Source organism: Dromiciops gliroides, chromosome 2, assembly GCF_019393635.1.
Source record: "Dromiciops gliroides isolate mDroGli1 chromosome 2, mDroGli1.pri, whole genome shotgun sequence".
NCBI lineage: Eukaryota > Metazoa > Chordata > Mammalia > Microbiotheria > Microbiotheriidae > Dromiciops > Dromiciops gliroides.
The window spans coordinates 416,150,658-416,222,746 of NC_057862.1; the positions used below are offsets into that span (position 1 = coordinate 416,150,658).

A 72,089-nucleotide genomic window follows, 5' to 3' on the forward strand; every position below is an offset into this window, starting at 1 on the left:
GCAAACAACTTTGAAATAATTGAGAACTCTGATGGGTGCAATGACCAATATGATTCCAGAGAACTACTGATAAAACATGCTGCCCACCTCCTGACAGAAAGATGAAGGACTTAGAGTGCAGAGTAAGACATATTTTTGGGGGACATGGCCAATGGGGAAGTTGTTTTGCTTAACTATACATGTTTGTAACAGAGATTCTGTGTTTCTTTTGTTCTCAGTGGTGGGGATGGAGAGAAGGAGTTGGGATGGGAAAGTGAGAAGATGTATTTTTCCTGATTAAAAAGATACATCATTAAAAACAACATTTATGGGGGCAGCGAGGTGGCGCAGTGGATAAAGCACTGGCCTTGGAGTCAGGAGGACCTGAGTTCAAATCCGACCTCAGACACTTAACACTTACTAGCTGTGTGACCCTGGGCAAGTCACTTAACCCCAATTGCCTCACTAAAAAACAACAACAACATTTATGTGTATATATACATGCATAATATAAATACATATATTACACACATACACACACACACACATATATATTTGCTTGACTTTGTCTCAATCAATCAACCAAGCATTTTATAAAGTGCTTACTATATTCCAGACCCCTACTCTCAAGGTGCTATATTTTTATACATCATTGGTTCACCTGACAGTTTAGGATGTATTCCTTACAAAACAGTTTGTCTTGGGCCTAAAAAGTACTACAGTAAGCATCCCTGACTCATCTAGAAGTCAACTAGCCTGTGAACCTGTCAATTTGGAATGTAGCAGAGAACCAGTTAAGCAAAAAGACCTTGGGCTGCTCAAGTCAATGATCTTGGCAGTAAAGGTAACGAATGGGTTTTATTCATGAGAGGCTCCCAGGAAGTTCTACTTCTCTTAATTTACACATAGTTCTGATTGGTCTGTTTATCTAGTTTCCAAGTCCAAGAACATATTACAAATAGCAAATTATCAGAGGCAAAGAAGTTGGTATCTTAAGTGACCGTAAGAAGGAGAAAGAGAACCTGAAAAACTCAGAAACAAGAACTAAAGATGATAGCAGTATGGAGTCATTTAGTGTAGTGATGAACACTTCAATAGACCCTGAATGATTTGCTGTAGAACAACACACAGTGCAATAATGGATGTTTGTAATGATGACTGAGTCAATAAAAGATTAAATGCCATTCAGAAGCCTCTGTTTAAGGGAATGAAATGTTAGGGAGATTTCTATTATGAATGGCACATTAAAAAAAAAAAAACACTAGTACTTCGAGCAATACCTTATCAAATAATCCAGAAAACTGACCTCTCCAAAGTAATTAATTCAATGAGGCAAAGCTTTGCTATACTACTTTTTTTTTTTTTTTTTTAGTGAGGCAATTGGGGTTAAGTGACTTGCCCAGGGTCACACAGCTAGTAAGTGTTAAGTGTCTGAGGCTGGATTTGAACTCAGGTACTCCTGACTCCAGGGCTGGTGCTCTATCCACTGCGCCACCTAGCTGCCCCTGCTATACTACTTTTAATGCTATGGAAGAAGTGAAGTAAATTTGTTATGCAGCAAATTAACACTCAAGTTTCAAGTAGAAAAAGAAGTGATCAGGATCCAAATGAAAAGTCATTTTAAACATTTCTTTTTTGGCTATAAAAATGTAAAAAACTTTTAGCTATCTCATTGAGTATATGACATTGAAAATACATGAACCCAGCCTACCTTCAATATGACCCAGCTGTACCAGTCTTTATGTAAAAATTTTATTATTTTTTGGTTTTGTTTTGTTTTTGCTGGGCAATGAGGGTTAAGTGACTTGCCTAGGGTCACACAGCTAGTAAGTGTCAAGTGTCTGAGGCCAGATTTCAACTCAGGTCCTCCTGAATCCAGGGCCAGTGCTTTATCCTCTGTGCCACATAGCTGCCCCATTTTTTTTAAAGATTGGAAAACCAAAATTGAGAAGTCTTAGATACCAGGTAAGCTTCTTCACACTCTGAAAAGGACATGATTGTGATGATCCATTTGGAGTAGATGTTTTCAAATTTGGGATGATTGCCAGTATGGTCCGATATGGCAATATTTATGTGACAGATTCTGATCACTAAACCACAGAATTTCAGTCTGAAAGGACTTCACTAAGCATCTAGCCCAATCTATATCTGAAAAAGAATCTCCACTTCAACATACTCAACAAGTGACCAGCCATCTTCTGCTTGAACACCTTTAAGGAGGGGAGATGCACTGCTTCTATCTGTGACTCTCTGAGAATCCAAGGTGACAATTCTCTGTGTAATGATTGGAATGATGCCACCTGCTGGAGACTTACTGTAGGAAAGCTCCAACATGAGGAGAGGGCCTCTGAGGGCAGGACCATGCGTCTTTTCTTTGGTGTCAGGAAGTGATGTTTGCTTGTGGGAGGAAGAAGGGGGAAGCTGGCTCTCTGACTCTTTCTTGTGGACTCTGGCGGAGAGCTGAGCTAGGAATGCTCTCTTCCTTTAATAGATAGATGAATCTAGGCCTTTCTCTCTCTCTTTACCAAACTCTTATTCTCCTTAATAAATGCTTAAAAGTCTAACCCTTGCTAAAGCTTATAATTTATTGGTGACCACTCATTAGAGATTTTAGACAGTATAGCTAGAATTTTAGCCCTTACATATGGAACTTTTATTCCACTGACTATTATGTTGTTCACTCATCAATGAGATGCTCAGTCGTCTCTTAAAAGACTTATAAAAAAAGAAAGCTATCTATCTATCCATCCAACTGTCCATTATCTATTACCTATCTATACATATATATTTAAACTGAGAGCATTAAACAGCAAAATTTTATTTTACATTTATTCAGATATTTACATACTAGAGTAAGGAAGGAATTAAGATCTGAGGTAGAGAGGGAAAGCAGAGTTAATGCCATTCTGCTCAGATCCTTCTGACCACTGAATTCATAGGGGAGGGGACACTTACACTTTGAAGCTGGAAATAATTGATGCCAGATGATGTCCAGAGAATTCATTCTTATTCAAAGTTTTTATTCTGTGTTTCCTGTATTGAGTGTCTGTTAAATGCTGGTAAGGCAATCTCTTTGTATCAATATTTCACTTTTCCATTAATCCCTTCACTTCTTTTCTTTTCTTTCTTTTTTTTTGGGGGGGGGGCAGGGCAATGAGGGTTAAGTGACTTGCCCAGGGTCACACAGCTAGTAAGTGTCATGTGTCTGAGGTAGGATTTGAACTCAGGTCCTCCTGAATCCAGGGCCGGTTCTCTATCCACTGCACCACCTAGCTGCCCCCCCCTTCACTTATTTTCACCTCAGTACACGTTTTCCCAGAGGCTTATTTGCAGATTCATGTACTTATAAATTTAAAACGAGAAGGGACCTTAGAGGCCATCTAGTCTAACCTCCCTAGGCATCAAGATGATGCAATGTAGAGAAAACTGGGCTTGAAGTCAAAAAGACCTCTGACACTTAATAATTGTAAAACCCTGAGAATGTCATTTAACCTCTCTATGCCTCATGACTTTCATCTGCAAAATGAGGAAGTTGGACTTATTTGCGTGAGTTCTCTTCCCACTCTAAATGTATGATCGATCTTATGAGTTCTCATTTTACAAATGAAAAAACCAAGGCTCAGACTTGCCCATGGTCAAACAAGTAATAATTATCAGAGGTGGGATTTGAACCCAGTTCTTCATGGTTCTAAGTACAGAATTCTTTTGACTGGGTGCCTCACTGCCTCTGTGGTTCTTCATTACAGAAACATGTTCTTGATAGTCCTGGCCCCGAGAAAATAACACAAATACTAAATAACATTAACATGGCTAAGATGACCATGTGTTTTGTTTGACTATGCTTATTATAAGGATTTTCTTTATCTTCCTTTCCAGTGGGAAGGAGCAAGGAGGAGAAAAGAAATGCTTGTTAATTGAAAAGAAATCAATTAAAATTAAATTACAGTAAGCTTCCTTTTCTCATTATAGAATAAATATTTGAGTATCAACCTAATTCATTTGAGATTAGAGTCCTTTATGCAAATTCCTTTCCTGAAGATCTTTAAAAGAATCAGATAATACTCCAATGGATTCCTGCTCTCATCAATGTAGGTATTTCCTTCAAAGATACAACTCATCCACATCTTCCCATCCTGTGCTACTCTCACCCATAGCCTTCATCAATTCACCATAGTGTGCTCACCCACTTCTTCATGTTCTTTTGACATTGTGTGGCTACCAATAGAGGATGCAAGTTGTCTATTGGTTATCACTCATTCTTGCCACTTCTCCTGTATGATTCCTCTACTCCTCATGCATAAATTGTGCCTTTCTGTGGCCCTTTGAGAGGGGGACCCTCCACTTCCATTTTTTAGAAGCTATACTCCATGAATCATAGCCATATAACATCACCAAAAACAGTTATTAGTCCTTAATTTCAGGGAAGACCTTGGAATCTCTCAAAGAGAAACTTATTATATTATTATTATTGTTATTTCCCAAAGAAAATTCAACCCACTCTCCTATTCAACTCTGAATCCAATTAATAATAATCATCACTAGCATATTCATAGTGCTTCAAAGTTTGCAAAGCACTTTACAAATATTTTTGCATTTTATCTTCACAACAACCTTGGGAGGTAAGTGCTATTATTATCACCATTTTTTCAGATAAAGAAACTGAGGTAGATAGTAGTGAAGTGACCTGCCCAGGGTTATACAACTAGTCAGGGTCTCATGCTAGATTTGAACTCAGGTCTTTCCGATTCCACGTCCAACTGTCTAACTGCTATGATTCCACTTAGCTGTAGTTCAGTGTTCATTTGCATTGTCTGTAGGAAATATAGGTACTGATAGACAAGTTCTGTGCGTTGTTCATCCAGATGTACATAGTAGTTTGAACAATAGGCATTTTTCATCCACTTGATTTTCCCTGTGTAGGTAGTTAATCTAAACATTTTGGGAAAATTATAGTTCTTAATTAGGAGTCCCTGCAAAGTTCTGGGATCTATTGTTTTATTAAAAATAAATATTCTAGGGGCAGCTAGGTGGTGCAGTGGATTAAAACACCAGCCCTGGATTCAGGAGGACCTGAGTTCAAATATGACCTCAGACACTTGACACTTACTAGCTGTGTGACCCTGGGCAAGTCACTTAACCCCCACTGCCCTGCAAAAAACAAAAAACAAAAACAAACCATTCTAGTACTTTTTAAAGAACCACTTGAATATCCACATATATACTATTAGGTAGAACCCTGAGAAAACACTGTAACTGTGAAGGAATTACTGAGCCCCCAGAGGTATAGCAAGGTACTAGGTATGTATGCTACATTACCATCAGAGATGCAACCGATCCCAGTATTACTATGGAATAAAGGAATCAAGTAGTCACATCTAGACAATGCTTTATTTAGCAATGCTTGTGGCTGCAGAAACAAACCAGGTCTAAGGCTCTCAGTAGCCAAGGACACTGATCATTGGTTTCTGCACAATTAATATACAATTTGGAGGGAGTGAAAAACAAAACTATTGGGATTAAGATATCTGGTTTCTGATTGGTTGAGGGGATTGAGAGACTCTGAGGTGAGAGGGAGAGAGGTTTTATGACATTTCTTAAATCTGGTGACTTCTCCCAAATCAGGTGTTTTACAAGCAGTTGAAACTTAGCTTCACAAATGGTTGATAAAGGCAAAATGGAGTCACTAATGCTATTTTTTAATGTAACACCAGTCAATCAGACTCGAAGTCTAATTAAAAGAATAATAATAAAAGAATAATAAGTATTCATATTTATGGTGATTAATTAACATAGCAATGCAATATAATTAAAAACCCAATCTTATTTGATATAATTAAATAAACAATTTAAATAATATAATTAATAATAAACTGTATAACTGATGCAATGTTGATAGTAATTGATAACAAATATACAAACAAATATGGCAATTAATAAATGTTAATAATACCTTGTAATTTCATGTTGTTGCTGCTGTTGTTATTATTATTAATAATAATGAAAAATCAGGTCTGGAATTGCCTTAGGGGTTTAAGTTTGGAAGATCATCAAATAAGATGTGGTACCAAGATAAAGTAGGGTTAGGGGCTAAGTACAACCTGCTTGATTAGAGATCATTCCTTGAAGCAGATCCAAATTGACAGATGACCCCACCAAACTGAGAAACAACACTTTATAGTGGAAATAATTTTGTATTTGGAGTCAGAAGGCCCTGGTCTAAATCCTCCCTCTGCCATTTACTGTGTAAGCTTGGGCAAGGTACCAGCAGCCTCATCTATAAAATGAAGAGTTTAGATTAAATGACTTCTTATGCCTTTCTAGCTCTAGATCAAACATCTTCTAATTCCAGAACCCACCCACTTCCTCAGTAGCTGAAGCAGAACTCTCACAGCAGGTCTGAAAGAGATTGGACCACAGATTCCATCTCCTTCCAGAGCCAATCTCCCTTAGCATTCTGCACCACTCTTTTGGCATATACTAAGCCTTGTATCATGATTATTTACCTTCATCCTTCATAAGCAAATTCACACAGGACAGGAATTAGCTTTCATTCATCTTTGTACCCTTTATAGTTGCTAACAACTGGGCTAGGAGCTAAGGGGGTAAAGATATCATTTGAATAAATGAATTGATTTAGGTGAAAACAGTAGAGGACATTGGCTTCGACATTAGGAATGCTCTAGACTAGTGTCAGGAAAAGTTTTCAACACAACCCATAACTAAATCCATTTTTACTTCTTTGTTACTTCCAGGACCCATGATTTTAGTTATGGATGGTCTCTTGCACTGATGCAGAGCACCACTCCATGAACTTTGAAAGCTAGTCTTTGTTCCTGAGTAATATAAGCAGTTGGTCGGTACAGTGGATAGGATGTTGTACTTGGAATCAAGAAGACCTGAGTTCAAATTTGGCCATAGACAATGACTATCTATGTGACTCTGAAAAGTCTCTTAACCTCTAAGTGCCTCAGTTTTCTTCATTTGTAAAATGAGGGTAATAATAGCACCTACCTCCCAAGGTTGTTGTGATAAAAAATAAGATATTTGTAAAGCATTTTACAAAACTTGAAGTCTACCTAAATACTAGGTATTATATTAATAATAATAAGATATTAGTAGTATAGTGATGATTGTGATGGTGATGGTGATTATGATAATAATTCACTCCCAGACAGTGAATTTTCTAGGGAAAAGCCTCTCCAAACTGAGAAAGACTGTTTTCAGAGATAATTCTAGGAATTTCTAAGTTTTTAGTTCATCCAAGGTGGTATGATTTAAGGAGAGGTATGTGCTCTGGTCGGCAAGCAACCACAGGCATGCTTTTCTACTCTGGAACTATGAACAGAATCCCCCTCCCCTGGGGTCACAAGCTCCGTGGCCCGGAACCACCACCCAAGACTGTGACCTGGATGAGAGTATGAGCAAAGCAACAGAGTCCTGTCTCAATGCTAGCAAAGAAATTCCTGTAATCTCCTTCTGGCCAATTGTTCCAGTCCCTTACTGTCTGTGAGTTGAGTTTCACAAACAGTTGCTGCTTCTGCTGATTCAGTGGCTCCCAAGGCCTGCTGCTATTTTACTGGGGGTAGGGCTGGGTCTATGCTGGTAGGACCTAGCTGGTGGGGCCTGCACTGGGCTGCACTTGAATGTCACCCCAGTACAACAGACCTTTCCTTTGGCCGGAAAATTATTTCACCCTGTCTTTTTCTGAGTTCTGCTGCTCTAGGAATTGTCTTAGGCATCATTTGAAGGTATTTGGAGGGGTCTTGGGGAGGCTCAGGCCTCTCCTCTGCCATCTTGGCTTTGCCCAAAGACTGTTTCTCAATAAATGATCAATCAATATAGTCCTATACTTGAAGACTTTTCCACTTGATAAGACCTGCCAGAATTTATGAACCCCTGGAATAGTCTTTGAGAACCCAGGGTTCCTTCTCCTAAGATGAAGTGAGAACTTCAGCTGAGGCCTATTTTGCCACCTATGAGAATACACAGGTATGTTGTCTTATTGGAACAGATGCCAGGATGTTTAGAAGACTGAGAGAAAAAAGTCCAGGATTGTCATCACTACTGTAGTTATAATATTTTTATTACATTCTATGCCCACAAGCATCTTCATTTTTTTTTAACTTTTTTTTTGTGGGGCAGTGAGGGTTAAGTGACTTGCCCAAGGTCACACAGCTAGTAAGTGTCAAGTGTCTGAGGCTGGATTTGAACTCAGGTCCTCCTGAATCCAAGGCCAGTACTTTATCAACTGTGCCACCTAGCTGCCTCCACAAGCATCTTAATTAAATAAGAGAAAAGTTGAACTGATCCTGCAATATGAACAAGGAAATTTATGCTTCCTTCTCCCCATTTATGATATTAAATTCTTCACCCAACATCAAAAAGAATGAGTTGTGTTACATTCTCTGCATTTCTGACACTGTTGAGGTTAAGTAAAACACTTGACCAACCTTGAAGTTCTATATGAATGATATTATTATTGTTATTGAAAAAATGTTGTGCTGAGGTAAAAATGATGGAGGACAGAAAACTATGAATGTATATACATTATATTAAATAATAGTTTTGTGGGGGAAAAATTAAACCAAAAACTAGTGGATACTACTTTATGACAACTTGATAACCAATTCTACCAAATTTGAGTATTTAAACAATGTTGTTTCTCTTCCTGCCAGAGAGATGGTGAAATTAAAATGCAGAGATATACATAAAATTCAACCATGGCCAATGTGGGAATTTGCTAGCCTACACATTTATGAGTGTTTTGTTTTTCAAAGTTCATTGTTGTTGTTCAATTATAGGGAATAATGGGAGAGACATTAAATATATACATAAGATAAATACATGTATTTAAATTTAAAATAAAAACAAAAATTATCAATAACAATGAAATTTTTTTAAAAGAAAAAATGTTGTTCATGCTGTTACCTTTACTTTTTATTTAGCTGTCAATGGGTCCAGTTTCTATTCTGCCTCAACTTTTACATCCTTAGAAGTAGGCTTGATATAAACAAACAATATGGAGTGGCTGAGTTTTGTACTAAATAATAACTATTACTTGATTATGTAAAACCAGCCTAAATTCTCAGGTATATTTTCGTAGAGAGGAAGAATGGAGTAACGAATGGATAGAGAACTACAGAATCAAGAATTAACTGGGTTCAAGTCCTGTCTCTGACATATACAAGCTGTGTGACCCTGGGCAAATGATTTAACTTATTAGGATTCCCAAGCAATTCTTTGAGACTATACATTGCAGAAAATTATTAATCTGTATTGTCAGAGGGAGATTCCTCACTGGGTGAAATCTAAACTGAAGAAATCAGATTCAGATCTAAACAAAAAGGCAGAGGCCTTAAGTATAATTTAATCCCCTCATTTTACAGTGAAGGAAACTGTGAGTCGGCAGTGTTAAGTGATTTAACCAAGGACACATAGTGGGTGACAGAGCTGGTTTGACTCAATCATTAGATTTTAAATCTAGGATTTCTATTTTTTTCTATTTTTTCCTTTTTGTTTTGAAAAAAAAGGCTTAATTAATACCTTTTATTTTTTATTTAGTCTTTTCCACCCACCCAGTGAACCTTCCTTTGTAATCAAGAAAAACAGTTAAGCAAAACCAATTGACAACAGTAATCATATGTGGCAGTGCCTGAATCTATGGTACCCTATCACCCCAAAGAAAGAAAAGTGGTGTTTTTCCTCATTTCTTCTCCTCTACCAAAAACAGTCATTACAAATACAGCACATTGGGCTTTATTTTCATGTTCTTTTCATTAACCTTAGTGAAGTTATCATATGTGTGTGTCCAGAGCCACAGCCGGTTGCCCTGACCTATGTCTTGCCACTGGACTCTGATGACTCTGGAGGAGTGAAGCTAATTACTATGTATATATCTATTTGTATATCTATGTATATGTGTGTATGTATGTATGTATGTATGTGTGTGTGTATATCCCTTTTCCAACCCCCCCCCCATCATGCTTACTTCTCATGTCAATCTCATCTAGAGGTAGTGTGATGTGATGTATAGAGTGCTGGAATACGGAAAACATGGGTTCAAATTCCCTTTCAAAACACTTATTAATTATATGACCCTAGGCAAGTCATTCATGCCCTGTCCCTCAGCTTCCATACTGCTGAACACTGGAGTGTTCTAGAGTATACTGCGGTACACTAAATGGCTTCACAGGTCCCTTTCAGCTCTAAATCTATGGCTTTATGATCCCATGTTTCTCTGAATTCCTCACATTTGTAATTTATTAATAAACAATAATATTCCATTATATTCACAAACCACATTTATTTGACCACTTTCCAGTTTCTAGTTTTTACTACCACAAAAGTGTTGCTTTGAATATTTTGAGATATATATATATAATATATATGTATATTACATATGTGTACAAAACATAATATATTAATATATTTACATATAATACATATAAATATATGTACATTTTAAAATAATATATTAAGTATATAATATTTATTTCAGTAATATGTAAGTATTCAAAATACTTCTCTGTTACTTCACTAGGAGTATATACCCAAAAGTGGACTGTCTTTGGGCCAAAGGGTTTAGTAAATTTTTTTACATAACTAAAGTTTCAGATTAAGTTGCACCTTTTGTAAGAAGTCTTTCCCAGTCCTCCTTAATCTTAGTGTTTTCCCTTTGAGATTGCCCCCAATTTATCCTATATATGTCTTGTTCATATATGGTTGCTTGCAGTAGTTTCTCCCATTATAGTGTGAGCTCCTTGAGAGCAGGGTATTTTTTCACTTTCTTTGTCAATGTGTGTGAATTCCCCAGCAAAGTAGGCACTTAATAAATGCTAGCTAATTGATGGACTGATAATTCCAAACTGATATCCAGAATAGTTATACCAATTCATAGCACCACCTACAATGTATTAAAGTGCCTGTCTTCCCATATCCCCTCCACCAATAGCTATTTCTGCCTTTTGTCATCTTTGACAATTTTCTGGGTATGAAGTAAAACCCTAAAAATGTTTTAATTTGCATTTCTATTATTATCAGTGATTTTAAGAAACTTTTTGTATGATTATTAACGCCTTTCAATTATTTTTATCCTTTGATTGTCAACTGGAAAAAGATTCTTGGTCTTTTATATTTGTGTTAATTCCACCTATATCTTGGATACCAATTATTTTCAAAGAAAAATTGTTCCAGATACTCAAATTTCTGAATGATATTATGCTGATTGCATCAAGTTCCTGAAGAATCTCCTAGAAGAGATCTAAAATCAGTCAAGGAAGTTTGGCCTGTCCATCCACACAGGAAAGACCAAATGGATGAAGAATGCCTAATGCCTAGACTTCAATACACATTTGGAAAAACACTCTTTTAAGGTGGGATTCTTAACTTTCTGTACCATGAGCCCCATTGGCATTTTGATGAAGACTATGGACCTTGTCTCATAATAATATTTTTAAGTGCATAAAATAAAATACATAGGATTGCAAATTGATTATATTGAAACACAATTATCAAAATGTTTTAAAAAAGCAATGGACCCTAGTTTTAAAACCTTGCTATAGAGCTTTCCAATAGTGTGTTTATTTGGGAAAGACAGTACAGATTGACAACAAGCTGGGCCCAGAGTTAAAGAGGAGGAGACTGAATTGGATTGCTTTGGAGAAATTATAAACTCTTTTACTGACTAAGTTTTCCATAAAAGCAAAGAAGTCCATCTTTCCAATACTAACATTTTACCAGTGTTGTTATATGGCATCAAGACAGAAAACCATTGCTGCCAAGGAATTATTAAAGATGGGTATCACACAGAATACAACAGAGAGTCATATGATAGATATGAACAGGCCATACCATATAACCAATCAAGAACTCTAAAGAAGAGCAGGAGGAAAGGATGCCATCAAATAATTGTATGAAGGGGAGAATATGTGGGCTGTTAATATAACAAGAGCAAGGGATGACAAAGGGAAAACCAAAGTGATCAACTGGTACTCTCATGATATTGGAAGGAAAATACAGAAGGTCTATTGCATTAAGTAAGTGGACCCATTGCAGTCAACTTTGGGGAAGACATGAACAAGAGTCCTACCAGAGGAAACTCCTGAATCAATAAAATCACAAATCCATTTGAGTATTTGATGGAAAGATCATTTTCCCAATTCATGTTTCCCTTCCATTATTCTAGCTGCATTGGTTTTGTTTGTGCAAAAAATTTTTAATTCAGTGCAGTTGAAAAATATCTTTTCTTATTTTTAACAATCTCATCTACTTTTTGTTTGATTAACAATTCTTCCCCAACCACAGTTATGAAAGGTACCTCCAGGGGGCAGCTAGGTGGCACAGTGGATAAGGCACCAGCCCTGGATTCAGGAGGACCTGAGTTCAAATCCAACCTCAGACACTTGACAATTACTAGCTGTGTGACTTAACCCTATTTGTCCCCCCCAAAAAAACAAAGAAATGAAAGAAAGAAAGGTACTTCCTTCCATTCTCCTCTAAATCTTTAATGATATGACCTTTTATGTTTAAGTCACAAATTCATTTCAAGTTTATTGTGGCACTAGGTATTAAATATTTCCCTAAACCTATTTTCTGCTATATTGCTTTCTAGTTTTCTCAGAGGTAATTGTTAAATCAGGAGTCACCCCAGTGCTTTTCCCACTAAACCATGATCCTACCACATAAAAAAACTAAGTGAGCAGATGAACTTGGAAAAATAGATTTCTGTACTTTTCTGAGACTATCTCCATATGTAAAAATGTGTTATACATGTTTAATTCAGGATGTTGCTTTGTAAATATGTGTTATCTATGAAGTTTTGCTTTGATTTTGTTACTTAACCAAAGTCATGAGATAAAATCAAAACACACAAATTGACTTCCAGGGAAACAAAGCACATTTCCAGGAATTAAAATTCAGTCTTATTAAACCACATTTATGAACTGCAGATCTCATTAGATTTTTAACACTTCACAAAAGTTTAAAGCCATTTTAGCAAAATTTGCATGCTTGTAATATTTCCAGATAAGTTTGTATTATCTTTCCAAAATGTAAAATAATGCTGCAAGATTCCTCAAGTTTTGAAATTAAGATTTTATACTAAGTAGCAGGATGGACATTCCTTCTTATGTCACATTGTTTTCCTTTATCTGTAATGTAACAATCCATTACTGTCTTCCTCCTTTTAATTATTCTCCTTAAAAACATGAGGGGTATTTATTATCCTTTTAAAAATATTTATAATGACACCTTTTCTCTAAGGAACTCAGAACATTAGACATACAATTTTAATTAAGAATGTTCCTTTGATGGATTCTTGATTGCATTAATGCAAAGATATTCTCCATTGGTACAAACCAAAACCCATCCATGGATTAACCCTCTTATTCTGTATGATTCTCATCTGTGTCTTTCCATAAGTTTCACATAGAACAACTAATCAGTATACTTCATTTCCCACCAGTCTTCAGTACTCTGGACTTCAGCATGCCCCAGAAACCCCTTCATCCTAGAAGATCACTTCAACCCTGGAACTCACACCTCAGAAGTATGCTCTGCCTCTGGGGCTCCTCTGTAATTGGCTAGCTCCTTCCAAAAACTCCATGTAAGGAGAATGCCCAGGCCAACTATTTCTTCATTTCACCAAGCTGCACTCCTCTAGATTTCTCCATCATACCGCTTCAGTGGGTACCTTCTCCCCTTTGTTCCCTTTTCAGCTTCCTTTGGTGTCTTATCTTCCCAATTAGAATGGAAGCTTTTTGTGGGCAGGGACTTTGTTTTTTTGCTTATATTTCCAGTGCTTAGCACAATATTTCACATGTAGTCAGTAACTTAAGAAGCCTTTATTAAGCACTTACTATATGTGATAATATGTGAAATAATATGTGTGAATATATGTGAAATAATATAAATTATTTCATGAATACTGGTGCAAAGTTCATATTGTCCATCTATTAACCATAGTGTCCATCTCACTTACTTGGCCAGACTTCCCTCTTCTTTAGTCATCCATGTCCTTGATAATGTCATAGGATTATAAGATCAAGAGCTGGAAGGCACCCAAGAAATCATCTAGTCCAGTTTTCTCATCTTACAGATGAAGAACCTGAGGCCTGGAGAGATGAGATGACTTGCCATTTTCATATAGATGGTAAGTGGTAGATGTCAAATTTGAGGTCAGGTCCTTGGGCTTCAAATCCAATGACTTTTCCATTGTACCATGTTGCCTCTCATAAAAATCTAGCTTTCTACCCCAGTTCTAGCAAACAAGTCATTATTATGGATGTATTATAGCCCACAATGTTTATGCCTATTATGTCACCTGCAATTTTTATGATTCAGAGACTTGGCTTACTTGTAGGCATGAAGCACTCCTGGCAGAGTAATGTCTTTTTAAGAAAAGATGGACTTTTGGATCAGGAAGTAACTTGGAATCACTGCAAACATTTTCAAGGTACATTCAAGCCTGCTCTCTCTCTCTCTTCTTCCTACTCAACTCTGGCCCCAGTTCATTGTCCATCTGCAGTGTCTGTTCAAAACAGATGGGCCGTCTATCCAGCTGCATGTCAGAGCCTGGGCAATAGGCATTCTAAATAGAGTTATTTTCATGTGGTCTTGGTAATAGTAACAAAAACAGCCCACATTGCTATGACACTTTCCTTAGAACAACTCTGAAAAGGAGGTATGGAAAAGGAAAGTGTGAATCAGAGAGGTTGAATGACTTACCCAACATGACTCAACTACTAAACTAGACAGAGCTTGAATTAAAACCCAGGTATTTGCTCTTGTTATACTACTACTCACTTTTGAAAGTATATGGATCATTCTATCTATCATTTTTTTTTATCTATCCACATATTTATCTATCTCTCCATCCATACATCCATCTGTCTGTATATCTATCACCTATCTGTCCACCCAACCATCCATCCATCCATCCATCCATTTATCTACCTATCATCTATCCATCCAACCATTCATCTATTCTGAACTTAAGCATCAAAAAAGAGCTTTTCCATATACTAATTGAACTAAAAAAAAAGATTCTATATGAAGCCATTAATCTCTTTTTCTTAACACTTACTTTTAAATTCTGTAAATTGCCTTCAAAAATTATCCTGCTTTTCTATGCTTCCCTCAAAACTTCTTTCTGTCCTCTTCTGGGCATTTAAAAATGTTTCAATGGCCCTCCTTTTTTGGCATCACATTCCCATCATTCTCCTCCCAATTAAAAACTCAGAAAAAGAAAGGGAAAAGCTCCTTTTAGCAAATAAGCATAGTCAAACCAAACCAAAATTGTCCCAAAATTTATGTCTCTTTATGCATCTTCAGACCATATCATCTCTGTATCAGGAGATGGGTCATATGCTTCATGATAGATCCTCTGGAGAAAAGGATGGTCATCATGTTGATCATATTTATTAAGTCTTTTGAAGTTGCTCTTCTTTATGGCATTGCTGTCCTTGAATAAGTTGTTTCCTAGTTTGGCTTGCTTCACTCTACATCGTTTCATCCTACTCAGGATTCTCTGAAACCATCTCTTTCATTATTTTTTATAGTGTAATAACATTCTATTATGTTCATATACCACGATTTGCTTAGTCATTCTCCAACTTCTAAGGGATGATCTAAGACATCTCCTTAGATTTTAATTCTTGGCTACCTCCAACCCCACCCCTCCTTTTGATTCCTCCCTTCAGGATCAAGGAAGTTTGTTTTGCTTGTACCTAGTCCCTCTCTTTTAATCCCACTCCCAAATCACTTGTTTCCCTATTGTGTTTGATGTATTTTTACATCAAACTATGTGTATGTGTATATTTCTTTTTCTTTTTTTAGTGAGGCAATTGGGGTTGTGACTTGCCCAGGGTCACACAGCTGGTAAGTGTTAAGTGTCTGAGGCCAGATTTGAACTCAGGTACTCCTGACTCCAGGGCCAGTGTTCTATCCACTGCACCACCTAGCTGCACCTGTTTGTGTATATTTCAACCAACTTTTGTTCATTTCAAAGAAGAATATGGTCCATCTGATGTCTACTCCCTCCACTCTTTTCTCTATGTGCATATAATCATCTGCTGATGCACCCAGTTATGTGGAATAGCAAATTGAATACCTTCTTCCTCCTTTCACAAATGCCTGAAAGTCCTCTTTTTTCATTGAAGTCCCATTTTTCCCTCTGACTTCCTCATTTCTATACCAGTGCATTCCTCCTTTTTTAACTTCCCCTTTTCCCCTCTTAAGACACCCAGAAAAGTACCAATACATACCCAAGACTTGTATTCTTCATATTTAACTCCCTCAAGACCCATTTAAATCATTAAAGTTCTGAAAAGACATTTCTTCTTACCCTATTAGAATGTTAGTACAATATCCTTTCAGTTAATCAAATAAATACATTTTTCTAGATTTCTCTAGACTCCTGTGTTTATATTACAAAATTCCTACAACTCTCTGTTCTTTTCATTAGATATGCATGAAAGTCTTCTATTCCATTCCTCCTCCTACCCCTTCTCACTGTACTCAGATTTACAGAGTAAGTTATTCTTGGTTGTCAACATATGTCTTTTGTCTTGTAATTATTATATTCTAAGATTTCTTCTCTTTTACAGTAGAAGTACCAAGTTTTGTGTGATACTGAGTTCCTTGGTGCTGAAATAGCTTCTTTCTGGATGTTTCCAATATTTTTTCTTTGATGTAGGATATCCAGATTTTGACTATGACATTCCTGGGACTTTTAATTTTAGGGTTCCTTTCAGAAGTTAAGTGGTGGATTCTTTTATATTTACTTAGTCCTTTGTATGTGCCAAATTTAGTATGGGGAGAGTTAATTGGGCAGCTCGCCATAATATTGGGGTTCAGAAAATAATGGGAGACCTCTAGGTCCAGAGTTTCCTCTCTTCCAAACTGCCTTTTTTTTAGTTATTTCACTCAGACTGATAATAAAGGAGATTAACAGCCTCTTTTCCACAAACAAATCAGGTTTTAATAATGGGAACAAATTTACAACACAAGTGAAGTTAATAGAGCCAGGGACAAAGAGAAAGGGGATAGAGAAAGGGAAAGATACAATTCACTTCTCAGATGGTTACAATCTAAATCTCTAGGGTAAAAAGGCTCCCAAGTACCTCCAACAAACTCTGCTTCCTCAGCTACTCAGAACAGCTTGGCTTGAACAAAAACTGACTCAAACCCTAAACTTGCTTCCAGCTCACCTGGCCTAAAGAGCCAGCCTTGCTTCAACAACACAAACTAACCACCACCTGGAATCTGTAGTTCTAAGGAGAATCAGCTGTGCAGTATCTCCTGGTTCAGTCCGAAGGTCAACCAACACCAGCTCCTCTCTCCTCCCCCAATTTTCTATTCCCTGTCCCTCCCAGAGTTCTCCCTTTTTCCTTCCTGCCTCTCCCACCAAAAGGGAGGTTCTCAGCCATGCTGAGTCTCCAATTGGTTCAACATACCCCCTGGTCTGTCCCCATTATCATTTGGCCAGGCCCATATGGGTGTGGGGAAACTCCTAGGAGGGGCTTAGGTGCTTTGTTGGATGCTTTGACTCAATCAAATGTTCTTTGTGTTATTCAGTCCCACTTAATATACATGACAAATCTGATCAGAGTTCCTTTTGTTTGTTCTATTATATCTTCAAGTACACACCCATCTTTTCTTGGGCTTTTCAAGGTTACATCTTTTCAGTCTGACCATGATGAAGCAAAGATGGGGTCATGGAAACCCCAAATCACAATTAATTCCTTACAGTTCTTATAGATGTGGGCAGGTTTTATTTATAATTTCTTGAAATATGGGGTCCAGGGTTGTTTTTTTTTAATCATGGTTTTTAGGGAATCCAGAGACTCTTAAATGATCTCTCCTTGACCTCTTTACCAGGTCAACTGCTTTTTATATTAAATATCTTAAGTTTTCTCTTTTTTTCAATATTTTTATTTTCTATTATTTCTTGACCTCTAATAGGGCCATGTATTTATATCTGGTTCATTCTTGTTTTCAGGGCTTCCATTTTTCAGTTAAGGTTTACCACTTTCTTTTCTATGCTATCTATTCTTTTTCTAATCCTTTCCTCAAGAGGAAATTTTATTTCTTATCTCTTGCTTCATTTATTTAGATATTCCTGCTGTACTTGTGGATACTAATTTTTTTCTTGGCTTACAGTTGATATGGAGTTCACTCTCTTTTTTAGGGACTTCAAGATTTGCAATAAGTCTTTACAATGGTTAGTGTTTTCTTTGATTTATTTATCTCCCTAGCTTTAGTTCATTAACTGGGGTATTATGCCAGGGCTAGGCTCCACTTTTCTTTCTTTTTTTTTTTTTTGTGAAGCAATTGGGGTTAAGTGGCTTGCCCAGGGTCACACAGCTAGTAAGGGTTAAGTGTCTGAGGCCGGATTTGATGTCAGGTCCTCCTGACTCCAGGGCCAGTGCTCTATTCACTGCGCCACCTAGCTGCCCCCTAGGCTCCACTTTTCTATTGAGCTTTTGGATAGAGTGATCAGCTTTGCTTGGTCTCATCCATTATATCTCATGATATAATGGGGGAAAACACAGAAGGAAGCTTAAAAATGGGGCAGGGAGGGAAGGAGAGGAAAGGGGAAAGTATCTGAAATAGGGGTATGTGTATGTATATTACATGTTTGTGGATGTGTTTGTGTTTATATGTGTATGTGTATATGTATATGTAATATGTAATATGTATATGTATATGTATAGAGATCTATACAAAGTAGATACATGGTAAGCCTAGCAGACAGTTCACTAGTAGCTGACAATCTGGAGAAGCCTAATGAAGAAAGTGGTACTTAAGCTGAGTCTTGAAGGAAGAGCTGGAGAGAAGGAAGGAAAAGTATTTCAGGAACAAGTGACAGCTAGCATAAAGGCAGAGAGATGGGAGATGGAGTGGCATGTGTGAAGCATGACAAGAAGTCAGAATGACTGAACCATAGAATGAATAGAATGAGTAGAGGGGAGTAATGTGTAATGAGGTTGGAGAGTTAGGATGAAGCTAGGTTGCAAAGAGTTTTAAATTCCAAACAGAGATGTTTATATTGATCCTAGAGGTAATAGGGTGCCACTGGAGTTTATAAGTAATAGAATCACATGGTCAAACCTTGCAGTTTAAAAATATCAATTTGGCAGCTAGGTAAAAGAATGGCTCAGAGTGAGGAGTGACTTGAATCAGGGAGAAAATTAGGAGACTGTTATAACAGTCCACACTATGAAGGTCTGAACTAGGGTGGTGTGAGTGTGAGAAGGGGATGTATACGAGAGATATTATGGAGATAGAAATTAAAATATTGGTAATTCACATATGTTGGGTAAGTGAAAATGAAGAAGCAAGGATGACATTGAAGTTGTGAATGTGGGGAAGGATGGTGATGGAAGGGTAGGTTTCTGATAAAAGATAAATTCTGTTTTGAACATATGGAATCTGAGATACCTATGGGACATCTAGTCTGAAATGTCCAATAATTGGAAATGACTGAAGTAGCTCAGGACTATTGTTTGGTTATATGGATCTGGGAGTCATCTATGTAGGGTTGATAATTAAATTATTAATAAATAATTTAAATAATATATGGGGCAGCTAGGTGGCGCAGTGGATAGAGCACCGGCCCTGGAGTCAGGAGTACCTGAGTTCAAATCCAGCCTCAGACACTTAACACTTACTAGCTGTGTGACCCTGGGCAAGTCACTTAACACCAATTGCCTCACTAAAAAAAAAAATAATATATGATATAATATACAATAAAATATATAATAAATAATTTTATTATCAAATTTATAAATAATAAATAATAATTCATAATATCACAGTTATAAATATCATAGTTATAAATGATTGTATATCATGTATAATAATATATAATAAATAATTTAAACAATTATAAATAATTAAACCTCAAGGGAGAGACAGACAGAGACAGGGAGACAGAAAGACAGAGAGAGACAGAGAGAGAATAAAGAGAAAAGAGAAAAGGGCCCAAAACAGATCTTGTGGTACACCCACCATTATGGGGTATAGAATGGATAAGGATGATGAAAAGGAGACCAAGAAGGAATGCTCAGACAGGTAGGGGGAGAAGCAGGAAAGAGCAATATTATGAAAGCCCATACAGGAAAAAGTATCCAGGAAAAGAGGGTGTCAGGTACTTCAGAAAAGTAGAGGATGATAACAGTACTGTATACGTGGGATGCACCACCCTAATGAGCTCTTCCTTGCCTTGCTTCATGCTTTTCCTTTTTCCTAGTATTCCCTTCTTGTGTCTTGCTACCCAAATTCTGTTCATCCTTTAAGGACCTTCAAGTCCTCACCTCAAGTCCTACTTTCTTCAAAAAGTTTTCCTTGGCTTCTGTAGCACACACTCGTATCTCCCCTTGCTGATATCTGGAAGTACATTTAGCCATCATCAAATAGCATTTTGTATACTTCTCTATTTTTGCATGTGTGGATGTCTCGTCTTCCCGCCTACTTTGTAAGCTCTTGGAGGACAGTGACTACAACCTCTTCTATTTCTTTGGCATCTCCATAGCACCAAGTTCAGTGTTTAGCATGTAGCAGGCACTCACAGAATTCTTAACAGACGGTTGCTGCTGGCAATTAGAAATTGTATCTTTAGCCAGTTAACTGACTTAGAGACTTTATACTTACACTACTTGTTTTTGCAAAGAGTTCATAATTAGAGTTATGGCTCTATGGGGTAAAATCATTTTATCATGTAAACAATGCTAGAAGGAATCATTTGATAATAGAAATCTACTTTTACCCTTTTTAAGAACAAAGTTTCCATTCTATTGCTCAAAAGACTCTCCCTCAGAAACTATTTCATATCCATCAAAATCTGTAGCAAGTTTAGTGGAAATCAGAATATGTGTGAGCTAACCAGGACCTACAGGCATTTAATTTATTTGAGACTTGTAGACTTTGAGTTATCTGGGTCTGAACACTGCCTGCTCTTACTCCCTCTACCTTCCAAGGTCCCTACCCTGAGGCTTTCTGAACACCTTGGAGCTTTCTTAGGGGAGCCCCAAATTCATCCTGACCTCAGATACAGAGCCTTGTAAGCTACACATATCCCTGGTCTGTCTATAAGTCTAATCTATACTAGCTACTGCTTTGCTTTGGGGAAAAGGGGTAGGGGGGCTTGGAGATGGGGGGGGCAACTCAGATTCCCTATTGCTTCTGTTCTTCTGGCTGATTTTCGGGGCAGTCTTGAATTGAAAGAAGTCACTTACTATAGTTTTTTCACTGGATCTCTCTCTCTTTTTAAATGAATTGCTTATTTATTTAAAGTTCCTTTTTTTCCATTTTGAGTTCCAAATTTTCTCCATCCCTCTGGCCCCTCCTCCAACCATCAAGAAGGTAAGCAATATGATATCAATTACACATGTGAAATCATGCAAAACATTTCCATATTAGCCATGTTGTAAAAAAAAAAAGCAAGAAAAACAAAGTGAAAAAATTTATACCTCAATTTGTACTCAGAGCTTGTCAATTCTCTTTCTAGAAATAGATAGCATATTTAAACATGAGTCCTTTGGAATTGTCTTGGATCATTGTATTGATAAGAGTAGTTAAGTCTTTTACAGTTGATCATCATTACAACATTAATGTTACTGTGTATAATTATTTCCTAGTTCTACTCACTTCATTTCGCATCAATTCATATAGGTCTTCCTAGTTTTTTCTGAACATCCTGCTCATCATTTCTTAGAGCACAATAGTACTCCATCACAATTATCTACCACAACTCTTTCAACTATTCACCATTTCATGGGCATTCCCTCAATTTCCAATTCTTTGCCACCACAAAAAGAGCTACTATAAATATTTTTGTACATATAGGTCCTTTTCCCTTTTCTTTCATCTCTTTGGGCTAAAGACCTCAGTGCTATTGTTGGGTAAAAAAGTATGTACAGTTTTATAACCCTTTGGACATAGTTCCAAATTGCTCTTCAGAATATTTGGAACCATTTACAACTACACCAACAATGCACTAATATCTCTATTTTTCCACATCCCTTCAGGCATTTGTTATTGAATTTCTCGATCATTCTTCAGTCTAGTTTGTACTTCCAGGCTTTGCTAGCATGGGTATAACAGAAGCTGGACAGCCTGCCCCCTGTTCTGATAACCACCTTGTCAAGAAGTCTTTGAGCCTTAATTTTTGATAAACTTTTCTCTCTTTTCCTCCCAATCTATGAATAAATAATCTCACTAGGCACATGTCTAAGCATGTATAATGTGCAATGAGGAGAAAAAAACAAGGGACAGAGTTAAAGGTTCTGAGCATTCGCTAGATGCTATTCCATTTAGCCATTTGATTTTTCTCCTTGTCAAAATTTATTTCCTATTGTCCTTGAATTTCCTATTTTCATTTTCTTCCTGTCACTGTTAGAGGTACTTCTAGCCAAGTCTTTCTCCTCCTAAACCTTATAGCTGGCTTTCCCCTACATAGACCCTCACATTATTCCTTTGAAGTAGAAAGTTGTCAGACACAGGCCTTTAATTTAAGGATTGATAAAAGCCATGGCTATCCATCCAACCAAAGCCAGGGCTGGATCCAAGTCTCCTCATTCTCCACTGTTCTATTCAATAAGCATTTATTATTCAGTCAGTCAATAAGCATCCATGAAGGGCCTACTATGTGCCAGGCCCTAGGCAAAAAACAATCCCTTGTTCTTAAGGATCTCAGTCTAATGAGGGAAATAATATGCAAATTATGTATAAAAAAGATATATATATACAGGACAAATTGGAAATTAAAAAAAAACAGAGAGAAGACACTAGCAATAAAGGGGATAGGGAAAAGATGTATTAGTCAATCAGTAAGCATTTACTAAGCATCTACTCTGTCCCAGGCACTGTGCTAGGATGTGAGGACACAAAGACAAAATAGAACCAATACTCCTTCTACCAAGAAGATGAGTCATCATTTGAATGAACTCCAAGCTCCAGAAATATGTGGCAGGTTTATGGGAATGAAAATCAAAACCCATAATTATTCCTGAATTAATGAACATTAAAATTCAAAGATGACCAAATAACACCCACAAATGCTTGGGGGGATCTTATGGTTATCAAATTTAGGAAAAATGTGATGATTCATTATTCACATTTGTCTTACAGGCTATGCCTAATTTTGGTTCCTCCCCTTTATCTATAGCTATTATAGTGAACTCAGAAGAGTAGTTGAGACACTCATAAACCAGACAACCAGCTGGGGAAATGGCTTAATGCAAGGCTAAGCTAAAATCCTGGCTCAAGCAAGAATAGAACATTTCAATATGTTCAATGGAATCAAGTCCCTTTGTAAGAAGAAAAGAACATTCACCATAACCCAGGACCAAGGACTGGAAGAGAGGAAGGCCAAGTGAAAATACTTATGATAGAGATGACATGGAAAACAAGTAGTACCTTTCCAATGATTATAGCCTCAACTTTTTTCACAATATTTGATAAATGGAGACTGTTGACCTCTGGAATTACATTTTTTTTAAAGGGGGGGGGCAAGAAGAGTCAAGTGACTTGCCCAGGGTCACACAGCTAGTAAGTGTCAAGTGCCTGAGGCCGGATTTGAACTCAGGTCCTCCTGTGCGCCACCTAGCTGCCCCTGGAATTACATTCTTAATGACTTGGAGTCATAGAATGTCAGAGTCAGAAGGGCTCTTTCAATTCTAGTTTAAATAAGGGAACCAAGGACTCAACCAGGCCCTGCTCGTGCTTGCCATAAGGCCAGGCTTCCAGACCAGAGAACAACCCTGTCAGGCCCATCTGAGCTTTGGGGGAAGATGAATTTCTGGATACCACAAGACAAAACATGGCCGTGCCCTATTTGCACTTTTTCTTGAGACCCAGCTTACTAGTTTACCTAACCAGCCACTGCTTGTACTTCCCAAAGGGTTAGGTTTCTGGGCACCCCAGAGTTTGTGCTTACTTCTAAAATCTCACACACACACACACATACACATTCACACTGACACACAACCACCACCACCAGGCTGCTGCTTCCACACAGAATGCCAAGACTTCCAAATGTTTAATCACCTACCTTCATTAGAAGAGCTACTTACATTTACAGATATTCTACCTGAACACATCCCCAAAGGTTAGCAAACTTTCATCCCCTACTATTTTTTCTATTCCAGATAATGAAGCCCCAACTACAAAATAAGAAGACCCTTATATCCAACCCCTGCTTTCTGCTTTGCAATTCTCATCCACCTCTATATCCTCATTGTCTCAGTCTAGATCTATCCTCCCCTTACACTGGTCTTCTGAAATTTCCACTCCATAATTAACAAAATTCCTTCCATTTTAGAGGCCTTCAATTTGTGCTCCTTCTATATTTCTAGCATTTACTGAAACCTGACTGCCCCAGATTACTCTACATCCCTGTTCATCCTCTCCAGTATTAGTTGTACTTTTTATTAGACTTTCTGACTCACTAATTTCTATGGGGAGTCGGGATACTCCTAGCTTCCCCAGTATTACTTCTGAACTCTTCCACTATCACCCATAACTCAGTAACCTCTTTTTTGAGGTCCTCTATCCAAATTTATCACTCAATCCAGATCCTGATGGCTCTGATCTACCCACAGGACATTTTCCCTCCTTTTTCAAGTTGAGTGGGTGGCTCACAGACTCCCTCTTCACCTCAACACTGCACCACCCCTTCTCTCTTTCTCCCCTCTTTCTCCTCTCCCCTCTTCCCTTTCTTCTCTTCTTCTTGCTCTCTCTGTGTCTTTCTCTATGCCTCTGTAGCTCTGTCTCTCTCACCTTTCTCCTCTTCCTTCTTCCCTTTCTTCTTTCTGCCTCTCTGTCTCTCTCTCTCCTTCTCCCTCTCCCCTTACCTTCACAATAGCAGTCCCTAGAACATATCTGGAATGTTCTCTCCTCCCCTCCAGCTCTTGGATTCGCTAACCAGCGAATCTTTCAAGACTCAGCTCAAACTCCACCTCTGTCGGAGACATCTCCTGGTCTCCAGGCTAAGGAGCCTAAGGTTCCCTTGTATCTACTTTATATGTCTTTTGTCTTTACCTACATACATGTTGTTTCCCTGAATTCGAATGTAAGCTCTTTAAGGATGGGCACTGTCACTTTTTTCTTGGGGTCCCTAGAATTTAGCGAAGGGCTTGGGACACATTAAGCACTTGATAAATGCTTCTGGAGATCGATTGATTCATGTTACTCCCCTTCATCCAGTATGATCCCAGTCAAACTGTCCCATTTCCTGTTCTTAGATCCTGGTATTACATCTCCTTCCTCTGTGTCATTACATAGACTGGTCCGAGGCCTGGAATACACTGCCTCCCTCCTCACCTCCATTTCTTAGAATCCTTCAAGGCTCAGTTTAAGTGCTCCCTCCTATAGGAAGACTTTCCTGCTCCCCCTTGTTGTGATTCTTCTTTCCCACCTCGACTTATCTTTTTGTATTTAGCTTCTCTGTTTATATGTTATATCTCCCAGTAGAATGTAAATTCCTTGAGGGCAAAAACTGTTTATCTTTGTATCACCAACAACTAACATAGTACATTGAATATATACTGTGTTCCAAAAGTCTTAGTGCCATTTTAAGCTTTCATAACTTCAGAAGTATAGATGCTAAGTTCATAAATTTATAAAAAGAAACTTCTAAAAATTTTTAGGCTTAATTATTTCCAAATTTAAAATATCGATATGTTTCTTATTAAAATTCAACCTAATCACTATCTTATGCTATACACTGCTCCAGTTGATGTTTGAATTTGTTAAAAATTTTGATCAGGGGCTGCTCAGTGACTAGGATTACATTTGTAATCCTAATGTTAAAATAATCTAAAGAACAAGGTTTTATTACACACACAAGTTTTGATGTGACCTCACAAAAAAAAGTAATGGAAATACACCAGCGTCTAAAGTGACCAAGTAAGAGGACCTCCTCTTCTGATCCACTTATCTGAGAAAGTGAGATCCAGAAATTGTCATACACAAAATGCACAATGACCGTGTGCTCCTGTCTTGTTAAAATTAAAGTGAGAAATTTATTTTTCATAATTCTCAAATCTAAACAAGTACAAAACAAATTTATATGTTTTCAAATGACATTTTCTCTAAATTTGTGACCTTTATATTTCTGAAGCTATAAAACTTTAAATATCAATAAGACTTTTGGGATACTCCATATAATAGATGTTTGAAAAAAAATGTTTTTGAATTAAACTGAATGATGATCCAATTGGGTTAAATAGTTTATCCCAGGTCACACAGCCATTAAATTACAAGTATCAACTCTCAATCCAATATTTCTACTGTATCATATTGCATATCAATAAGAGGAATAAATTTGGCCTCCACCTTCCATGATCCACCTTAAATCAGGGCCAAAGGCACTTTCGTGTATTGAAAAGAACATTGGGTTCAGAGTCAAAAGGCTTAGGTTTGGGCCTTGGTTCAGGTCTTAATTCCTTGTGTGACCTTGGACAAAATCCCCTCACCTGTATGAGCCTTAATTTCCTTGCCTATAAAATAAGGGGGATGTGCTAGATGATCCCTAATGTCTCTTCCAGTCCCAATGGTTTCTGGCTGACATAGAGTCTTATGCAATGCTACCCTTCCATTGTTAAATTTATAAAGTCCAGGATAAATGGACTCTATTAACTATCACTTTATTAAATGTGATGCATAAAATCTTTAACTTGGCACTTCATAATACATATCAAATTAAAAATGTAATACCATGATATATTTTTAATATCATGCATAGAAGGTGACTCACTTTGACAGACTGGGTCAGTTAACTGAATCTACGTCCTTTATCATATGCTGTTAAATAGGTGTAATTGGGAGAAGCTGAATGGTTTTCTATGGAGGAAAAGCATGTCATTGCCTCAGAAAGGAAGCAGTTAGGATGACGACTGTGCATACTGTTGCTTAGAGGACCTGTGAGGGCTATTATTGTGGCCTATTCAGGGTTCCATTAATGATCAATATTTTAAGGATCAGTCATTTCTTTGATATGACGTTAATACTCTCTTCACTTACACAGATTGCAGCCCCTCTTTGACTTAACATATGGTCATTGAGAGCAGTAATAGCTAAAGTTTCCATTGTCCTAACAAGTCTGGCCATGGGCCTCTCCCACTCCCCTGAGTTGGTTCTTGAACCCACCAGGTGTATATTCAAAGCCTATATAGCTTGGTATGGCCTGTAGGAGTTTATATTCTTCTGACAACTTTTGAGAATGCAGATTATGATTAATTAACCAGCAATAATTAGAGGGTTAAAAAAATTGTGATTTCATCATTGTATTAAGTTCTCCAGAAAGGAAACTCCCTTCCCAATGAGGATAGTAACCTTATGTAACATAGAGTCTTAGACTATTGCCTGGGACACTAAAAAGTTAATAAGGGGCCTACCCAGGGTCACACTCTGCATTAAGGTCAAGACCTACACTTTAATTTTTTTTTAAAAGACCTAAACTTGGGTCATTCTGACTCAGAGGCTGGTTCTCTACCCAGAATGCCATGCTGCTTTTGCTCTGGAGCAGGAAAAAATCTTATTGGATCTAGATTTTCAATATGAATAAAAATTGAGATATTTGAATGCCCCCTAAAGTCATGTTCCACTGTTTCATCATGGCACAGGAGAGACCCAGGACTGTCCACATTTTTGTGAGCAGAACCCAGGCACTTATACATCCTACCAAGCTGGAAAGGATGCTAATATGGCATAAGCCCTTGAAGACTAACCTAGAGAAGTCCCAAGGGGCTTAGGTGAGCGAAACCTTTGGTCACAGCAATTTAAAGAAACCATCTATTGAAGTTTTGATGGAGGAGCTGTAATCTTACCTGGCAGAGAGGATACACACCCAGGAAGCCATAGGTCCTTCAAGTCCTGATGTACATGTACTGAGGTTCCAAACTCCTTACACTAAAAGGGTGGCTCTGTGAACCATGATCTTTTAATATTTGATTTTTTAAAGGTTTCCTCTTTTGATAAATTTTGTTTTAAAAATCCCTTTCATTTCCAAAGATATCCTTCCTCCTTCCCTACCCAGTGATGCATCAGTCTTAACAAAGTATAAATAAGAAAGTGACAAACACACACACACACACACACACACACACACACACACAGCTAAACAACAGATCAACCAAGGCTGCCGGTATATTCAGTGTTCCACACACACTGTTCTGCAAAGAAGGGAGGACCTGGACTTTTCTTATCTCTTCTCCACAGCAAAACTTGGCTAATATTAAATTTTACGATTCCTCCTAAGTGTATTGCTAAATTCGTCTTTGCTAACACATGCAACATTAAAAAGTCATATAGTTTGTTATTCTCAGATAATTTGCCATCTCCATTTATCTTAATTTAGCAGTTAGAGGTTTTATTCAAACAAGAAGGACAGCCTAGGGTGCATTAGTTGATGTTTAACAGAGAAACAACAGAAAAGGATTGTAAGCTCTAGGAGGTCAAGGATTGTGTCTTATTTAAAGCCAATCCCTAATATAGTTCTCTTTACAGAGTAGGTACTTCTTAATAAACTCTTGTTAAATGATTGAATCTCTACATTTTCACATTATTCACTTTCTAATGTGAATTATATTTTAGAAGGATGAGTATTTCAGGATTTAGACATGCACACCATAGTCCTGCAAATTACTGGAATATATCACAGCAATGAAATGCTAAGCAGGGCTGAAGCAAGCATATTCTTCAGATGTAATACTATTTTCTCCATATTGTGTTTACCCTGATTCTCAGCATATGGACTCTATAAGGAGCAGTTAACTAGGCTCTAACAGGCTGCCCAGGTGGGGAAAAGTATTTTTCAAATACTCTTTGGGGACATAAAGTAAAATTTAAGAGTTCACAGTCATAAAAATGAGTCTCCCTTTAAGTGTATGCCATTTGACTGCAAGAAAAAAGAAGTTTCAAGGCTATATTATGCTTCATCAAATTAATCTCATGAGTTTCTTACCTAACCACCCTTTGAAAAATAATTTCCAGGGAATTCTATAACAGGCTTTTCAACAGCATGGTGAGACCAGGCCTTATGTGTCCAGAGAGAAAATTCTATTATTGAACTGGTTAAAATATGCTTATACATTCATACAGTTTCTGGTTATGAGAAAGAGGTAAGAAGGTTTCTTTTCTATCAGCAGAAATTCAATTAGGCCAGTCTACTGACTAATATTCAGACAACATCAGCAGAATCAGAGTTCATTGACAAACTTCCAATTTCTCTGGAAAAAGCAATGGTTTAAATAGCCTTAACAAGAATGGAGGTAGCTTAATACATGGAAAAAAAAATTAGCTAGGAATCGGGGTAGTAGGGTTCAAATCCTGCCTTTTCCTCTAACTTCACATTTGACCTTGAGCTAGCCACTTAAACTCAGTTCCCTCATTTGTAAAATGAAAGGGTAGTTGGATTAGATGGTCTCTTTTAGCTCTAAATCCGCGCTCACATTGAGAGAAGGGGGAAAGCAGAGACGGAGTGGGCCATAGCATCATAACCCAAAATTCAGCCCATATTTCCAGGTCCTTCCCCAAGATCCTCTTTCACTGGAAAAGATAAGTCGTGGGGGAATAAGAAACAAGAAAAACCTGATACATTTTGGCTCACAAGCTTAATTTCAATTTGAATCTTGTACTAGAGGCAGAGAACCACCTCTGGTTCTGTCAACAACTACTATAATAGAGGACAGATATAGCCTATTTAAGTAAACTGATAACTTCTCTCACTAAAGCTTAAAAAAAATCAAACAAGCATTTAGCAAGAAAGCACTGAGCCAAGCACTCAGGCTATGCCAATGCAACTCAAGATTTGGCAGATCCTATACCAAACTGGAAAGGCTTCCCGTATAGGAGGGTGGTGGATGGTATAGCTATTGCTACATCTGTAGAAATTCCTTACCAGGGGGCAGCTAGGTGGCTCAGTAGATAAAGAACAGGCCCTAGATTCAGGAGGACTTGAGTTCAAATCTGGCCTCAGACACTGACACTAGCTGTGTGACCCTGGGCAAGTCACTTAACCCTCATTGCCCCACCAAAAAAAATTAAAAAGAAATTCCTTACCAGGTCGGCAGTAGTTAGGGTCATGAATTTTTTAGCCATAGAAATTCTTAAACATGTTGACTTGGCTGTTAAGAGGTTGTAATTGACGGAGATAGAATTAATCTCCTTGACACTGAAGAGTAAATGAGCTAGTTGATTGAAGGAAATGCTCTGATTCTTGATACAGCCAGCTTTGGTGCTCTGTAGTATAAGGCAGGAGCAGGGATAGACTTCCTAGGCAAAGGAGATTCCCACACAAATCCCCCAAATCAACATGGCAAATTTATCTTAATCTGTATGATGGTTATGAGAGAATATCTCAAGTTTCATTCAGAGAGAATCTATAGACATTTAGTGGCCCCTGCTCTAAATTTATGTTTGTTATAATGGTCCTAAGTGGTATTTCTTACGAAATGCTGTACTTCCTATCAATGTATATACCATATTTCCCCACCATCCCTATGGGAGTTCCTTCTACCAAAGCAGATTGCAACCCAATTTAGGAGCTAAATCTTGGGCAGTTGCCTCAAAAGTTAAGTGGATTGCCCATAGTCCCACAGCAAATAAGGATCACATTTAGGACTTAAAAGTAGTTGTTCCCAACCTTAAGTCTAGGATTTTCTCTGTTACCTTGTGTTGCGTCTCTTCAAGCAGAAATAGAATATGTGTGTGTGTGTGTATCTATATACTCATACATATACATATATGTATGTACCTGCATATACATGTGATATTGCTATACTTTTGTCGATTGAGATTTTGATTTTTTTTTAAAGAAAATTATAATTTTCTTTAGAAAAGTGATTCTAATTTCCAGGTTCTCTAGAGATCCTGGCACCAGAAAAGAAATTGCACAGGTCAACCACATAGCACAGATGAAACATCACCCCCTAGGGGTAAGTTACTTGCATAACAAACACATGATGCCCAGAAGCCCTGGGAAGCAAATCAGGGATATATGTCCAATAGGACTCATTTTGGACTACTTCAAAAGATCCACGCTTTGATTAGCATGACTATGAATACAACTTCTATACTGTGACAAATAACATCACACTGGCCAATTTGGTTAGTGACACAAAACCATTTTCTTTATTTTGATGAAAACTCAGAAAGCACGTCTTTGGAAGAATGGAGGTTGTCATAGAAACTGTCTCAGGGACATCCTCTTTGCTAGAGACTGATTGCTGAGAGTCTGGAGAACAATCATTCTCATCTATGATTGCAACTCAAACCTAAATGGAAGAAATGAGATTAAAGCACTGAGTGGCATGGCATCAGAATGGATTATAGTGAGGTCCTTAGGAACTGCTGATACATGTGCTCCTGGAATTCTCAAAAATCGTTATTTAGGATTTTAAAAGGTTTATTACCTAAAGGAAAGGGCTTGTTATTCAGATTCCCTTTTTACTGCTAAGATATGTGAACTGTACTTGTAGTCTTTTTATTTTTAATCACAAAATGATTATTCGACCCTACACTCATAAAAATTCTTGTTCTATTTTTTTAAGAACTATCATAACTATTTAAGTATATGACTTCATCTTTCTCTTGCACAACTTCTAAACCACGGTTTTCTAATTCCATTAACCCAATTCTCTGCTTCACTACATTTTAAGTTAACATTATAATTGGCTATATAATTTCCTCATAGTCCACACTCTGGGTCAGGCTGACCTCTCCCCTGAACTGATGGATGCTAAACAGGCCACTAGGATTAGTTAGTAGGAGAATGATTTGTTTTGGTGAAAGATTACAGACTCTGTCAGAAATTTGGATAAAAATGCAGCAATGCCAAGAAGGAAAAGAAATGGAGGCAGCAGCCAGTTTCAAAATGTTACCTATAAGGGAAAAAAAAATCTCTCAGTGTTCCTTGTTTTAAAATGGATTTAGCATTTAGGAAGTTGAGGGGGAAGTGGTAGGAAGGTTCTAATGCCATGTAGATGTACATAAGGCTTCCTTTGTAGGGATTTTTAACAACCTAAAAATATGCCCTCTTCATAAGTTAAAATTCTTTCACTACACCTTCACTCCAGCAGAGGAGAATTCTTCAGATAGGACATGATGGGACCAGCAATTTAATTGGTGTAGGGAACTCCCTCTACCAGGGCAGATCAATCAGCACCTTCTCTATATCATACTCTTTTTTTTAAAAATTATTTTATTTTTAACTTATGGAATAAAATGGAACATATTCTTTTTTTGTGAGGCAACTGGGGTTAAGTGACTTGCCTAGGGTCACACAGCTAGTAAGTGTTAAGTGTCTCAGGCTGGATTTGAACTCAGGTCCTCCTGACTCCAGGGCTGGTGCTCTAGCCACTGTGCCACCTAGCTGCCCCTAATGTAACATATTGTTAAGAGACTTGCCTAAAGCACTGAGACATTACTGAATTGCCTGGGGTCACACAGGCAGTATGTGTCATTGGTAGGACTTGAACCAAGTCATCCAGGACACAATAAGCCCTCTATCAACCATAATATTCCACCTCTAAGCTAGATTCTTCCACTGGTGGACATAAAAGGGAAAATAAATCAGAAAATTTAGTGTGGTTAGGTAACAGTTACTGGTTGGGTGACTTTGGGCAAGTCATTTAGCTTCCCAGTGCTCTGGGCATTTAAGTCTAAAAATCAGAAATGGTACCAAGCTCTATGGGTAGAGTTCCCTATATTATGAAATCCCCTGTCCAGTCCCTATATCTGTCCATGGGTAACAGCTATCACTCCATTCTGATGAGAGAACTTTAAATGTGTGAGGACATTAAAGTCCTCAGAAGCCTCATTCTAATGTAGAGGCAGTGCTGGCTTCTCCAAGGATATGCCAACAAAGTATAAGGTCCAGCCAGACCTGCTAAGTTGAACAGGTTCTAAGAACAAGCGCAGTAGGACTGCATCTTTGTGTGAGGACCAACCTAGTCCAGTGCTCATCACCAAAAATTCCATCACTGTGGGGAGGAGGGGGACATAGAAACTAATGATTTTGGGGGACCAGATTGTGACTTCATTAAATAGGGAACTCTTGGTAAAGAAACTCCCTTTGCCAATGCCAACAATTGCTCTGCAATTTATAATCTTCAAAACTTTCCTGGAACCCTGAGAGGTTGTGGCTTGCCCAGAGCCACACAACTAGTCCATATCAGAGATGAGACTTGAACTCAGGCATTTTGTTGTCAAAAGACCAGCTCTCTATGGGCAGGATGCCTCTCAAAGTATAATAATGGACTAAAAACCACATTTTAAAGATTTTTGTACATTTGTTCAGAAAGTAATCTGGAAGAGAGAATAACTCTAAATTATCTCCTTTGTGTTATTTTCCTCACAAATCATACTTCTTGCCTTTCTTTGTATCCCTAGTACTAGCATATAGTAGGTGCTTAATAAATGCTTATTAACTGACTTCTAGCAAACAAATGGTACATTTCTGCTCTCAGGTATTTTCCAAACTTGATGAGTATCATATATTGAAATGAGAGAAGGTTCACATCTGAAGAATTAGACTCAATTTAATTCAATAATTCAACTCGACAAACATCTAGTAAGCACCTAATCTGAACAACACATTGAGGCAGCTAATTAGAGTGGACAGAATCCTAGGGTAAGAATCAGGAAGACCTAGATTCAAATCCTACCTTTGATACTTACTGTGTGATGAACAAGTCAACTAATCTCTGTGTTTCTCAAACAACTTCCTAGGCACTACTGTACTACTGTACTAGACACAGGCAGAGTTCCTTACTCAGAAGAAATACATCATAGATCTTTTTCTAGAGATTTCAAGGTAACATGCTAAGTCCTAGGAAGTAAACAGAAAAGGGCAGAGGTCCGGTGTGCGTTGCTGGGTGGGCCCAGCGGGAAAGGGAGGTGAATATATAATGTAGATACACAGACAATTATGATACAAGTATAACAACTACTTTGGAAGGAACAGGATCACAGAGATTGCTGGGATCTTGAGGTTTTGCTCACCTCCCCAGGCAAGGAAATAGGGATTTGGAAATGGGTGAGGAAAGTAATGCTTGGAAGAGCCTCCTGAAAATGAGAGACAACCCCTCCAAAGAGGAAAGAGCGGAGGGTCTCCACCAGTGACAGGGCAGCAGATGAGAGCAGTTTTGGAATGTAAGTTTCTGCCCTTCAGGCCCACGGGGAGAAGAGAAAACGGAATGGGTGAGCAGTGAGGCACAAATGAGACCGCTAATGGGGGCTGCTGGGACAATGAAAAATCAGATGCTTTGCGGGGAACTTGCAGGAGCCAGCAGCTCTTCTCCCCTCGGCCCTCCCGCCCTATTTCAGCGCCTGGATCTGAGATCATTCATTCATCCTGCTAAAAACTACGTTTTGCTGACTTAATCTCATAAATTGCCTTTTAAAATACATTTCTCTTAATCCTCGTAAATTTCTGGGGTATATTTGTATCCATTGGTTCAAGACATGAAGGTGCAGAGGGATACTGGACTTTTTCCCCCTTCTCTCCCCTCCCCCCATCATACCCGGCCACCCCGGTCCCCAGACTGGGATCCCCAACTCCAGTTCATTGCTTCAGAATCTCTCTAACTGGGGGCATAAGATGAACCCTCCATCTGTTCTATAACTAAACTCCTAAAAACATTGGGCGTTCTTTCCATACACACACAGAGACACTGACACACACGCGCGCGCGCCTAACGTTTAACTTTTATTCTTTTATGGTGACCTGGGTGAAACAGCGACACCTAGTGTTTCATAGGATTGAGTGGGATCGAGGTAAAGAAGAGATCTTAAGTGTTCTAGATCCAGCAAAGTTTGGGGCGGGAGTGAATACTTTCATCTAGAATAAAGGGTGGGATACCTAAATTAATTAGAGTCCCCTTGAAGGCAGGGGATCTCTGAATCCCTAGAGCACCTGCTACAGCCTACCCTGTACTACATGTCATAGGGTCTTAGATTTAGAGCTGAAAGGGGAGATTAGAGGTTATTAGTCCAATTCCTTCATTTTACAGATGAGAAAAATGAAATCGGGTGGGCAGCTAAGTGGTACAGTGGATAAAGCACCGGCCCTGGATTCAGGAGTACCTGAGTTCAAATCCAGCCTCAGACACTTGACACTAGCTGTGTGACCCTGGGCAAGTCACTTAACCCTCATTGCCCTGCGAATAAAATTTTTTAAAAAATGAAATCCAGAGCAGTTCAGTAACTTGTCTAAGGTCACTAAATTACTAAGTAGCAGAGTCTAGGACGCAAACTCAAGGGATTTCTCTTTACGGAACCATGTTTGTGTATGCTTGTCTTATCCTACCCTCCCTACTTACTAAACCATAAGCTCCTTGAAAGCAAGGGCTGCATTTCCTCAATCTTTTTATCTCTCTTAGTGACTAGAACAAGACCTTGCACATAGTCGGTGCTCAATTGTATTCCTCATAGTCCCTTCCCTCATGCCTTGCATATTGTTGGCTCTCAATTATTTGTTGGATGTTGAAAGAAGGAAGAAATTCACTGGGTTAAGATTCCTTGGGAATTAGAAAATTTTTTTCTGGGGAAGAGGAAAGATAGGGAGCTCTGATTTAATAAAAATGAAGCGCGAAAAAGCTGTTCATCTTAATTAAAATTTAAGAGTATAGAATTCTTTTGAGATCCCTTATTGCTAAAACGATACTGAACCTATTTCTGGGAGCCTTGTCTTCCTAACTGCAAAACATATCATTGTCTCTTTCCATATATTTCCATTGCTTATTTTTGTTGACTTTCAGTCAGTTGTTTGTAGCAATTTTTAAATGTCATAAGCATGTAATTAAAAGGTAATGATGAATCCACAAGAATTTGAAGTAAATGCATTTCTCAGAAATTTGACATATTAGAAAAGAAAAAAGCATTGCAGACAATCAAAATTCCATACAATTTCAAGTACTTCAGCTAAATTTAGATACACAATTAGGCACTTAATTATGCAGAAAATTGAATTATGTTCTATTATAAATGACCACACCCCTTAGTTATCCATTCATTTCTGCCAATTGACTAGAGTCACTCAACAACCATTAGGCACACAGTTCCAGACTCTTAACATGGATCATGTTCTAAAACCCCCGATGTCCTTTTCCTCCAAGATTTACTACCAATTTTCTTACAGTTCTCTTCCATTAAGCAAGTATATTGGAAAAACCACTGGATCTGTAATCAAAAGACCCATGGTCAAATCCCAGCACTGCTAATTACTACTTCTGTAACCTTGAGCAAGTTTCTTAACTTTTCTGGTCCAATTTTCTCATGCATAAGATGGCATTGGTTTTGATGAGCTCCAAGTGTTACCATCTTAATTATGTCCCTGAGAGGCAGCAGGGTGTTGTGGATAGAGGATTGAACTTGCAGTCAGAAAGACCTGCATTCAAATTCTGATTCTGATGTTTAGTAGCTGTGGGAGCCCAGGCAAGTCATGTAAGCCTCACCTTTCTTATCTGTAAAGCAGAATAATCACACCTGTAGCTCTTGCCTCAGACCATCATCCAGAGGCTCAAACGTGATCATCTGTCTTATGTGCTTTGCAAACTTTAGAGAGTCCTATAAATGTCAGCTATGATTATTAATTCTGTTTGATTCAACATCATTGGAGGTCGAGATTCAAGCCTAGGATTTCCAGAGCTCAGAGTAGCCCTCTACAAGGACTTAGAAAACATCACTGGGACTGGGACAACCGTTATGTCATGTCAGTTCGGATCCTGTTAACCAGGGCCTTGGTGAGGACCTGCCTCCCTCACAAAGCTCTGAGACTTCATCTTCAGACTCACTGCACAAAGTTGCTTTAGGTCAAACCTTGACTAATGGACTCAGCTTAATGGGCAGCCTACAGGGATGTCTATTAGTTCTTCTTGCTATTTGTTATTAATAACATACTTCCACTGGATGACAATATCCAAGGTCCTGGCCCCTGGTGCCATATTATAAGATAATTATACTCATATTAATTTTTCATACCCCTTGGATATTACTAGGTAACCTGACAAGCTAATTACTTGTCTGCTTCTTATTGATTCTTATCTATGCAAATGTTCAAAAGCCACCTCATGCTGACAAGTCTAATCTCTTAGCCCAGTGACCTATGTTTCTGTGGTTCCATGTTCTCATCCACATCAGTTCTTCCCCTTGCAATTGTCCAAATTGTGACCCTAATCCTGTGTGATTCTTGTCCATGCCCTTCCACAAATCATAAAATCATAAAATTTTAGAGTCGGGAGGGATCTCAGAGACCATCTGGTCCAGCCCATGGCCAAAAATAGATCCCCAAAGTGGTCATCTAGGCTCTGCCTGCAGACTTCCTCAAGGATGGGGGACCTACTATGCCCTGAGAAAGCACTTTCCTCTTTTGGCTCCTCTAATTGTTAGAAAGTGTTTCTTGACATTGATCCTCCATGGGTGCCAATGCAGCAGTGGGTTGTCCGTCACTTATCCCTGATACTCCCCCAAATGACCAACACCCCTCCTTCCAATGATATGTTCCATGGTTAATGTCTTTTTTTCTACTTCTCGCACACAAGTCATCATTGTTAATATGCTACAGTCTCCTTCCACACAGTGTGTTCCTCTTCATCGCCTTTTGGACCATTTGAAATTTTGATTCTTTGGAGATTGTAGTGCTCCACGATGTGCAGCCTTATATCATTGAAACTGTACGAGATGTTGCACTGAAGCTACGCAACTTCTCAAATGCAATCCATCCTGCTCTCTTGCACCTAATCAGTTCTGGGCTCTGCTGCTATTTATCTTCAGTTCCTCTCCAAGATAAATATACTGATGGACTAACTCAGCGGGCTGCCCATCCAGCTGCACACCATATAGCCTGAATAATAAACTTTATATGTTAGAGTTTTTCCTGTGTAGATAGGCTGATTTCTTTTGGGTGACCACAGATCTCCCCGAACAGTCTCTGGAGTGTTTTAGCACTTGGTGTAATTAGTACAATGTCACCTGCAAACAGGAGCATCTGAAGGACCCCATTAGAATGTAAGGTGGTTTTTTGTTTGTTTTTGGGCAGAGCAATGAGGGTTAAGTGACTCGCCCAAGGTCACACAGCTAGGAAGTGTCAAGTGTCTTAGGCTAGATTTGAATTCAGGTCCTCCTGAATCCAGAGCTGGTGCTTTATCCACTGCGCCACCTGGCTGCCCCTAGAATGTAAGCTTTTTGAGATCATGGGCAGCTAGGTGGCACAGAGGATAGAATGTCGGGCTTGCAGTTAGGAAGATTCATCATCCTGAAAAATATGGCCTCAGATACTTACTAGCTGAGACCCTGGGCAAGTCACTTAACCCTGTTTGCCTCAGTTTCCTCCTCTGTAAAATGAGCTGAAGAAGGAAATGGCAAATTATTCCAGTATCTGCCAAGAAAACCCCAAATGGGGTCATGAAGAGTCAGACACCACTGAAGAACAACAACAAATTTCTTAAGATCAGGACCTGTTTCTTTGTATCCCCTAGAGCTTAACACATTGCCTGGTACATAGTAAACACTGAGTAAATGCTGGTTGCTTTGACTCATCATCCATAAGGAATCCTCCTTCCATTTAGCCTCTTCATAGGACAGCCTTACTCATATCCTGAACACTCTGATTCCTCTCAATGCAGATAATCAGAGACTTGTAACAAATCATATGAATGGTTACATCTTTCCATTTTTGTGAGGGTCTGGATCTATGATGTCATGAGCATGGCTATAAATCACCATTTTTCTCTGTAACTTACTGTCTTCATAGGTTGCCTATGGACTCAAGAGATTTAAGGGCCTTTCCTGGGGTCGAGTTAGTTAAGCTATGTCAGAGGGAAGGCTTGAACCCACCATCTCCCCTCTTCCAAGGTCAGCCCTCTATCCACCTTCTACCACTGATTCTCTCAGGTGACATTTGTCAGTAATTCTAGGAACTTAACATAGGTATGGGGCATGCTTTATTCAAGTGAAGCCTCCAAAGCAGCCTTTTTGTTCAAGAGATTCAGTGAAAGGCTCTTTTGTAAATCAGTCAACAATAAACCCAGCAGAGACTTGTATTCCCTGCACCTTTCAGTCAGTTCTGCCAATCTGCCAATCTGCCAATCAACTGGTGAGCTAAGGAAAGAAAAATATCCAAGATTTGCCTTTGGAGCAAGATTCTATTGCCCATAGCAAACTCCCATGAAGGAACCTAAGAGCCAGTAATGAGCCACTTAATAATCCTGCCATCGTCTATATACATTTTGGCCATTGCTATGTTCATAAAAACATGGATCATAAAGCTGTCCCAGTGTGAGCATGGTGAAGTGAAAAACCCAGAATCAGGAGAATGGGGGAGAAGAAGGAGGTGCCTCGTTCTTGCTCCAGTTCACTAATCTGTTGTGTGATCTTCAGTAAGTGACTTAATCTCTCTGCTTTTCAGGAATAACATCAGTAAAATGAAGCTAATCGCACTTGTCCTGCCAATTTCACCAAGCTGCCGAGAGACTGTAATCAGAGAATTGATGCAAAAGCCCATTGTAAAAATAAATAAATAAATGAATGTGATGCCAGGGAAGATGTAATTTAGGCAGCTAGGTGACTCAGTGGATAGAATGCCAGGCCTGGAGTCAAGAAGAATTAATGATTGGTCTTCTCCCTAAAGGAAGAAGGGTTTCTAATAACCTTTGAAAAGCTCCAAGAGATTATTTGAATGTTAACAACATTTACCCAGTCAAGCACTGACTATGAGGATGCTTTATAAGTGAATTGCCATGAAATCCTGAACCCAGTAGCCAGTTCTAGGGCTAGTGGAATCCATGATCCAGAAGGAAGACCTGCTTTGGAACCACCACTCAAAGGTTTCTGATCCTTATTCTTATGGGGGTCACCAAGATCCCTTTCCTGAAAAGTTCCAGATCCCCAAGAGTCCTGTAAAGGGCAGGGCAGGGTAGAGCTGAATCAGACATCACCCCTGGTGCCTTCAAGACTAAAGAAGGTCCCCAAAACCCACATTAGTCTCATTTTCTATGCTATGGGAAGCTCCTGGGATACTGCTCCATGGGTTAGGGGTCAATAATACACCAAAACCCTGCAAATGGTGCAAATGCCAACAGGCCTATAGTTTGCCTCAAACAGCCTGATAAATATGAAAACTGACCAAATAGTTTTGCTGTTAACCCACTCGCCCATTCCTATTAGCAACAAGCTGATGTGACTAACTTACAAATATCTCTTTTTCAAAGGGTTGAATCTGCACCCCGAAAGGGCTCTGGGAAATGAGAGGATCATAGATTTAGAGCTGAAAGGGACCTTACTTAGCATTCTTCAAGTCCACGCCCCCAATTTTACAGATGAGGAAACTGAGGCCCAGAGAACCTGATGAGTTAAGTGCCCAAGGAAGAATTTGGACCTCAAGCTTAGCACTCTATCTACTACACCAGGGCTTCTTCTTCTTCTTCTTCTTTTTTTTTTTTTAAGTGAGGCAATTGGGGTTAAGTGACTTCCGGAATCACACAGGTAGAAAGTGTTAAGTGTCTGAGGCTGGATTTGAACTCAGGTCCTCCTGAATCCAGGGCTGGTGCTCTATCCACTGCGCCACCTAGCTGCCCCTACACCACGGCTTCTTAAACCTTTTCCAACCTCTACCCTTTCCCCCTGCCCCCAAGAAATTTTTACACCACCCCAAGTAAATAGGTATATAAAATAGGTAGGTATAGGGGCAGCTAGGTGGCGCAGCGGATAGAGCACCGGCCCTGGAGTCAGGAGTACCTGAGTTCAAATCTGGCTTCAGACACTTAACACTTACTAGCTGTGTGACCCTGGGCAAGTCACTTAACCCCAATTGCCTCCCTAAAAAAATTTAATTAATTAAATAAATAAAATAAAAAATAGGTAGGTATACATAACCTTTTACCACTGTCAAATTTTTCTCAACGCCCACATTCAGTTGCTCAACCCCCCTATGGGGTCTCGACCCACAGTTAAAAAGACCGGAGAGCCTCAGAGTTGCAGGTGTAATCCATCCACTCACTTTCCTAAGTAAATTCCTATGAAATGCAAAGTAGCCACGTGGAGGTATTTTGCACTCTCCTTTTCTGAAGAATTTTTTTAAAAGAAATTTAATTTCATGCTAATTATCTCTAACACCCAGTACAGAATTACAAGTACCCAGGGTTTGGACTGACTGAAGTAAACACGTAGCTCCGCACCTGTTGGGACATCTCTCAGCTGTACAGCGCTCGCCTTCCCAATCCTAGCAAACTGAATCAAAGACTCCTTTTTGTACTATTAGTGGTGGGACTTTCGCTGTTTTCTTTGTATACCATAGATAGAGATTTAATGAGGATTAAAGGATTACGTTTTCTTTGGGATAGCTTAGTGGTGCTTTCAAAAGACGGAGCTTGGTTATGAATAGAACGCTCATTCAGAACCATCTCGTTTTCAAATGGTCCTCACCCCGGTCAGAGGGGGTGTCTTCTGAGATGTGAGGGCTGGGTAATAATGGCGGCCAGTTCCCTGGCAAACAGGAGGTCATAGACAATGTCAGAGCCGGAAGGACCCTTAGGGGTCATCTAGTCCTTCTCCATTGTTTTACATATAAGAAAAATGAGCCCAGGGAGGGGAAAGTATTTTCTCATCCTTCTTTTCTTGTTAGTCACCAGAACCACGAGATGCTACTCCCTCTCCTGACCTGATGGCAAACCTCTTGTTTTAAGCCAGCAACTGTCCTGGGAAAAATCTGAAGCCTCTTCTCTGCATAAAAGATGAGATTTTTTCATAAGAAAAATGGTCATGTATATATACTACACACACACACACACAGCAGTGGGGGGTTAAGTGACTTGCTCAGGATTGCACAGTTGATAAGTGTCAGAGACTGAATTTGAACTCAGGTCCTCCTGACTTCAGGGCTGGTGCTCTCACCACTGTACCACATATATCCATATACATATATATACTAAAATGAATATTCTCTTCTTTTACCTATATTTTGGTGCAGACCTATGAGAAGCAATGTCGCAAAATGCTTAGAGAATGAACTCAAAAAAAATGTTTTTCAATTTAAATAAAGAGAGAGAGAGAGAATGAATGAGCTGAAGTCAAGAATACCTGAGTTCAAAGTCTGCCTGTTATACAGGTGAGTGATTGTGGGTAAGACATTTGTACCTCTAGGTATCCCCAGGCAATTCTCTAAGAGGTTAATCAGTGCTGGGAGTAAACGTACTAGAAGATTCCTACACTAATTAGATCATGTAGCCAGAAGAAATCACAGGTATATAACTACATATTGGTTCAGTGTATTGCTCAATTCAGTGATTCTTATTCAGAATACAATGGTGAATTATATTAGTAATAATCACAGTTGATTTGAAGGCACTGTTATCTTAAGTGGTCATTAAGTGACTGCTTACCTACTCTTCCCACTAAACGGATGTGATTAGAATGATTCATCCCTCAGAAATACAATTTATAAAATACAGTAGATTTCTTCCCCAAACAATTGACTTCCAATGACCTTCAAGCAATATCACAGCATCACAGACTCTAGAGCTGGAAGGGACCTTTGAGATCATCTAATTCAATCTTCCCACTGTGCAAGAGAGAAAACTGAGACCCATGGAAAGGAAGGAAATTGCCGAAAGTCACAAGCTAGTTAGTAAAAGGCATAGCTGTGACTAGAACCTAGGTCTCCTAATTTATAAGCCAGGGCTCTTGCCATTAAATCACACTCCAGTTCCTTCAGTTTGGGGATTTGGGGGTTTTTCCCACTTTTTACTTTAGGAGGGAGGGAGAGGGGGAAGGAGGGAGGAAGGGAGAGAGAGGAAGAAACAAAGGGGGGGGAGAGAGAGAGAGAGAGAGGGAAGAAGGGGAGAGGGAGAAAGGAAGGAGGGAGGGAAGGAAGGAAGGAAAGAAGGATACAGAGGAAGGAAGCTCATGGTGGTTGGACACAATTCTTAGAATAAGAGATGCAGTGACAGCTTTGTAAAAGGCCCTTGTACCTTCACTTGGCAGAAGCCAAACCAGCCCTGTGTCAGTGGAGTGAGTCAATGGGCTTTCTCTTTGAAGTCTTCTAGTGACCAGCAGATGTCACTCTTGTCCATTCTTCATTTGAATTTCAAAGCACACATTAGTCAACTAACAAAACTTTAGGCTCCTCAGCGAAGGATACAGGGTCTGAATTCACAGCCCCTATATATGAATACATAGCTTCACCAACTGACTTATATCTGCAGTCAGGTGGTACAATGGATAGAGTCAAGAGGACCCAAGTTCGAATTCTTATTCAGATAGTTATTAGCTGTGTAACCCCAGGCAAGTCACTTAATCTCTATTTAATTTTCTCTTCTGTAAATTGAGTATAATAATAGAATCTCTCTCCCAGGGTTGTTGTGAGGATCAAATGAAATAATATTTGTCAAGTACTTTGCAAACCTTAAAGTGCTTTGCAAATGTTAGCTATTATTATTATAATAACTATTATTAGTTATAAAATGATAAAATTCGAACTCAGTGGCCTCTAAGGACCTTTCCAATTCTAAATCTATGATCTTATGCCTGACTTCTTCAATACACATCTAACAACAGACACTTCTGTTTGTCTTCTGGAAGAAAACATCAGGGACTCTTTTATCACCATCAACGAAAGGGTTGTACAAATTATTGTCACTAGTTGCATGTAAGCAGGACCACAATAAGTTAATGACAAGAAGCCATTGCTACTGGCGTCTTTGTCAGTTTTGTCTATCACATGAGTTCTATAGATGACAAATACTACTGCGTTCCTGAGAACCAAGAAAGAAATAGAAATATACTAGAGAAACATATAAGTATTCATTGAAGTGATATTCATCATTATCACACCCCTAAAATACAAGCTACCCTGGTGTTTTTTTATTCCGGGAATGTTTAAAAAATTAGGAATGATGGACCCCTGGCCAGGGATGGAGTATGTCTAACAAGTACTGGCAAGAATGTATTTAGTTGGAGTCTAGCAAATAGAATCAAAAGTAACTTAAACTGGTTTCTCTGCTCTCGGCTTCAGAGTGAAGTGCAGACTCTTCGGGTCCAGTTGCCACCTCCGCCGCACCCACAGCTGCCTGCTTCTCCTGCTCCAGCCTAAGCTTCCCTGGACCATGGCCAACACCAAGCACACCTTCATTGCCATCAAGCCCGACGGCGTCCAGCGGGGCCTGGTCGGGGAAATAATCAAACGTTTCGAGCAGAAGGGATTCTGCCTTGTGGGCATGAAGTTCCTTAGGGCCTCAGAGGAATATCTGAAACAGCATTATGTTGACCTGAAGGACAGGCCATTTTTCCCTGGGCTTGTGAAATACATGAACTCAGGACCTGCTGTAGCCATGGTCTGGGAGGGCTTGAATGTGGTGAAGACAGGCAGAGTGATGCTGGGGGAGACTAACCCAGCTGATTCTAAGCCAGGAACCATTCGTGGGGACTTCTGCATTCAAGTTGGCAGGAACATCATTCATGGCAGTGATTCTGTAAAAAGTGCTGAGAAGGAGATCAGCCTGTGGTTTAAACCTGAAGAATTGGTTGACTATAAGTCTTGTGCCCATGACTGGGTCTATGAATAAGATTTAAAAAATGGATATTAACTGGACCCACCACTCTTAGTAGCTGTGGTATGCGTGTGCAAGTGTGTGTCTTCATCAGAGTATGAATATGTGTGTATGTCTGTGTGTATGTGTCTATCCCTGAATACATCTCATGCCAGGGGATTGAAAGGAATTGGAACCAGCATTTTCTAAAACAGTCTTGTAACCCTGTTCAATAAAGCCTTGGAAATAAAAAAAAAAAGTAACTTAAACTGAAAAGAAAGGAGGATAAAGGAAAATAAATTGTCTGTGTCTGGCCACCAAGCTTGATGTCCTATATAGTACTCCTTCCTACAATATCAGAAGAACGGTAGAGAAGGCCACAAATTCATGAGACAAGATCCAAGAAAGGAGAGGGTAATATAAACCGCAAGCCCAGATGTGTATACAAAAATGTACAGAATGTGGGTAACAAAGCCCCTCCTAACCTAGTCACCACCACAATTCCAATCTTCTCACACCTTACTCATGTACTCATGTACTCTTCTTCAATCTGGTGACACAGGCCTCCTGGCTGTTCTACGAACAAGATGCTCTCTCCACTTTTAACATTTTCTCTGTCCCCCATGCCTGGAACGCTCTCCCTCCTCAGCTCAAGACTACTGACCTCCTTGGCATCCTTCAAGTCCCAACTAAAATCCTATCTTCTACAGGAAGCCTTCCCCAACCCTTCTTAATTCTAGTGCCATCCCTCTGTTAATTATTCCTATTTATCCTGTATATAATTTGCTCTGTATATTTTTGTCTTGTATTGTCTTCCCTCCATCACATTTTAAACTCCTTGAGGTCATAGACTGGTTTTTTTTTTTTACTCTTTTTGTGTGCCCAGTGCTTAGCACAAGGCCTAGCACACATTAATACTTAATAAATGTTTATTGATTGATTGGACAAGAGTTCCTAGCACAAGAAGGTTAAAGTACTATCAAGATTTGTTGGGATGAAACCTAAGACTGGCATATAGCTTTAAAAGGCTAGATCTCATTCAAAAGAAACTGGAAAGATAGAAGGAAAGACAGGGAAAATAGGGGAAGTAACACCATATATTCAAAATATATTATCATGCAAAGAAATACACACATCAGGGAAGCATGGTGGAGATCATTTAGGTAAAGATTAAAAGAAAAAAATGGAAGCAACATAATCATCAGGGTATATTAAAAGGCAGATGAACAGAAAAAAATAGATGAGGGCTTCAGGAGATGGTTTACAAGCCTGGTACAGAGGCATGATACAGAAATAGTGGGGGGGGACCTTGATTATCCAGACATCTAATGGAATTCACTCTTTTTTTTTTTTTTTTTTTGCAGGGCAATGGTGGTTAAGTGATTTGCCCAGGGTCATACAGCTAGCAAGTGTCAAGTGTCTGAGGCCGGATTTGAACTCAGGTACTCCTGAATCCAGGGCCAGTGCTTTATCCACTGCACCACCTAGCCGCTCCCAGGAATTCACTCTTGATACCCAAAACAGAGCAACTAATTATTGCCTGACTTGTTTTCATGATAGTTTCATCCTTCAAAGGGTGTGGGTACTAACAAGGGAAACTTCTACTCTGGATGTAATTCTCATTGACAATGAGGAACCAGTTGTTGGAGTGGAAATGATGTGGATCTTGGGAGAAAAGTAAGCACTCCATCTTAGAATTTTTGATAGAATCGAGAATGTTGACATAGTTTGACACATACCAAAGATTGTGGAAGAGCAGATTCTGAAGTGTTGAGACAAAGTTTGAGTGCATACTACATAATAAAATACTTCAGAAGCCAATCTGGGAAGAATAAGAAGCTATCAAAAATGAAATTCCTAAGACAAAAAGAAAAAAATTCTTATGAGGAATAAAAAAGAGAGCTGAGGTTATGGGCAGTCAGGTGGCTCAGTGGACAGAGTGCCAGGCCTGGAGTCAGGAAGACCTAAGTTCAAATCTGGCTTCAGACACTTACTAGCTGTGTGACCCTGGGCAAGTCACTTAATAACCCTATTTGCCTCAGTTTCCTCATATATAAAATGAGCTGGAGAAGGAAATGGCAAACCACTCTAGTATCTTCGCCAAGAAAAGCCCAAATGGGGTCATAGAGTTGGACAAGACTAAAATGACTGAACAACAACATTCTTTTGTTTTTTGTTTTTGTGTTTTTGTGGGGCAATGAGAGTTAAGTGACTTGCCCAGGGTCACACAGCTAGTGTCAAGTGTCTGAGGCCAGATTTGAACTCAGGTCCTCCTGAATCCAAGGCCAGTGCTTTATCCACTGCGCCACCTAGCTGTCCCCAACAACAACATTCTTAAAGAAAACAGCTTGAAAAGGATCATCACAAAAAGCCAACATGGTTTCATCAAGAACAGGTAATACCTAACTAAGCCCATTTCCTTTGTCAACAGGGTAGATCCTGGTAGATCAGTTAAATTCTACAGATAAGGTTTACTTACATTTTTTAAGATATCTTTTTGACGCCTCTGGCTTTCCACCACAGTTATTTCAAATGCTCCTTCCATATTGAATCCCCCTTATGATAAACCACTCACCCAATCAATCACCAAATAGCATTAATGAAGATCCTAATACGTGACAGACACTGGGCTAAGTGCTAGAAAAAACAAAGACAAAAGTGAAACAATTCTTGCCTTCAAAAAGCTCATATTCTAATGCTAAAGACAACATGTATGTGTATAAGTTTAAGCATAACACATACAAAATGAACATAAGGTAATAAAGATACACTAGCAAATGGGGGGTGGAGAGGGAATCAAGGAACACTTCATGTAGAAAGTGAGACTTGAGGTGAATCTTGATGGAAACCAGGAGTTGCATTCTGGGCATAGAGAATAGCCGGTACAAAAACAGACATGGGAAGAGCATCACATACAAAAATAGTAAGTATGACAGAATCGCAAGGAGCTTGGAAGAGGGTAATGTGTAAAAAGACTGAAAAGGTAGGAGAGAGGGAGCCAAGTTGTGAAGAGCTTTGAATGCCAACAGAGGAGTTAACATTTCATCCTAGAATTAACAGGAAACCACTGGGGTTTATTGATATTTGGGGGGGGGGGGTAAAGTAACATGGTCAGATCTGTGCATTAGGAAAATAACTTTGGTGACAGTGAAGAGGATGAATTAGAATGGGGAGAAACTTGGGGCAGAAAGACCAAGTGGGAGGTTGTTTCAATAGTTGAGGTTGCAAGTAATAAGGGCCTGAATTGGAGTGGTGGTTATGTGAGTAGAGGGAAGGAAACACGTGATAGATATTATAGGAATTAAAAGTATGAAATTTGGCAACTGCTTGGATATATGCGGTGAATGAGAGTAAGGAGTCAGGAATGATGCTGAGGTACAAACCTGATTTACTGGAAGGATGGTTGTCCGTTCAACAGAAATAAGAAGTTTGAAAAAAGAACAAGTAGGAAGTGGGGCAAAGACTAATGAGTTGAATTTTAGACATGTTGAGTTTAAGATCTAGTTCAAAATGTCCAGTAGGCAATTTGCGATGCAAGATTAGAGCTGAGGAGAGAGGTTAGGGCTAGATGTACACATCTAGGAATCATCTGCATTGAGATGGTAATTAAATCTATAAGAGCCAATGAGACTATCAAAGGCTACTGAACCTTAGAGGCTACTAAGTCCCACTCCTTTAGGAACGCAGACACAGAAAAGTTGTATTTGAAGTCTGTCTTCGTAGAACAAAAGTAGGAGTGATGGATAGAAGTTCTAAAGAAGCAGGTTGGAGAGAGAGAGAGGAGGGAAGAGGAGAGGAGAGGAGAGGAGAGGAGAGGAGAGGAGAGGAGAGGAGAGGAGAGGAGAGGAGAGGAGAGGAGAGGAGAGGAGAGGAGAGGAGAGGAGAGACAGAGACACACAGAGACACACACAGAGACAGAGAAAGACAAAGAGAGAGAGACAGAGACACACAGAGAGAGGTATGTATATAAGGAACAGCTTATATACATGTAAGATGTCTGCTACTGATGGCACAGTTAGTTTAAGACTTTAATGATATACTTGTACTTCCTATGGGCACCAGAGAAGAAAAGACATGTAGATTAACAGCAATACCCTGGTGCTTCTCAGAGGTATGGTCTGGAAAAAGCTCCAGAGACTGCAGTCTCTGCAGTAGCCACCAGGTGGTGGATCTGAGCTTGAGAAAACAGACCAATCTTTTATGGGCTGGGGCAAAGCTTAAATCACTGCACCTGTGGGTATACCAGAAAGCCTTCCCAGCTCTTTGTCAGTACATGCCTGTGTTCTTCTTGGCTCAATCTAGAGTTTAAGACATCACCCTTGTCATGTCATTGGTCCTTTTTGAGAACGAAGAACAAAAAACAAGAGATTAAAATGTAAAAGTCATTATCATCCATTATTTAATAAATTTATCACAATTGGTTCACACTTGCCACCAACCTATTAAGATTTCTATCACCCTCCCAACTTCACATGAGTTTAAAGAAAACATAGATTGGAGTATATAGGATTGTAGATTAAGAGCAGGAAAGCACCTTCAAGGTAATCCATTAGTCCAAATTACTCTAGGGAATCTGGGCCCTGTAATGTTGAATATTTTTATCAATGACTCAGTAAGGCCCAGAGAGGATAAGTGACTTGCTTGGAATCACACAAATAGGAAGTGTCAAAGTCCAGAATTTGAACCTAAGTCATCAGTCAAAAATCCAGCACTCTTACCATTTTACCATGCTGCCCCATCCATAAAATCATTACTAAAAAGATGCAGTACCCAAATTCCTGGCTGCTCTGTTGTTCTATAAAAATCCAAAAAACCTCCCCTTTCTCCTGTCCCAGTCTTCAGCTGGATACTGCCAGGCAACACCCAAATGATCTTTAAGGAGAGTACATGTGCATTCTAGTACTCAGTGCCTTGTTAAGTAGACAATCAGAAGATTCAAATTCAGGAATATCCTTGGTGTTCACCCACAGACAGATGTTTGTCTTCCCCACAACAGCATCAGCTTGCCTTTCCCCAACATATCTGTTTAGCATCTTGCCACACTTTCTCCACCTTCTTCTCTGGCTGGGCACCCCTCACTGGGGTCTCCAACATGACCATAGATGACCATAGCCCCAGAAAGACATGGATGGGGTAGACTCCCACTCTGTTTGGTAGTGTGATATACCCCCATCCCATGCTGTGTGCTCATCATCTGTAAAGTCTCTCTGCCCTGCCTCTGCCTGAATAACACCAAGGAACAATCTAGTCTCTCTGTTTTAATTTTTTTATTTTTTTTCTGGGGCAATTGGGGTTAAGTGACTTGCCCAGGGTCACACAGCTAGTAAGTGTTAAGTGTCTGAAGCCAGATTTGAACTCAGGTCCTCCTGAATCCAGGGCTGGTGCTCTATCCACTGCGCCACCTAGCTGCCCCTAGTCTCTCCATTTTAGATGTCTTATTCTGAATACACTGAATAATCTTTCAGCAAATCTTTTTATGACAATTCCAGCAGCTCACTTATGGCCTCTGCATTATCTGTTGCCATCAGGCACTGTCCAGGTGGGAAATTACAGGTAAAAGTAAAGGAAAGTCAATCCTGCCTAAGCAGGTGTTAGAAAACAGTAATAATTAGAGCCATCACAAAGTAGAGTAAGTAGCATTGGCTGGGAGGGGGAAGAGGTTGTTCCTTCTCACTAGAGGACTTAGAGTAAAGGCTTAGAGTAAAGTTTCTTCATTGGGCATATTAAAGAGATTCATGTTCATGATGCCCCTTACAACTCTGAGATCCTTCGAAGGAATATTTAGGACTGATGCCATGTCTAATATGTGCTAGACACAAGTCCTCCTCCTGTACCTGCCATGGGGTGACCCTAGGTTCTACAAAAGTTATACCAGAACAGCACAAGGCCTAGTATGTCTAACCCTGCTGGAAAGATATCCAGTAAGGTCTGAGGGACAGACTGCCTATCGTGTGCAGACCTAATTAAATCTAAAAAGGATACCTGGATCTCGTGTTTGTCACTTCAGTGTCAAGCATTAGAAGACAAATTCTCTGCCTGGTGCATCCCCTGAAACAGTAAGGAATACTAAAAAAATTAATACCTCTATAAACTAAATGCCATATTTCTATTTTACTTGTAGAGAAATCAATAGACTTCAGCCTTGAACTCTTTCTTACTGCACATTTAAGTGATATGCAGACGAGGGCGGCTAGGTGGCACAGTGGATAAAGCACTGGCCTTGGATTCAGGAGAACCTGAGTTCAAATTCAGCCTCAGACATTTGACACTTACTAGCTGTGTGACCCTGGGCAAGTCACTTAACCTTCATTGCCCCTAAAAAAAAAAATTTAATTAAGTGATATGCAGACAAAAATTATGGCCACTTCCTAACCCTCCATGGCTGAAGTACCGGGGTTCCTGAATTTGTGGAGGTTATGAAATCTTGGATAATAGAGAGCAGGAAGAAAACAAGAACTACAAAAACTCTCTATTCAAAAGATTTGTGCAAAGTAAGAAGATTCCCAAAAAACATCCTCCCTAATGAATACAACAATGGAAATGGAAAGACTGGCAACAAAAGTGAAACTGAATTCTTTGTGATGATTATGACACACCTGGTCACAAAGAAGAGCTGGGAAAACTCACCTCCCTCCCTTCAGTGAAGAGGTGGGGACTCTCAGTGTAGAGTATGCACATGCTGTCAGGCACAATTGATACATTGCTTAGTTATTTCTTTTTTAATTGCTATTTTTCCTCACTTAAAGAAAAATTCTTTGTCATAAGGGTTGGTCTGTTGAGCAAGGGAGTGGGGAAAGATACATTTGGAAATAAAGGTGATGTAAAAACTTGATAGCATATATAGTACATATATGTTAACTACTTAAATTAATTCATTATACATGGTACCTTTTAACTACATATCGTTTCCTTGTTTATATCTTTTCATGAAGTCTATTTTTGTTGTTGCCATCTTTAAAATCATAATTTATTTCCTTGCTTTTTTGTTAGTTCAGCTGGACATAATAGAGTTTGTTCTAACCACTCATTCTAACTCTGAGTCTTTATGTTTCAAGTGAGTTTCTTGTAAATAAGAAATTATTGGATTCTGTTTCCTAATCTATTCTGCTGTCCTCTTTTATTTTGTAGGTGAGTTTCTCCCATTCACATTCACAGGTATGATTATTAATTGAGTATTTCCCCCCATCTTATTCTCATACTTTTCCCTCTTCTTTCCTCTTTCACTCCCTGTTTATCAAAAATTCATTCCTTTTCTTTCTTTTAACTTTTAACTCAACTTTCTTTTCTTTTCCTCTTCACAATTTTCCCACTGCTACCACCACTTACCAAGCTTAGATTTATTTTTTTTTTAGCGAGGCAATTGGGGTTAAGTGACTTGCCCAGGGTCACACAGCTAGTAAATGTTAAGTGTCTGAGGCCGAATTTGAACTCAGGTATTCCTGACTCCAGGGCCTGTGCTCTATCCACTGTGCCACCTAGCTGCCTCGGTTTATTTTTATTAATTCCTTCCTAAACCTACCTTTACTCCTGCCACTCTTCCCAACTCCCTGATCCCTACTACCCCGCCCCCATCCATGATTGAATGTATTTCTAAACTAAACTCTCTCTATGTGTATGTTCTACCTTCCTTTGACCTGTCAGGATGATGCTCATTCCCTATACTCCTTCCATCTTTGTATAGACATCTGCTTTTGCACCCTGATTATGTGAGGTAAGTTCCCCCATCTTTCCTCCCCCCTTTTTTCCCTAGTGTTATCCTTTTCCCTTCCTTTCCTTTCTTCTTTTAAGATCATCAAGACAGCAAAACTATTCTCAGGCTCTCTTTTTTATTTATCTCCCTTTATGACCACTGATGACATTATGATTCTGATGAAATTTTTGTATCACCTCTTTCTAATTAAAATATAAATAGTTAATCATTACACTATCCCTTTTGATTGCTCACTCATATTTACCTTTTTATGTTTCTCTTGACTCCTGTGTTGGTATTTCAGAATTTGTATTTAGGTCTTGTCTTTTCATCAGTAATATGCAAAAGTCACCAATTTCATTGAATATTCATTTTCCCAAAAATGCCTCAGTTTTTCTGGGCAAGTTATTCTTAGTTGTAGGCATATATCTTTTGCTTTCTGGAATTTTTTATTCCATGCTCTCTACTTCTTTATAGTGGTCACTGATAAATTTTGTGTGATTCTGACTGGTTTTTTTTTTTTTGATCATTGAATTCTTTCTTTCTGGATATGTACAGTATCTTATCCTTGACCTGGAAGCTTTGACTTTTGGCTATAATATTCCTGGGAGTTTTTATTTTGGAGTTTTTCTGGAGATGATCAGTGGATTCTTTCTATTTTCACTTTATATTCTGATTCTGAGAGGTCTGGGCAGTTTTCTTTTAACATTTCTTGAAATATGGATATTAAGGTTCCCTTTTTGGTCATGGATAATTTGGTCTAATAATTCTTAAATTATCTTTTCTTGATCTATTTTCCAGGTTAGTTGTTTGTGCTATATGGTACTTTATGTTTTCTCCTATTTTTTCAATCTTTTGACTTTGTTTTAATATTTGATTTTAAATTTCATGGAGTCATTAACTTCTGTTTGGCTCATTCTAATTTTCAGAGAGTCTGTTACTTGAATGAGGTTTTGTACCTCTTGGACTAAGCCACTAATTCTCTTTCCAAGTCTCTCTTCCATAACCCTTATTTCCTTTCCAATTATTCTATCACTCTCATTTCATTTATAACATCATTTTAAACTCTTTTTAGCTCTTGAATAATTTCTTCTAGGAATTCTAATTAATCTTATTGGCAAGCTGTGCTTATCTTTGAGGTTTTGTTTGTATGAGTTTTGGAGTTAATCTCCTCTTTTCTGTCTATGTACTGGAAACATAAAAGGACATTATCTTTTTTGTTTGTTTGTTTTCCCATTCTTGGGGATTGGAATGACTGAGCTGAGGCTCTGATCCTTACCCAGAGGTAGAGAGACCCATATCTTACCTCCTCTGGTAAGCATTATCCGTGCTACCATGACAAGGACACTTCTTTATTCCAAGGGCTGAGCCTGAGAGCCCCATCCCCAGGGATCAAAATCAGTGTGACAGTGCTGCTGCCCACAGTGTTTGTGGATGAGGGGGAGTGGAGGGGGGAGTGAAACTGGGTTCCACTACTTCTTCCTACTCTGCCATTTTAGTTAGTTCCTTATTAATTTAATTTCTAAAATGTAAACTTAGAGGAAGATCCCAGGCAGATTTTGAACAAAGCTTTCCCATTATAATTAAGCTCATCCAATAAACCATCCATTCTTCTAACACCTAATACATTTTCTGAAGATTAATGTTCTGAAAGACATCCCACTATCTATAGCATCCTAAAACTTAGAATTCTGATTCTTCGAGGTTATAGAGATCTTCTCCCTGCCTTCATGGGAACTTTCACTCCATGATGATCATAACTTAGTACTCATGTCTTAATAGCTTTCCCCATTTTAGGTTTATGTAAAACTTCTCCCAAAAGGTACTTCCTTGAATTTGAAGCTAGTTAGCTTCATTTATTCAATAATTATTATGTATGGCTCCAGAGGAAAGAACTAAGACAAATAAGCAGCAGTTACATGAAAGCCAATGCCAGCCTTGAAAGAACTTCCCAACTATAATTGTCCCAAAATGGAATGAACTCTTTTTTGAGGGAATGAGTTCCCTTTCACTGGAGGTATTCAAGCAGGGGACTGGATGAAAACTTACTAAGAATGATAAAGAGGGGGGCAGTTAGGTGGCACAGTGGATAGAGCACCGGCCCTGAATTCAGGAGAACCTGAGTTCAAATCTGACCTCAGACACTTAACACTTATTAGCTGTGTGATCCTGGGCAAGTCACTTAACCCCAATTGCCTCACATACACAAAAAGAATGATATAAAGGAAATCACCAAGTAGATAAGGAGCTACATCTGCTTACCTCTAAGGTCCCTTTCAGCTCCAGTATTCTAGGGGTCTCTCCTTCTCCATATACTGTAAAGATTTAATTTGGTATATTACTTTCCTCCACTAAAGTCTTAATCCAATACCTCATTGTGTCATGAAGGAAATGGGGTCTACAAAAGTGTATCAATAGAGCATATCAAGCTATAGAAGCTTCTGATGTGGGCAGGGTGATTGACCAGTGGTGATCTGTTGTCCTAAGCAGCCATAACTATCAATCTTTGTTCCTGGGGCCAGTGGCATTTAATCAGGCCAAGAGGAAAGAGGCCCACTATGACTCAAGGTGACTGAGGCTGTTTCTGAGGAGGGATTAGGCACAAAAGAGAGGGGCAGGAACAGGAAAATGATGCTGTTACCCAGCAGATTCCTATTTTGACTAATTAGCCTTTTTTCATATAATCATAGATAGCTTTGATTTCTTTGTCTAAAAATTGCCTGTTCATATCCTTTGACAATTTATCAATAGGAGAATGACTTGTATTTTTTATAAATTTGAGCAAGTTACTTATCTCTGCTTCATATTCCTCATCTGTACAATGACCTAGACAAAGAAATGGAAAACCACTCCAGTATCTTTGCCAAGAAAATCTTAAAAGGGGTCACAAAGAGTCTGAAATGACTAAACAATAACAAAGGAATACAAATGCTGATAAATTTTCTTAAGTTTGGTTACCCTAAGGCAAAAGCACTAGTAACTTCCTCCTAAAAAGCAGCCTCATTCAACACCAGTTGGTTAGTTATAGCAAGACTTCTTACAATTTTTCCCCTTTTTTTTTTTTTTAAGTGAGGCAATTGGGGTTAAGTGACTTGCCCAGGGTCACACAGCTAGTAAGTGTTGAGTGTCCGAGGCCGGATTTGAACTCAGGTACTCCTGACTCCAGGGCTGGTGCTCTATCCACTGCACCACCTAGCTGCCCTACTTTTTCCACTTTTGACTCCTTTTCACCGGAGAAATTGTTATGTAACACCAGGTATATCGGTATATAAAATAGGTATCCATAACCTTTTACTGTTGCCAAATTTTTCCTGACCACCACATTCAGTTACAAGGCCCTATATAGGGGCAAGACCCACAGTTTAAGAAGCTTTAAGCTATAGGATGATGATTTTTTTCAGCCATTGAAACTCAAATACGTCTTGCTAAGTCACAGAGGGGTTACAATCTAGATCAGTGGGAATTCCCCAACCAAAGAAATCATAGATCCTTGAAGTCTAAGTATGTCTGATCTTATTACTGTTATCTACCCCTTCATTTTCTTAGTTAAGCAAATATAGTTTGTCTCTGTGGTATAACTGTCAAATCTACTATCAACTTCAGTTTTCCATAATTGTAAATTTTATCTGATCTATCCAGGTAACTTCCATCTCACTGAATGCTAACTTCAAGTGAATTTCTGGAAGATGTGTCATAAGTTACCGGAATTAAACAGGTCAAAATTAAAATTCTTAATATCTCTGCATCTTAACATGCTGTTCTGTTTGAAAGGCAGTTCTTTAAAAATAAAAAAAAACCTTTAAAATATCTTTTTCCCAGCTGTCTGTAAATGACTTAACTCGGGCCAAAATCAAATAGGAAGTGAGGAATTCATTTAAATTATGTGATTAGATTTGCAAGTAAATGGAAAGCAGGTGCTATCATTATAACCATACAGGATTTAGTATTAAAGTGCACCTGTGGACAAACTAATTTTGTTTTACTTAATGAAAAGAACTCATCTACCTTACTTGGATAAGAGAAATACCATTATAACAATTTAAGCCACTTTGGCTTTTTGCTAACTAAATCAGCTTTTCCTAGTTACTCTCTTTTAAAATAGATGAACAGCTTGGTGTTCCATCTCATCTAAGATACTATATTTAAATTACAATACCATTTCACATGAAACGGCAGCCTATTTAACAAACTTTCATCAAGTGCCTACTGTGTGCAGAGGACAGTGCTAGGAGATGATGCAGAGTTTAAATAAGGCACTATCAAGTCTTCCTCCTAAAGCTTATAATTTACTAGGTCATGGAGGATAAGACTAATATACATAGTCACATATATAATATATATAATCATAATACACAAATTATTTGATAAATATATTTGAAAATTATAAAACAAAGTATGAAGAAAGATAATGGAGTCTGTAAAACATAGGCCAACAAACTTGACTTTGATTCCTTGCAAAATTCTATAATATATTATTAAAAGGAAGGTTAGTAAACATCTAGAAAAGGAAACAGTAGTCACAAAGAGCCAGTATGGCTTCATTAAGAACAAATTATGCCAGGTTAGGCCTAATTCCTTTTTTTTATTTGGCAGACTGGTTAATTTTGTGGATAAAGTTTATCCAGTTTTTAGCAGAGTATTTGATAAAGTATCTCATTCTACTTTTGTGGTAAAGAAGAGGTAGATCAGATGATAGTACAATTAAAGTACATTTAGAACTGGTTGAGTGACTAAGTGAATAGTCATTAATGGTCCAATGTCAATTTAATAAATACTTTAATCATAAATTTAGAATTGGAAAAGACCATAGATAAAATCTCAGCCATCTCCACCACAACCATATTATAGATATGGAAACTGAGGCTCAGGGACATTTAGTGATTTGACAAGGTCACATAGGCAATATATAGCAGAGCGGGGATTCAAACCCAGGTCTCAAACTCCAAATCCAGTACACTAGACGTATATTGAATATGAATATATATACATATACATTTATAGAGAGATAGATCATTTCTAATCCAAGGCATCAATTTTCCCTCTCCCTCTATTCAGAAAGTTAGAATGAGTCCTAAAGGTAAGACAGGATATGAACCCATGGGCAATAAAAGTGCTATTTTTTAAAAAGCAGTCAATACAAAATTCAGTAAATGAAAAAAAAAAGCTGCTTTGTTCCAAAGCCTCAGGAGAGGGTCATAAAAGGCAATCAAGGGGGGCAGCTAGGTGGTGCAGTGGATAAAGCACCTGCCCTAGATTCAGGAGGACCTGAGTTCAAATCTAGCCTCAGACACTTGACACTTACTAGCTGTGTGGTCCTAGGCAAGTCACTTAACCCTCATTCCCCTGCAAAAACAAACAAACAAACAAAAAAACAAAAGGCAATCAAAGAGTTTTAGGGGAAGGCAACACATAGGCCTTTAAGGCAAAGGAGAGCCCTAGCACAGGGATGATTTCGATGACAAAGGTTTTCCAAAAATGTCTTGCTAAGAAAAAAAAAATTGGAAAAAGAGGCCACGAGCAATTGAAAATTGGACAAACTATCACTCCACCACTCCCAAAATGATTTTCTTCAGAGCCTTACTTTTACTAAGGAGAAAACTGAACAGAAATAATATTTGAAATGAGTTTTTGTCAATAGAATTTTATGTTACAGGAAAAAAATCAGCTCCTGAAGATAATGGTAATTAAATCTACAGCTTTTTCATCTAAATGAAGAGGTTTTCTTCTTTCCCTTCAGGTCAAATCACTAAAGACAAAATCAATATGGAGATTTTTTTTTGAGGGGACTAGTATTGTGTTCTTATGCTAAAACAATAATGACTAAAAAGTTATTCTGCCCATGGCATGTTCAGGTCACTTCAATTTAATTGTTAAAGCTAAAATCACAAGGCCATTAAAAGCTTTGCAAGTCTTTGGGTCAATACAGCTATTATATTCTAGTTTACATCCCCAAATATATGTATAATCTAAAAGCTAATTAAGTGCTCAAGCAAATATGGCTTTTTACTTTAAGTTGATCAGAATTACATTTGCTCTAGTTACCGAACTTCATCTTGAAATTCAAGTTCAATAAGCCTCTCTTGAACTTCTCCATTTGCATCAAGGTCACCAAAATCCTTCTGGTTTCTCCAGTTCACAATACCCAGAATTATTCTTTTTTTTTTTTTGTGGGGCAGTGAGGGTTAAGTGACTTGCCCAGGGTCACACAGCTAGTAAGTGTCAAGTGTCTGGGGCCGGATTTGAACTCAGGTCCTCCTGAATCCAGGGCCGGTGCTTTATCCACTGCGCCACCTAGCCGCCCCCACTCAGAATTATTCTTAACTTCTCATTCTCTCCTACTTCATGCAACCAGTTAATAAATCTTGCCATTTCTGTCTCTACAACACTTTACAAATCCAACCTTTTCTCATTATCCATCCTGACCCCACCTTAGTTCTGGCCCTAATCACCTCTCCTCTGGACCATTCCAATAGCATCCTAATTCTGCCTCAAGTGTCTCCCCTCTGATCTATCCTCCAGCTACCAAAATGATTTTCCTAAAGTAAATAACTAGTCATCCCACTCCCCTACTCAGTATATTACAGCATCTCTCTATTACCTCCAGGATCAAATATAAACACCCCTTATGATGAATTCTTTCCTCCCCTCCACCTCTTGGGATACTTAACCTTCCTTCAAGACTCAGCTCAAACACCATCTTCTGCATGCAGACTTTTCTGATCACAACCCAAGCTGTGAATGCCCTTCATCCCAAAAGTATTTTGCATATATTTACGCACATATAACTATAGGGACACTATGTCTATGATAGAATATAAGCTCCTGGAGAGGAAGGGAGCTGGTCTATTTTTGTCTTTGTACTCCAGCACCTAGGGTGGGAGCTTGATAAATGTTTATTGATTGATGAAATTCCCCTGGTCAATACTCCACCCTTCTCCATCCTTTTTGTTTTGTTTTGTGTTTTTTGGTTTTTTTTAGTGAGACAATTGGGGTTAAGTGACTTGCCCAGGGTCACACAGCTAGTAAGTGTCTGAGGCCAGATTTGAACTCAGGTACTCCTGACTCCAGGGCCGGTGCCCTATCCACTGCGCCACCTAGCTGCCCTTCTCCATCCTTTTTACAGGTATAAATCCTGCTGAAAGTCTCACCACCACATAAAGATTTTCAGGTTTTCTTTCCCAAGTTTTTACACACACACATTATTTCTCCCCCTAAGTCTGTATCTCTGTCCTCTGTTCCCCAGGAGTAAAATGCTTTCTCTTCTCATTTCCACCTCTTGGAATATCTGGATTTTTTCCAACACTCAGCTCAAACCCACTTTCTACATTAAGTCTTGCCTGCTTTCCACCCAGCACAGCTGCTAACACATTTCCTCCCCCAAGCTATTTTGTATCCTTTTTTTGTCTGTGCATAAATGTACACATGTTGTTTCTTCCATTAGAATATAAGCACCTTGAGTGTAGGCAACTGTTACACTTTTGTCTTTGTATTCCTAGCATTTGGAACAGTGCTTCAATGCTTGGTAAGCCCTAAATAAATGCTTCTTTGTTGACTGACTTATGTAGCACTTTTGCAAAGAATTTTACATTTGTCATCTCATTTCTTTAAAAAAAACACCTCAAGTTACTTGCAAATGACAACTAATATTTTAAACTCTGGAAAGACATCCTGAAAACTTTATGTGATGATGAGATTTGCAGCAGAACTTATAAAACCTGAACTCCTACCTCGATCCATTATTCAATAGAATGAGGAAAGACTTGTCAGGAAGTCATCCTGCCAAGATGACTGCCTGAACAGAGGCAGGTAGCTAACCTCTTCTACGCTTACACTATTAAAAGCAAACAAACATGACGATTATAAATACCCAAATTAACTACAAAAGACACTATCTGCACCCAAAGGAAGAAGTGATAAATAAGAGTATGTGTAAAATCATTTTTCATAAATATACATATTTGTTTTGTGATAGCCATCTCTAAGGTAGGAAAGGAAAGATAAAAGGGGGGAAAAGAAAGTTGCATGATAATTTTATTATATATTTAAAAGGAATAGCTAGTTGTACGTAATAGATTTTCAGTGTCATGTACAATCATTTTTTTCTATTCTACTACATTATGAAAGTTCTTGTTTTATTTCTTAAGTTCAGAACAAAGTAAATAAAAGTTTTTAAAAAGAAAAAATTCAAAAAAACAAACAAAAAGCCTTTAAAAAATTACACCAGACTGAATAATGACCAAGAAATCAAATGATCCTGACCCTAAAGAAGAAATTAAAGGAGAAAAACAATCAAATGATTGGAAATTAAGGTTGTGCCCATCAATTATGAAATAGCTAAATTGTAGAATATAAATATAATGGAATACTTTTGTAACAGTAGGAAATTATGAAAAACAATGTTAGAGAATGCTGGGCAGCAAGAACTGATTCAGTAAAGTGAGCAGAATAAGGACTTTATACAAGGACTGCAACATTATACAGAAAAAACAACTTTGAAAAACTTAATGACTAACAAAAGCAATGACCAATCATATCTCTAGAAGACCTAATGAAACAAGTTACCTATCTTCTTCCAGAGAAGTGATAGAATTAAGGTGAAGAAGGAAACATACAGTATTGAACATCGCCATTATGCAAATTTGTTTTTGTTTTTCTTTTGGTGAGGGAAGTGGGATTAAGTGATTTGCCCAGGGCCATAGAGTGTCAAGCATCTCAGGCCACATTTGAACTCAGGTCCTCCTGACTCCTGGGCCAGTGCTCTATCCACTGTGCCAGCTAGCTGCCCCAAATTTGCTTTTCTTAACTAGACTTATTTGTTACAAGGGACTTTTTCCTCCTGTTTTTAATTGGAGAAAATTGGCGGGGGGAGGAAGGGAGGTGACTAGCAATGGTGCTATCAGTCAAAAAAAAAAACAAGAAAAGAAAAAAGAGAAATGCAATTAAAACATTTTTTAAAGTGCTGAGAGGAGTATAGAAGGCAGATCAAAAGAAGCACAAACAGGCAGGACAGTTTTGAAAGTAATGTGTTTTATTTATTTTATGTTTTTTTTTAAAGTAAGCTGTGTGGGATAGAGATTCATGGTTTCATATACAATGCACTTTTTGTTTTCTACTTTGTGTATGTAAATGTTCTCTCTTCTCTTCACTCTTCTTTCTCTCTCTCGGTTTTTTTAAAATTCAGAATAAAAAAAAATTAATAGAATAAAGAAGCGCCACTAGGAGAGAAAGCCAGATAGATAACCTTAACATCACTGTGGACTCTTTACTCTCTCACCCCACATATCCAAATAGTTGCATAACTTGTGTTTCTACCTTGGCATTTCTTGCAGCCAATCTATTCTCTCTGCCCACATAGCTACCCTAGATTTTTGCAACAACTTCCTAATTGGTCAGTCTTCCTCAAGTCTCTCACCACATCAGACTATCCTACATAGTGCTATCCAAGTAAATTTTCTTTTTCTTTTTTTATAATTCTTTTTTAAAATAAAAGTATTTTATTATTTTCCAGTTACATGTAGAGATAGTTTTCAACAGTTGTTTATACAAGATTTCAAACTTCAAATTTTCCCCCCTCCCCTAGACAGCAGGCAATCTGATATAGGTTTTATATATATATATATATATATATATATATATATACACACAATAACATTAAACATTTCTGCATTAGTCATGTTATAAGAGAAGAGTCAGAGCAATAAGGAAAAAACCTCAAAAAAGAAAAACAACAGCACCAAAAACAAAAGAAATAGTATGGTTCGATCAGCATCTATATTCCACAGTTCTCAGTGAAGTTTTTCTGATCAGTTTTCTGATGAAGAAATCAAAGCTATCTATTTCCATATGAAAAATTGCTCTAAATCACTATTGATTAGAGAGATGCAAATTAAATGCATCCAAAATTAGAAGGGAGGCAGAAAGCTGGGAAACAATTTTTGTGGCCAGTACTTCTGATAAAGGCCTCATCTCTAAAATATATAGGGAACTAAATCAAATTTATAAGAGAAATGGTCAAAGGATATGAACAGGCAGTTTTCTGATGAAGAAACCAAAGCTATCTATTCCCATATGAAAAAATGCTCTAAATCTCTAATGATTAGAGAGATGCAAAAAAGGAAAATAATAAATGTTGGAGAAGCTGTGGAAAAATTGGAACACTAATGCATTGTTGGTGGATCTGTGAACTGATCCAACCGTTCTGGAGAGCAATTTGGAATTATGCCCAAAGGGCTATAAAGCTGTGCATACCCTTTGACCCAGCAATACCACTTTTGGGTCTTTTTCCCAAAGAGATCATAAAAAAGGGAAAGGAGCCACATGTACAAAAATATTTATAGCTGCTCTTTTTGCAAGAAATTGGAAATGGAGGGGTTGCCCATCAATTGGGGGATGGCTGAACAAGTTGTGGTATATGAATGTAATGGAATTCTATTGGGCTGTAAGAAACAATGAGCAGGAGGAATTCAGAGAAACCTGGAAGGACTTGCATGAACTGATGATGAGTGAGATGAGCAGAACCAGAAGAACATTGTACACAGTATCATCAACATTGGGTGTTGATCTACTGTGATGGACTAGATTCTTCTCACCAATGAAATGGTACAGGAGAATTCCAGGGGACTCATGATGGAAGGGGATCTCCAAATCCAGAAAAAAAAACTGTGGAGTATAGATAGTGATTGAATCATACTATTTCTTTTGTTTCTGGTGCTGTTGTTTTTCTATTTTGAGGTTTTTCCTCATTGCTCTGATTCTTCTCTTATAACATGACTAATGCAGAAATAAGTTTAATGTTATATATATATATATATATATATATATATATATATATATATATATATATAACCTATATCAGATTACCTGCTGTCTAGGGGAAGGGGGAGGGAGGGAGAAAATCTGAAATTGGAAAGCTTGTATAAACAAATGTTGAGAACTATCTTTAGATGTAACTAGAAAAAATAAAATACTTTTATCATAAAAAAGAAGAAAACTGCCTATTCATATCCTTTGACCATTTCTCAATTGGGGAATGACTTGGATTCTTATAAATTTGATTTAGTTCCTTATATATTTTAGAAATAAGGCCTTTATCAGAAGTACTGGTCATAAAAATTGTTTCCCAGCTTTCTGCATCCCTTCTAATTTTGGATGCATTGCTTCTGTTTGTACAAAAACTTTTAAATTTAATGTAATCAAAATCATCCATTTTGCATTTCATAATATTCTCTATCTCTTGTCTGGTCATAAACTGTTCTCCTTTCCAAAGATCTGAAAGGTAGACTATTCCTTCCTCTCCTAATTTACCTATGGTATCACCTCTTATGTCTAAATCATGTAACCATTTTGACCTTATTTTAGTATAACGTGTAAGATGTTGGTCTATGCCTAATTTCTGCCATACTATCTTCCAGTTTTCCCAGCAGTTTTTGTCAAATACTGAATTCCTATCCCAGAAGCTGGAGTCTTTGGGTTTATCAAACAGTACATGACTAATGTCATTTACTACTGTGTCTCCTGTGCCTAGCCTATTCCATTGATCCTCCACTCTATTTCTTAGCCAGTACCACATAGTTTTGATGACTGCCACTTCATAGTAGAGCTTCAGATTTGGTGCAGCCAACCCACCTTCCTGTGCATTTTTCATCATTTCCCTTGATATTCTTGACTTTTTGTTTTTCCAGATGAATTTTGTTATTATTTTTTAGCTCTATAAAATAATTTTTAGGTAGTCTGATTGGTATGGCACTGAATAGATAAATTAATTTAGGTAGAATTGTCATTTTTATTATATTAGCTCAGCCTATCCATGAGCAATTGATATCTTTCCAATTATTTAGATCTGATTTGATTTGTGTGAAAAGTGTTTTGTAATTGTGTTCATAGAGTTCCTGTGTTTGTCTTGGCAAGTAGACTCCCAATTATTTTATATTATCTACCATTACTTTAAATGGAATTTCTCTTTCTATCTCTTGCTGCTGGACTTTGTTGGTCATGTATAGAAATGCTGATGATTTATGTGGATTTATTTTATATCCTGCTACTTTGCTAAAGTTGTTGATTGTTTCAAGTAATTTTTGAGTTGATTCTCTAGGATTCTCTAAGTATACGGTCATATCATCTGCAAAGAGTGATAGTTTTGTTTCCCCCTTCCCTATTCTAATTCCTTTAATTCCTTTTTCTTCTCTGATTGATAAAGCTAACATTTCTAGTACAATATTAAATAATGGAGGTGATAATGGACATCCCTGTTTCACCCCTGATCTTACTGGGAATGCCTCTAACTTATCTCCATTACATATAATGCTTGCTGATGATTTTAGGTAAATACTGCTTATTATTTTAAGGAAAGTTCCACCTATTCCTAAGCTCTCTAGTGTTTTTATTAGGAATGGGTGCTGCATTTTGTCAAAATCTTTCTCTGTATCTATTGAGATAATCATATGATTTTGGTTAGTTTTCTTATTGATGTGGTTGATTATGTTAATAGTTTTCCTAATGTTGAACCAGCCCCGCATTCCTGGTATAAATCCCACCTGGTCATAGTGTATTATCCTTGCTGTAATCTCCTTGCTAATATCTTATTTAAGATTTTAGCATCAATATTCATTAGGGAAATTGGTCTATAATTTTCCTTCTCTGTTTTTGCTCTGCCTGGTTTTGGTATCACCACCATATTTGTGTCATAAAAGGAATTTGGTAGAACTCCTTCACCTATTTTCCAAATAATTTGTATAATATTAGAATTAATTGTTCTTTAAATGTTTGGTAGAATTCACCTGTAAACCCATCTGGCCCTAAGGATTTTTTCTTAGGGAATTCATTAATGGCTTGTTCAATTTCTTTTTCTAATATGGGCTTATTTAAGGATTTTATTTCCTCTTCAGTTAACCTGGGCAGGTTGTATTTTTGTAAATATTTATCCATTTCATCTAGATTGTCAAATTTATTGGCATAGAGTTGGGCAAAATAGTTCCTAATTATTGCTTTAATTTCTACTTCATTGGTGGTAAAAATCACCCCTTTCATTTTTGATACTGATAATTTGGTTTTCTTCTTTCTTTTTTTAAATCAAAATAACCAATGGTTTATCTATTTTATTGGTTTTTTTCATAAAACCAGCTCTTAGTTTTATTAATTCTATAGTTTTCTTGCTTTCAATTTTATTAATTTCTCCTTCAATTTTCAGGATTTCTAATTTAGTATTTAGTTGGGGATTTCTAATTTGTTCTTTTTCTAGCTTTTTAAGTTGCATGCCCAATTCATTGATCTCCTCTTTCTCTTTTTTATTCATGTAAGCAGTTAGAGCTATAAAATTTCCCCTAAGCACTGCTTTGGCTGCATCCCATAGATTTTGGTATGTTGTCTCATTATCGTCATTCTCTTGGATAAAGTTATTGATTGTTTCTATGATTTGTTGTTTGACCCACTCATTCTTTAGAATGAAATTATTTAGTTTCCAATTGATTTTCAGTCTACCTTTCCATGGCTCTTTATTACATGTAATTTTTATTGCAACATGATCTGAGAAGGATGCATTTACTATTTCTGCCTTTCTACATTTGACTGTGATGTTTTGTGCCCTAATACATGGTCAGTTTTTGAAAATGTGCCATGTACTGCTGAGAAAAAGGTATATTCCTTTCTATCCCCATTCAATTTTCTCCAGACATCTATCATGTCTAACTTTTCTAGTATTCTATTCACCTCTTTAACTTCTTTCTTATTTATTTTGTGGTTAGATTTATCTAATTCTGAGAGGGGAAGATTCAGATCCCCCAGTAGTATAGTATTACTGTCTATTTCCTCTTGTAACTCATTTAACTTCTCTAAGAATTTAGATACTATACCAATTGGCACATACATGTTTAATATAGATATTACTTCATTATCTATAGTACCTTTTAGAAAAATATAGTTTCCTTCCTTATCTCTTTTAATTAGATCTATTTTTGCAAGGTTCCAGGGGCCTCAGTTGCTCAGCTGTGGCCCACAGCTTCCTGCTGACTTGCTCCAACCCTCTGTGCGCTGCACTGCTGTGCGCTGCACTTCCCTTTTGCCTGAGTGAGACCAACCCTTCCTGAAGTCTTCCAAATTATCTCTGGTTGGAAGACTGTGTCTCTCTGTCTCTTTGCAGGTTCTGTAGTTTCAGAATCTGTCCAGAGGCTTGATTTAATGTTCTTTTTGAGGGAACAGAAGGAGAGCTCAAGCAACATGCTGGCTTCTCTACGCCATCTTGGCTCTGCCTCCCCCCCCTCCCCAAGTAATTTTTCTTAATCCTAGATGTGACTCTGTGAGTCCCCTCATCAAAGCTTCCTATTACTTTTAGGATAAAGTATAAATTCCTCTGCCTAGCTTTGAAATTCAGCCCAACCTATCATTCCAACATCACTGGACTTTACTTCCCTTTGATACAGCCAAAGTGGCCTCTCTTTTCCTCATACATGAATTTCCATCTCCCTTCTCCCTGCCTTTATACTGTCTCCCAATTTTGTATTTAACTCTATTGTTCATACTTATGTGTATTAACTCCAAATAGGATCACAAAGATTTGGACATAGCTGAAAAATAATTGAAGAACAAAAACAAAGTTCAAGCCGCTCATATTATTTGAACTGGTTGTTGAGCTTTGGTTACAAAGTCTTCTGCACTTCTGATGTCTGTTTCTGTGCTGTTGTCTGGGTCAAGCAATTTTTGTATGATTGCCAATCAATCAATAAGTATTAATTAAGTGTCTACTACATGCCAGGCACTATCCTAAGTGCTGGCAAGTGCTCTCTTTTGCTTAGAGTTGGCTGAGATAAGTATCAATCAGTCTTGACCATCTCATCAGGGAGGCCAACCAACTCAGCTATAACCAATAAGTGGCTATGGAGTATCCACTTGTCTCTGGGGTTATTTTGCAAACAGAGAGATTGCCCAATCTCTCCACAACTAAGTTTGGAGTAATTTTTCATTGATTTGCTAACTTGTATATCCCTTGAACAACCAAATTTCTCAGCAAAACTTTTGCCTTGTTGAAAGTCTAGACAATGAACTTGGATATTATATTGTTCATCTCTGACAGCATTCTTCAGGTCTGAAGTTGTAAGTAGATGATGGGTTTTCTTTACCTTCTCTCCCAACCAAGGAACTTACTGTTTGTTAGCTCCTTCAGGCTGTCTAGTCCCAAAGACTCCTAAACAGAAGTCAATAGGTAGGAGTGATTGTTGTTGTTGTTGAGTCATTTTCAGTTATGTCCAACTCTTTGTGACCTCATTTGGCAAAAGCACTGGACTGGTTTGCCATTTCTTTCTCCGGCTCATTTTACAGATGGGAAAACTGAGGCAAACAGGGTTAAGTGACTTGTCCAAGGTAACATGATTTGTAAGTGTCTGAGGCCACATTTGTAAGTGTCTGAGGCCACATTTGAACTCAGGAAGATGAGTCTGACTCCAAGCCCAGTGCCCTATGCACTGCAACATCTAGCTGCCCAGGTAGAAGAGGCAAAAGATCAGGATGAAGGGTGTGGTAGTCTATGGCATCATTCCTAGTGGAGCTGTCCATGTATATTAGGAAAGCCACACACTGATTCCATTGAGATTTTTGTTTTGCTTGTGGTATACAAAGGTCAAGGACCCTTTTACCCACATCTGTGAAGACCTAGAGATGAGCTACAATAAAGTTAAAGTCTGAGATTTCTCAGAGTAAATTCTGGATGGGGGTGAAGGCAATAAAGGAGATATATGATTAATGGAATAGCTTCCCAGATAGAACCTGGATCATATCAGTTCAGAGCTGGAAATTCTGAGCCATGGCTTATATAAGGATACTTCTGCACCTGATGACCAGGTTTTGACTTCCCTTTTCTTATTGCTTGCCACCTCTCTAGATGTCTCTTTACCCTCAAGTCTTCTTCCAATCTCAGCCATGTGCTGTAGTATAGATCGGCCTGCACTTTTTCTGTGTCCTTTTCTACCTCCTCTGGATTCATTTAAAGGCTACATAAATTAGAATCTGAGTTGAAGGGGACCTTAGAGATCACCCCATCTAATCTCTCTTCAAAATATTTTCTCCCATCTCTCTTGAGTGTCCCTGATGATTGGTTATCCAGTCTTGGTTTTCTCTCTCTCCTCAAACCCCTTGGATCACATTTACTTATGTATCTGTTATATATGTCCCCAGGAGATTGTAAGTCCTTAAGGTCAGTGATGTTTTGTGTTTGTATTTCTCATACCTAGTACAGTGTCTTCACAATCTAGATGTTTAATAAATATTTGCTTAGGTGATTTACAGAATGTCTGTCTCTCCCTTCAATTTATATAAGTGGCATAAGACATTTTATACTAATCTTGAAAATATATTCAACACCACTTTTGTGCTGTCTCTCCAGCTCACATTCATACTGTTAAGTTGGGTCCCAAAGGAGTAATAAACTATTCATTCCTCTCATGCTTCTAGCAAAAATATTGAGTAGCTGGGATTTCTAGTACTGTCATTCATAAACTCCCACCCAATATCAATCATCCAGAACTCCATTAGCCTTTAGAAAAGAGGTTTACTGAGAAAATATACCAAGAACAATTATTATAAGACTATCCTCCAAAAATGGAACCACACTCTCCCCTTAAACACACTAAGTCCCTGAGGTCACTGGGGAGAAGAGGCTCAAACTTAATGTACAAAGGCACGTGTGCAGAGATTATACATGGCCAAGGAAGTCCTTTTGTGGAGTCTTTCTAAAGTTCCCCTTAATTTTAACTCTCTGTTAAGTGACAAGAACCAGTTCTTTTTTAAAGCTGTAACCAGTACTTTTCTTCATCACAAGTGGTCATGAAGGAACAGCTAGGTGGCGCAGTGGATAGAGCACTGGCCCTGGATTCAGGAGAACCTGAGTTCAAATCCGACCTCAGACACTTAACACTTACTAGCTGTGTGACCCTGGGCAAGTCACTTAACCCCAATTGCCCAGCAACAAAACAAAACAAAACAAAAACAAGTGGTCATGAACCCTGAAACTGCCACCATCCTTGGTCTTCTCATCTCCATCTGTAGGTCCTTCCTCTGTTGTCCGCTACTTTCATTCTGGTTAGCACTGCTACTGACTCTGGTTGTTTATGGGACTGCTGATGATTCTGTCTGTCTCCAGGGTACTCCCCTCTCAGAAAGTTCAACCACCTAAGATGAGGGAAAAAATAAACAAAAGAAATAGAAGTGTCTGTTGTTTACTCAAAAGACATATGGTGTTCAGGTCTCTACCCTTTCCATCTTAACCCAAAAAGATCTTTGGGGGAAAAAGTTCTTTTTCCTGACACCCAGTTTTTTATGAGGAGATCAAAGAATGTACTGTATACTGGGGTATAAAATAAGTAATTTTGATATTTGGACAAACTGAAATCCTTCTACACATTTGCATAATTTTTATGCATGCCCTTCAGTAAGTTCTTCATGTAGGATCCATCCAATGCTCAAGAGGGCTTCTAGGTAGTTTAATATACCAGTGTTGAAGTATGATTGGGATACATTTTCTCTCACTGTCATGATATAACTGTTCCATTGTTTTAAGCTATATGGCATCATTGGGAAAATATTGATGTAAAAGATGAGGGGTTTTTTTTGTTTGGGGGCTCAATAAGTAATGAGTAAGTTAGGCTCAATGAGCATACTGTAAAATTTCCCAAATGGGATCTAGCCCAATCTCTCCCTCCTACTAAATTCTGGGATGAAGTCATTGTTCATCTGCAGCTGTTGTTCAAGATAAATATACTGATGTGCTAACTCAGTGGGCTGTCCATCCAGCTGCATGTCATAATCCAAGCAATATGAGTTTTCCAAGTGTCCAAAGGATGGAGAGTTAGAGCAATCTCTTTGGCATTACTAGAGATTTCACTCATGAATTTTTTTTTGTTTTAGTTTTTTGGGGGTTTTTTTTGGCGGGGCAATGAGGGTTAAGTGACTTGCCCAGGGTCACACAGCTAGTAAGTGTCAAGTGTCTGAATTCAGATTTGAACTCAGGTCCTCCTGAATCCAGGGCTGGTGCTCTATCCACTGCACCACCTAGCTGCCCCCCATGAAATTTTTGCAGTGTTTCAGTGCTCAAAGCAATGAGTACATAATTTCCAAATATGAGCATTTGTACCCTTCTTTGTAAATTATACTCAAATAAATACAATTTCAGGTGTGGAACAGGATAGCTATCTAAAGGTATGACCCCCTAGTCTGTGAGGCACCTTATACTTGGCCAAACTAAGAAGTATAAAATCTGGAAGGAAGAAAAGTAGAAGGAGTATAGCAGAGAAGATCACCTGGTTGTGTTAAATAGCCTTAAGACTAAATGATGAACATGACTAATGTGGAGATATGTTTAACATATATAACCTATATCAGATTGGTTGCTGTCTTGGGAGAGGGGAAGGAAGGGAAAGAGGGAGAAAAAATTTGGAACTCAAAATTTTACAAAAATGCATGTTTAAAACTATCTTTACATGTAACCGGGGAAAAAAAAGATTATTATGATTGGAAAAAAAGAAAAGAAAGAAAATTTAACTAAAAAATAAAGATTAAATGATGCATATTTCTTATTATGATTCAATGGATAATCGTTTACATATCAGAATGAACTTTGATTTTAGCCTGTGTAGCAGTAGAAAGCTTTCATGAGAGATCTAGCTCAGGAATATGACCTAAAATTACCACTCGAGGATAACTCTGAGGCTGAGCTAAATTGGCCAAAAATGAATTTGTACCAACAGAGATAGCCTTCCACGAAGAGAGGACAACATGGAAAGTTACCAGAGCACCACAAAGTATAAAGAATTTGTTTTATGGAGAAAATTATCTTGACATTTGCTTATGAAAGTCAAACAAATAAGTTACTCCTTGGCCATCACTTTGGATCAATGAGCAATTATTAAATGCTTACTATGTATCAGGCACTTTACAATTTGGAAAAGACAGTTAGAGGGGAAACTGTGCCCTCGTGCCTAACTTCTTGAACCCTATATGGGGCCACATAAGTGAATGTGGGGGGTCATGAAAAATTTGGTAACAGTAAAAGGTTATATATACCTATTTTATGTACCTATATACATGGGATTGTGTAAAAAATCTCTCAGGCAAAAAGGGGTTGGAAGTGGAAAAAGTTTAAGAAACCCTGGCCTAGTAGACAGAGTGCTAGACCTACAGTCAGAATACTTTGGGTTATATTCTTCCTATTAAATGTATGACCATGAGGAAGTAATTTAACTTCCCTGGGCCAGAGTTTTACCACCTGTAAATAGAGACAATATTTCTTGAAGCATCTATTTCACAGTATTGTTCTGTGGCTGATCTCACACACAGGAATCTTAGAAAAGAAAAAGTAATCATCCAGGAAATCAAGGGTTTTTCTCTCATTTAGTAAATGCCTATGATATATATATATATATATATATATATATATATATATATATATATTTTTTTTTTTTTTTTTTAGTGAGGCAATTGGGGTTAAGTGACTTGCCCAGGGTCACACAGCTAGTAAGTATTAAGTGTCTGAGGCCGGATTTGAACTCAGGTCCTCCTGATTCCAGGGCCCGTGCTCTATCCACTGCACCATCTAGCTGCCCCTATAATATTCTAATGAACGAAAAAAGTTTGGCCTCCCCAAAGACTTTATCCATTCCACAAATATTGACCAAACATCAACTGTTTGTACAGTACTTCTCTAAGGGCAATCAGCAAGTATACATAACACTTTTCAGTTGGGGCAGAGAGTAAATCAATATGCCAGAAGCAGGAGGGTAATGGCAGTGATAGATACAGTTGGAAGGCTTGTTTGTAGAACTGTAACTTTCAATTTGTGTTTCTCAGCCAAGCAACTCAAAACATGCTCGAGGTAAAAGGCACAAAACATATCATCAATTCAATTGGTTGAATGT

The 72,089-nt window shown here is 38.3% G+C and overlaps 1 protein-coding gene across 2 annotated transcripts; it reads left to right on the forward strand.

Moving 5' to 3' along the window:
• The first annotated feature begins 44,081 nt into the window (after positions 1-44,081).
• On the forward strand, positions 44,082-44,763 carry LOC122742085 (nucleoside diphosphate kinase B-like). 2 transcript variants are annotated; one of them, XM_043986095.1, is made up of 2 exons: positions 44,082-44,309; positions 44,423-44,487. In XM_043986095.1, exons 1-2 carry the CDS (start codon positions 44,082-44,084, stop codon positions 44,441-44,443), a joined length of 249 nt encoding a protein of 82 aa, XP_043842030.1. In that variant the 3' UTR covers positions 44,444-44,487. The 2 variants fall into 2 exon arrangements, with proteins under 2 accessions (XP_043842030.1, XP_043842029.1); XM_043986094.1 differs by having other exon boundaries at positions 44,082-44,763.
• The last annotated feature ends 27,326 nt before the right edge of the window (positions 44,764-72,089 follow it).

What these genes read in the sequence shown, in the direction of transcription:
- LOC122742085 (XM_043986094.1), top strand. Translation starts at nt 44,082, where the DNA reads ATGGCCAACACCAAGCACACCTTCATTGCCATCAAGCCCGACGGCGTC.